The sequence below is a fragment of the Petaurus breviceps genome, unplaced genomic scaffold, assembly GCF_028583685.1.
Source record: "Petaurus breviceps papuanus isolate PSGF00001 unplaced genomic scaffold, PetGlider_PUasm1.0 567, whole genome shotgun sequence".
NCBI lineage: Eukaryota > Metazoa > Chordata > Mammalia > Diprotodontia > Petauridae > Petaurus > Petaurus breviceps.
The window spans coordinates 5,902,147-5,962,146 of NW_027186383.1; the positions used below are offsets into that span (position 1 = coordinate 5,902,147).

General features: G+C 39.1%; 2 protein-coding genes and 2 pseudogenes across 2 annotated transcripts; all 4 read left to right on the plus strand.

Moving 5' to 3' along the window:
- Positions 1 to 19,513: 19,513 nt before the first annotated feature.
- LOC138173182 (glyceraldehyde-3-phosphate dehydrogenase pseudogene) lies at positions 19,514 to 20,515 on the plus strand (annotated as a pseudogene).
- A 3,375-nt stretch (positions 20,516 to 23,890) lies between these two features.
- Positions 23,891 to 24,880, plus strand: LOC138173183 (taste receptor type 2 member 7-like). The gene has a single exon (XM_069103065.1). The coding sequence runs from the start codon at positions 23,891 to 23,893 to the stop codon at positions 24,878 to 24,880; it is 990 nt and encodes a 329-aa protein (XP_068959166.1).
- Positions 24,881 to 39,366: 14,486 nt separating this feature from the next.
- Positions 39,367 to 40,350, plus strand: LOC138173184 (taste receptor type 2 member 7-like). The gene has a single exon (XM_069103066.1). The coding sequence runs from the start codon at positions 39,367 to 39,369 to the stop codon at positions 40,348 to 40,350; it is 984 nt and encodes a 327-aa protein (XP_068959167.1).
- An 11,431-nt stretch (positions 40,351 to 51,781) lies between these two features.
- LOC138173185 (taste receptor type 2 member 7-like) lies at positions 51,782 to 52,749 on the plus strand (annotated as a pseudogene).
- The last annotated feature ends 7,251 nt before the right edge of the window (positions 52,750 to 60,000 follow it).

Sequence of the window (60,000 nt, forward strand, 5' to 3'; positions counted from 1 at the left end):
ATAGATAGATAGATAGATAGATAGATAGATAGATAGATAGATAGATATTCTTTACCAACATGGTAGATGTCACTGAGAAAATCTTGTTAGTGTTGATAGCTGATAAGTTCCTAATGGGCATCCTTGAGAGTGGCTTCTTGGTTGTCGTGAACTTTATTGACTGGGTGAAGCATAAGAAATTGTCAATAGGCATCTCCAGAAGCTTTCTATTGTGACTAACAACATGGATGATCTCTCAACATTTACTATTTTCACATGACTTAGAGACATAAAATGAACACAATTGATGTCTCCTGGATATTGGCCCACTTCTCAAATGTTTGGTTTGGTTTTTGTCTCAGCATCTTCTGCTTCCTCAAAATTGACAACTTCTCCCACTCCATCTTTCTCTGGCCAAAGTGGAGAATCAACAAGGTTGTCTTGATTTTGCAGTGGGGTCATTTATTCATCACCTTGCCTGCTTTATTTCTATTGCTGCAGAAATTTGATATGTTCCATAATAGTCAGATAATTATTGGAATCAAGGGAAATATATCTCAGGAAGCCTCAGGGATTAAAAGTCTATCATTTATCTTCCTGATTTCCTTTAACCTGGTGAGTCTTCTCCTCTTTACTCTATGTCTGGGTGATTCTGCCCTAAATAAAGATCAGTCCAGCTCAATGTCTTCACCTTCACTTTTGAAAATGATACTTTTTACTTTTGATTTCACCCAAACAAATACAATGCAACGGACCTACTAATTGAATAAATTCTTATTAGGTTAAAACAGAGTAAGGAAAGTTTTGGGAGTTTGGGGTCACATGAGCAATCAGATTAGTGGACTAGACATTTTTTCTGATCCTCATGACCTCCCCAAACTTTCCGAAACAAAAATTACTTATAAAAGATAAAGAAACTTTAGCAACCTCTGTGAACTAGACATCCAGAATCCAAAAGAATGTTAAATATATCAGAAGCCAAATTCCAGGCACTAATGCTCACTGACTCTTAGCTCACACAGGACCTCTACTCCATCTCCCGTGCCGCCTTCAGTAACGCTTTACTAGCACAAGGAATCAGAAGACACAATTTTAAATCCAAACCAGGCCTGCACTAGAATTCTCCTTCCCTGTTTCTACTGCCTTGGAGAATCCTGCTCCAGGCTACAGAAGTTTTCTTGGGCCTCAACAGTTAGACTGGGCATCGTCCTTCAAAAGCTAAAGTCTGCTCAGGCCTGAAACCCAGAAGCATTAAAGCTGAAAATCTCTCAACTGTCAATAACAGGGAAAACAGTCTGAACTGCTGGTCCCAGGTTAGAGAACTAAGGAATAGGGAGTGTGACAGGGCACTAAGACAGGACACTGTGCAGGTTAGGGTGTCTTACAGAACTCTACAAAGTCTGAGGGAAAGAGTGCAGCATCCAACTGGGACTAGTTTTGACCACTCAAAGGTCATTTGAGGCAGAGACCCAGGCTGAACCCAGTGTGGGAAGAGGCTGATATGCTTTGAGATTCAGCCCCCAAGGAAACAAGAAGAAGAGGGCAGAGATTCAGGAACTGAGTGATAAGGAAAATAAAAAGGTTAGGGAGAATGAAAGCACTTCAGGAAGAAGAAAATTCAAAGACCTTGAAAATAAACTGATAAATCAGCAGGAAAAATAGGAAGAGGAGGAAATATGGTTTCTAGCCCTAGTAAACAAGTATAAAATATGCAGAACATGAATATGAATAAGTACTGCAAAATAAAGCAAAATAATCTAATACTTGATGAGATAGAGAACTCAGTTATTCTTGAGAAGTTTAAAAGATAAATGAGAATTTTGAGAGCAGAATGTATATCTTATATGGCAGAAAATGATAAGAATAAAGAAAAACTTGAATCTGCAGTGGTAAGCATCCAAAGAAATAGAAGAGGGAAAAATAGATTGAGAATGCAAATACACAAGAGCAAAAGACAACTTAGAAAAAAAGAAGAAAAAAATCATTAAAATAAAATATGAATACTGAGCAAACAAAATTTATTGAAACAATCTAAGGATGTTAGGCCACACAAAAGCACCTGACAGAGCAAAAATCCTTAGCACAATAATGAGGGAATAATAGAAAAGAACTCCTCAGGACTTCAAAACAGAAAAAGGAATCGCAGTTGAAAGAATTCACAGTTTACCTTCAGAACAAATCCTAATCATGCAAACTCCAAAACACCTGGTGGTTAAATTTAACAATTCAATTCAGAAACAAGTTCTGTAGGCCATTAGCAGAAAGATCTTTAGAAATGAAGGAAAGGACATTCAAATAATGCAAAACTATTCTGCAGTAACTAGAAAAAGGAGGAGGGAATGGAATAATGTGTTCAGAAGGTTGGGGAGCTCAGGATGCAGCCCAGGCTTTATTTCCTGCAAATCTGACCTGAACTTAACAGGACAAATATGAATGTTCAATGACAAAGAAAAGGTTAAAAGATTTTTTGAAAGAAACTTAAAGAGGTTGTTTGCCTCTTGAATGCCCCAAACAACAGAAATCTAGCATGAATGGATAAATGCAGACAGCAACAGCAACTGAGTGACTATTGAGAGACCAATGAGAGATTTCTTTCTAAATGTTCATAAGTAGAGAAGAATGAAGGCAAAAATCTTATACAGGTAACAGTGAAGTGATGGGCAGGAGGTATTAAGGACACAACCTGGAGACATGCTGCCTACAGGTGAAGGCTTCTTTTGTGGGATTATATTACAGCATGAGAAAGTACACAAGGGGTGGGAGTAAGTGGATAGAATCACGTGCTGGATTCAAATGAAGGGCTAGCAATGAGGGAAAGGAGATCTGTGTTCTCAGAAAGAGAAAAGCCTACCAGGGAGTGGTGAAGAACAAGAGGAGGAAAAAGCCTGAAAATTGTGGAGGGGAATAGGCCTTACTTTGGGAGTGGGGGAAGTTCCACTGATGAATGATCCAATTGGTTAGTAAAGGGAGATGAGAAGCTTAAACTTGATGAGACTTGGGGGCATTTGAAATTTCTTTCTCCTGGGAAACTGGGACTGGAAGAGTCGGAGATGATGGAGACAGAGATTTCTAGGGAAATGTGGAAGAAAGGTCCAGAAGAGAGCCCATAGATCAGTGGTGGGCTGCATAACTAGGGATGTGGTGGGGGAAGGGTCCTACTATGGGGCAATATCCTCTTAGATACTTGTAATAATTGACATTGTTCTAGAAGTGAGGTACATGGGGAATCCCAATGAAGTAGTGGAAGAAAGCACCTGGAGGGGAGATCCTAGAATGCATACCTTGGAAGCTTTAATTGCATGAAGAATGCAGAGGAAAGAGAGAGATCAGATAAGTAAGGGAGTCATGAATCAGAGAAAGAAAGTGTATAGTAAACAGAAAGAGAAGATAGATAGTAAGGAGAGTGAAAGTAATCCTTTTTGGAAAGTGGCACAAGATAGGAAATTGAAAAACTAAGATACAATGCTAGCTGAAAAGGAGATCAGGAAAGGGAAAAATCCAATGAGAAGAAGTAATCAAGGGTGAGGAAAAGAGAGCCAGTGGGGACCAGGGTCACTTTTAAAAAAACATTAAAGTAGAAGATGGCAGAGTAGGTCAGAAAATTCTAAGCTCTCAAGATTTTCCTTCGGGAAAGAGTTAAAATAGCACCTTAGGGCAAACAAAGGGTGGGTGGAGATAAATAAGAACAGGGGCATCACCAGGGTCTTCTAGGGACAATTGGAGAAGATCTGAAGAAAAATCACAGGAAGAGTAAACACCTTCAGGCTAGGTTCCATTTTAACAGCAAACTCAAGTCTCTTAAACAAGTGGCAAACCCTGGGATTAGTTGGTTAGAGAGACTGCCTTGGCTCTAGTCACAGGAACTTTTATCCCCAGATAATGAGGGGAGTTGGGCATTTGAGCCTGGGAAGACTGAGGGAACTTCTGCTGACCAGGAACACCAGACCCAACTGTGCTGCTGAGTGTGGTGGGGGTAAGAAAGAGCCAGAAAACCACCAGTGAGTGGAGAAGCAGTGGAGCAGAAAAATCACTGGATGTGGGCTCTTACAGGAGGTTGGAAGATTGGCTTTGGTTTCAGGCTAGAGGGAAGAACTGAAGATCTGGGCCGAGAGACACCATGACCCAGGGCTAGAGGTGACTACAAATAATTAAGCGTTACCACAAAAAAAATTGCACAGGCAAAGGGGAAAGAATCCAACCATAGAAAACTATTATGGGAATAAAGAAAACCAGGGTTCATCTTCAGAGGAGGAAATTGAAGTAAAGAAACCCCCAAAGAGTAACATCAAATGGTCACCTGCCCAAAAAGAATCCATAGATCTTTTAAAAAGACTTTAAAAATCAAATGGCAGAGATGGAGGAAAAATTTAAAAAGAAAATAAGAATAATCCAAGAAAAACAAGAAGGGTATCAAAGGAAAGTCAACCAATTAGAAAAGGAGATTCAGAAGTATGGGTAAAACGGAAGCCAGATGATGTTCCAAAGGCTGCAGAGATTATAGCACATGGGAGGGATAACACTGTTACTATTGTTTATTCTGGAGAAGATGATTACAAAATTGTACCCTTAAATCATTTATTCTACTATGAGTGAGGCTACAATTGTCTGGTTATTGTCTCTTTGCTTCTTCTTGGCTTTTTGTCTGTTCACCTTGTTTGCTAGATCTGTTTCCACAGGCTTAATACGTTCCACCTGTAGATGCCTGATAGCTTAAGCTGGATGTCAGCCCCTGTCTGCAACTGTGATGTGTCACCCTTGGACCTGGCATCAAGCATATTAAGAACTGACCTTTCAAATGGGACCCCTTGGGACAGGGACAGCTCTACATCCAATTTCAGCAGCAAGTAGCCATGGAAGAAGAGACCTTTGTCCCTTTCCCCAAGATTTTGGGGCCCCATTTGTTCGGGGTGGGGGGAATGATGGGGAGCTTGTGCTCAAGCCCCACCCTAAAACACTGTTTTCTGTGTTTATTGTGTGTTATCCTTGTTATATTGTGAAATTCTGTTGACAACAGTTATTTCTAATGTATTTTTAATGAGTAAGGAACACGAAAGATCTTGTGGCCGAATGTAAGGGTTATGGGATTTAAAGATCTTCCATGCCCCATTGAACTTGATGACATAGCAGGAAGGGGTGGGGTAAGAGGAAATGGAAGCCAAGCTAGAGTTCCTGTGGTGACTGGCAGTGGTGGCGGCAGTAGTAGCGGTAGTGGCTGAGGTGGAGATGGAGGTGGAGGTGCGAACCCCTCTTTGAGCCTGCCAGAATTTCTGCTAAGGACTCCTTTGGAGGACTGCCAGGGGCCAGAGTTGCTAGGAGAACACTTCCTGGACACTGAGTAGTTGCTGTGAGTGGGAGAGGAGGACCTTTGCCTGAGGTAGCCTGTTCTGTTTTAAAAGCTTGAGAATGTGGGTGCTTTCTACTTTATCTACCTGTGCCAATTTCATAACTACTCTGATGGCTTTGACTTTCTGGTTTTGGGACTCAGTCATTTGCTATTTTAATAAATGTTCTAGCTTTATCCCCCATATAGAGAGCCTGGTATATATTGTGCTTAATAACCACATCAGCATATTTATAATTGCTGTAGGCATTGTGAATATTGCATTTCTGATTCTCTCTCTCTGTCATCCACCAACTTCTCTATGGCAACTACAGTCAGGGAGGGAGGGAGAGAGGGAGAAAAAGAGAAGAAGCTCCCTCTCTCCTATATACTATGCTTTGAATCTTTCCCTGAATGCTTGTCTTCCCAGGGTCCCCTGTGTGATTGCTTTCTGGTCTATATGCTTGACCCCCTTCAACCTGGCTACCTGGGAAGCCAGTGTTTCTGCTTGTTTCTCCTTCTTATCTGCCTTGTGCACCAAGTCCCCAGTTACTGTTGCCATGGCTTTCCATATGTCTCATTCTAACAGCAGCTCCTCCATTATTCTCAGCCTTTCCCTTTCCAGATCAAGGCACCTAGTGGTGGATTTCCTCAATGCTGTGAGAAAGGGCCATCGCACATAAGGCACTACCCTCTTCCCTTCTTTACCCAGCCTTAGGGATCAAAGTTCCCTGAGGAGTGTTTCTAGGTTTTTCAGCATTTTCAGGGTATCCCCATATTTACATGGAGGCTTACGTGTGTCTAGCACATAAGGCCCCATCACACTACATGGAGGTCATATGCCATCCAGGGATTACCCTCTGCCAAAGTCCAACTCCCTTGGCATTTCTTTGATATCCTGCTGACTAAACCAATTGTAGGGTCTAGAATTCCCCTGAAATGGGATATTCACAGTCCTCCCATCCCCTAACAGTGGAGCAAGTGTGATACCAAAGAAAGAGGCTGGAAGTACTATGCTGATTATATAAGTAATTTAATAATTATATGGGTTATTTACAAAAGGAGCAGTGTGGGGCAGTGGTTGGATGATTCAGTGGATCCCCTCTCCCGCAAAAAACAACATGATAATTATAGAAAGCAAAGTGAGAAGGAGCAGAACATTATTACATATGTCATTGCAGTTTTGCTAATGTTGTGGTTTACTGCTGAGTGCCAGGCTTGATTCCCAGAAACTGGGGCACTAAGGACAATGCTGTTGAATACATGTCCATACACACAGTTTTGGATACTGCCCACTTTGTCCTTATTTTGACTTTCGCCAATAGGGACCCTACAATCCCCATACACACCAAAATACTTTTAGCAGCACTTTTTGTGGTAACAAAAAATTGGAAACAAAGTAGATTCATATTAATTGGTGAATAGTTAAAGTGTGGAACATGAATGTAACTGCAAATTACTGTGCTATAAGAAGTAATGAATGTGATGGACACGGAAACAGAGGGCTTCATTGATCTGATAAAAATGAAATAAGTGCAGCCAACAGAACAATCTACGCAATGACTTTATTGCTTAGTTGTCTCCAAGTCATCATAGCGCCATGGACTTGTTCGTGAGGGGTTCTGGGCAAGAATACGGGAATAGTTTCCCATTTCTTCTCCAGTGGGTCCCTATTTTATAGATAAGGAACCTAGGAAATAGCAGTTAGGGGACTTGCCAGGGTCACCTAGAGGGTAAATTTCTGAGTCTAGATTTGAGCTCAGCTCTTCCTGACTTCAGGCCTGGTGCTTTATTCACAGTACCACCTAGCTGCCCCACACCATGACTACCACAAGGCAAATGGAAAGAACAACCACAAAATAATCAAGGGTGAATGCTGCAAAGTGTTAAAGTATAAGTATGGTGAAAGAAGAAGACACTTCCACCCACTCCTTTTCACAGGAGGAAAATCCATGGGTATGGCCTCTTGCCAGTAATTCCAGACAACGTATTTTATTGAGATTTTTTTTTTATTTTCCCCTTTTCTGCTTTCATCTTTTTCTTTAAAAAACATCCATTCTTATTTGGAATTGCTCTCTAGGAGGAGCAGGGAGATGAGTACTTAAGGAAATTTTTGTCATTAAAAAAGATAATGAAGTCTGGAACTTAAATGTCAACAAATTTAGTGCAAAAATTGAGAAAAGGAAAGAGATTGAGAAGGTGGAAAGAACAGAGAAAGGAAGAAAAGACAGAAAGAAGCAAGTAAGGAAGGAAAGAAATGAAAGAAGAAAAAATAAAGTAAGAAGGAAGGGAGAGAAGAAAGGAAGGAAGGAATGAAAGAACAGAGAGAAAGGTGGGAGGGAGGGAAAGAAAAAGGGAGAGACAGAGAGAGAGATAGAGAGAGAGAGAGAGACAGAGAGAGAGACACAGAGAGAGACACAGAGAGAGAGACAGAGAGATCATCTATAAATGGAAAAGGGACAGAAAAAAAATTAATTTCATCACAACTTCAAGAATTAGCAGAAGCAAAGGTCAATGAATTGAAAGACCATAAACCAAAACTCCATGAAGCATATAAAAGTGAATGAGTACCTTTTTGTTGGATGGAGTTGCAGTATGGATCCAAAGCTGGGGAGAGTGGTAGGGAATACAGAGTGGAAATTGTAATGCACCTCAAACAACTTCCTGTGGAAATAGTTAAGGAATTCTTATTTCTAAAATTTCTAAGTTTTTGGTGTAAGAGGGAAGTCTGTGGGAGAAATGAAAAGGTGGCAGAGAGGAAGGCTTTGAAGCCTCATCAAGGCATATGTTGGAGTCAGCTCTTACCAGCTTGTGAGAGCTAATTGTTAAATTTTCAATATGAAAATTGTAGAGATATGAGCAGCTAGTTCATTACCACATACTCAAAGAAGAAATTTACACTTTAGTAAACTGACAAACTTTACAAATCAGGGCTTAATTATTTTGTTTATTGTCTAGACTTAAAGTGATGGAGAGAGTGCTAATGCAAATTACATTTTAAAATGTGTTGTGTACATATATACATGTGTGCACTTGTGTCCTGGAAAGCTGATTGTTAAACATTTGCCAGAATATCCCTAAGGGTCCCATTGTAGGGCCATCATATGTAGGTCATTGTAGGTCTCGTTGCTGAAAAATGTACAACGAAGATCCCTTAAATGAAGAAAGATGAATGAATCTTTGATCAGAGATTGAAAACTCATGACAGGTTGAGTCTGGGATGAGGGGAGTCTGCACATTGTCAAGTCTTTGCTCTGAGAGAGTACGGTGCCTCCAAGAGCAGTATTCTATCTCAGGAAGAAAATCTGTAAGTTCCTGGAGGAAGGTGGAACCCAGAATGGTCATGGGAGAGGGGACATTGAGTCAGGGATGAAACAAAACTGCATTTAGAAGGGGAAATGACCAAGATATGGACAAAGGGAAAGCTTAGGCCACGTGACAAAGACATGGAAATTTTGCCCACACAACATTGCTTTTGTCCAAAATTGCTTCTCTCTTAAATGACTGTTTCTAAGAGTAAAGCAAAGGACAAAAAGGAAGGCTGGAGCAAAGTAGATAAAAACATGGAAAATTTGGTTATAGGACTGACAACAACAGCCTCAGACACTTGACAGTTTTAAGCAGATGAGGGACTTAAAAAGAATGAATAAAGTTATAGCCCCCAAATCAGTAAATTCAAACTAGATTGAAAGGGAAGGTGAATAAGGGAAAGAAGAAAGAAAAGAAATACTTCTAATAAAAAAGTACAGTAAAAGAAAACTGATAAAAACAAGCAGATGAAAAGGGAGGAATTTTTTTTTTAACTAAACACTTAACTGAGGAGCAAAAGAGAACAAAAGAGGGGAACAAATATATAACTAAATAAAAAGAAGAAATAAATTATTAATGTTAGTCACTCAAGAAACATTTATTAATTGACTACAATGCGCTAAGTACTATGCTAAGCCCTGGGCATATAAATACAAAAAAGAAAGACAGTTACTACTCTCAAGGACTGGTGGTGCAGTGGATAGAGTGCCAGATCTGAAATTAGGAAGTCTCATCTTCTTGAGTTCAAATCCAGCCTTAGACACTTGCTGGCTGTGTGATCCATGGCAAGTCATCTAATACTGTTTGCCTCTGCTTCCTCATCTGTAAAATGAGTTGGAGCAGGAAATGGCAAACCACTCCAGTGTCTCTGCCAAGAAAAACCCAAATGGGGTCACAAAGTTAGAAATGACTGAATAAAAACTATGTGTGTAAATAGATATAGATATAGACATAGACATGGACATAGACATAGGCACAGACATAGATATAGATATAGATACTGAAATGACTGTACCACAACAACTCTCAAGGAGCTTACAGTGTAATGGGGGAAGATGACCCGCAAAGGGGGGTTTGAGGAGAAGCTCATCTATCCACTTTCTAATCAGAAAAGAAGAGGATACTGATGAGTTCTGAGTTCCAAACCTGATTCAATCTTGCAGGATAATAATAATAGCTCTAAATAACATTTATATAGCACCTACTATTCATTAGGATCTGGGCTAAAAGCTTTACACTTATTATTTCATTTGATACTCACAGCAACCTTGGGAGTTAGGTGGTATTATTATCCCTACTTTTACAGATGAGGAAACTGAGGCAAACAGAGACTTGTCCAAGGACACACAGTTAGTAAATAAATTTTAAATTGGATCTTCCCGACTCCAGACTGTGAGTACGTATTAAAACTTTTGTTTCCACATAAATTATGTAGTATACTACTTATGAAGTCTAGGGATCCATACATACCAGAAAGTTTTTTTACTTGCAGCAAGTGCAGGAAAATAAATTGATTGTAGAAGAAAGCAGTGAGGGATGTTAATTAAACACTTTCACTCATCAGATTAATCAGTATACCTGAGAGAATTTCTCTGCTTATGGCTATCAAGGAAGAGACATTTAAACAGGAACGTTTTCAACATAGATTAGTACTAGATTATCTTCTAGCAGAAGAGGAAAATTGAGAGATATAGCAAAGAAATTTGTTTCCATAAGTTCAGAATAACACTCAGCAGAATGGGAGACATAATGAATGGGTTATGTCTCTTAGAGAAGATAATGGGCAAAGCAAGAATCCAACTGGTTTTATCTTGTTTTTAGGCTAGAAGTCAGCTAAGAGTAAAAGTTGTCTTGCTTGGAAATCTCATGCATAATAAACTTATGAATATTAACTTCTCTGCCTCTGGGAGGAGTAAAGATTCATTTTAATGGTTATACAATGCATGTAGTGGGAGGGAAAACATAGGAAGTGGAACTGTGTAGTAAACTTACTGGAAAGTTTTATACCCTGTATTGCCCAGGCAATGGGAGACAGGGGAAGGACTTTGAGGTAGGGTATAGGTTTTAAGGCTTACTTTTGTTTCTGCAGGGTCTATTTTATGAGATACTTGTCACTGTAGGAATGAACTTCTTTTATCGTCACCCCTCTGGAGCCTAAATGAGTCATTTCTCACAAGGCCCAGAAATGACAAGATTCCTAAGGATTAAGTACTTGTAATTCAGGTACAATATAAGAATTATGGAAAGAGTATACAAACAGTAGTTGGGAAGAGGGGACAAGAGGGAGTGTTAGTAGTCTCTAAGAATACATTTGCATGAAGTCCTTTAAAAAGAATTGCTCAAAGGTATGAAATGCTGACTCTTTCTCCTTTGAGTATGTGGTAATGAGCTAGCTGCTTATATCTCTACAATTCCATAGAACTTTATTGAACTGGAAAGTTCAGCCAGGGTTAGAAACTTTATGCCTATGTTTTATGAGATTTAAATGATCAAATATTTCAAGAGCCTCCAATCTAACCAACATAGAGACCAGAGTCTCACAAGTCAAGCCATTTGAACCAGGAGATGCAAATAGGGAACAGAGTATCTTTCCATAGTTTGCCTATTTTCCCTCAGACTAATTTGTATTCAGGAAGGCTAGCATTTAGTCACAATTTACAATGTGGAGAAGAAAGAAAATAATAAAATATGGAAATGAAACTTTAATTGCTTAATTACAGCTTATTCAGCATCAGTTTCTTCATGGTGACCCCTGTCATAGGAGATATGGAAGAAAAGGTGCTTAGGTGTCATAGTGGAAAGCATACTGGACTTTTAGTTAGAATGTCCCAAGTTCAAATCCATTTTTCCATCTCTCATTAGCTAATGTGACCTTACCTCCCTTAGCCCCAGTCCTCCCATCTAGAGAATGCTAACAGCATGTATTTCATAAGATTATGTGAAGATCAAATTAGATAAAATATGTAAGGTGCTTTACAAACTGTAAAATGCTACATGGATGTTAGATAATATCACTAGCCACAGCAATGAGGAAAGATAGAGGAGCAAGGAAGAAGAAATTATCTGTAGAGAGGTCACATAAAGCTGAGTGCCTGGCTCACAGTGGGAATTTAGCAAGCACTTGAAGGTCATTGAGGGAGTATCATTTGACCTACTCCTTGAATAGCTGGTGGAATTTTGACAGACAAAAAATGAAGCATCTAATCAATGCTGGTAGAACTGTGTGAGCAAAGACTCCTAGAAAGGACATCAAAGGATGCATTTATGGATCTGGGAGGAGCTCTGTTTGGTTCTAGTTCATGGGTGGGGAGAATGGTTATGTGGAGGAGCAGTAGAAGAAAAGAGCAGGAAAACAAAGTGGAAACCAGGATATGGAGAATCTTGAACATCCGATTCTAGGGTTCACATATCAATCTCTAGATAGTTAAGAGTCAGAGAAAACTTTTGACCCAAGTAGTGCCATAAAGGCTGTGAATGAGGAAGATGAGTTGAGAAACATGGTTGTGTTGTTGTTTTGGTGTTGTTATTCATCTTTCATTCTGGAAGAGGACCAATGACATCAGGAGGGGAATGTCTTGACTTGTAAGTGAATTGGATTTGAGTGAGGCAGAACTGCACAAAGGCAATAGCCTCACTCTCCTCCAGAGTCATCAAAATCCAATGGTAAGACATAAGTCAGGATTGCTGGTGATGGAAGGAAGGGAGAGTAGAGAGAAGGGAACCAACTGCAGAGGTATTTGTGATGCTAAAGATAAGAGAAATGTGAACTAGGATTATAGCAGTGGGAATGGAGAGGAGAGAGCAGGGAACTTGGAGAACAGCGTCCTTATGTTCTCTCTCTTTGACTTCCTTCTTATCCTTCTTTCTCTCCTTTCTCAGTGCCAACAGCCTAGTTCAGGTCTTTATCAACACCCTTTTAGGATGTGGTAATAGCTTACTAATTAGTCTCCCTGTTTCCAGTCTCTTTCCCTCTCCAATACTCTTTTAATTTATTTGCCAAGAATACATTTCTAAGATCTATTCTGGTCTAACCTGATCATGTCACACCTCTCAAACCTTTAGTGGCTCCCTGTTTCCATTTGCATGTGTTTGTACTTATGTGTATGATTACCATTTCTTAGCTTCAAAACTCTTGGTGGCTCCCTAATATCAGCAGAATACAATATCAAGTCCTTAGCTTAATATGTAAGAGATGCAACAACTTCTTTTGGGGGACTAACTTCAAATTGCTCCCTTTCACAGATTCTGTGGACCAGATGCTCAACTTCTAGTTGATTTCTGAGTCTAACAACCTATCTCTTGATTTCCACACTCCCTCCTGCATCCCTGGAATGAACTTCATCTTAATTTCTACCTCTCAGATTCCCAATTTACTTTAGAAATCATCTAAGGCACCACTTCTTTAAATCCTTCCCTGTCCCTACCCCCAAGCTGTTAATGCTATGACTAGTCTAAGAATTCCTTCAACACTTTGCTACTGAACTTGAATTACATAAAGCATAAAGCCCAGTTGAAAGGAATATTCTCAAGGCTGCTGACTGTGGTTTTCTCTTGGTCAGTGTCATGTAAAAATATGATAACCTTCCATAATTCTTAGTTTATCTCTCCCTCTGGCATCTACCCCAGCTGCTCACCAGCCATGACTCCAGATATCTTACTGCTCTGTGGCCCAAAGTCAAAACCATCTTTTCCTTTTCTGAGAAAGCTAACAAGAGGGGCGGCCAGGTAGCATAGTGAGTAAGAGCACTGGCCCCAGTGTTGGGATGACCTGGGCATCAAATCTGGGCTCAGATACTCAGCACCACACCCAGAAATAACTGGCCATGTAACCTTGAGCAAGTTACTTAACCCCGATTGCTTATAAAAAAAAAAGAAAAGAAAAAGCTAACAACTTTACACTTTATCTTTAGCTCAAAAGACTGTTTCCATGTTACAGGAAAAAAAATATTCAAACTTCTAATACCACTGAAAGTCAGTGATTTTCTCCTTTATTATATAGAGAAGTAGCATGAAATGAATGAAAGTAGTAGACCTGTGGCTTAAATATTCTCTTATTATTATACAGATATCTTTCTCTTATTGATTTTGCTTTTCCATATACCTGTAGTTTCATAAAGATCTTATTATTTAATTCTAAATATTGTGTTTTGGAAATATACCTTATATAATTTACCTCTTTAAATTGATATTAGACTTTTTTATTGTCTAGTATAACAAAAAAGTTCCTAGTTTAAAAAAATTATTTATTTTTAGTTTTCAACATTTATTTCCACAAGATTTGATTGACAAAATTTCTCCCTGTCTCTCCCCTACCTGCCACTCCAAGATAGTAAGCCTACTGAATACCTCTTCCCCCAGTCTGTTCTGTCTTACATCCTTCCCCTTCCAACTCTAACTTTCTGGGAGGGGAAGATAGATTTCTTTATTTTTCAATGTACTTTTTAAAAATTTAGTTATTTGTTTTCAGTTACAAAATTTCTCCCCATATCTCCTCTACCTTCCACCCCAAGATAGCAAGCCTATCTTGAATACCCCTTCCCCCAATCTGTTCTCTCTTATATCCTCCCCCATACTCCATAACTTTCTAGTATGGCAAGATGGATTTCTATACCCTAGAGCCTGTATACCATTTCCCAGTTGCATTCAAAAAAGCTTTTTTAAATATTTGTTTTTAAAACTTTGATTTCCAGATTCTTTCCCTTCTTCCCTCCTCACCCACCACCACTGGAAAGACAAGTCATTCAATATATTTATACATGTGTAGTTACACAAAACATTTCCATAGTAGTTATATTGTGACAGACTAACTCTATTTCCCTACATCCTCTCCTGCCCCCCACTTATTCTATTTTCTATTTAGAAACTGTCCATTTTCAGAAATGTTTGCTTATAAATACCTTCTCTCCCAATCTGCCCTCCCTTCTATCATTCCCCCCCCCCCTTATCCCCTTCCCCTCTACTTTCCTGTAGGGTTAGATACCCAATTGAGTGTGTATGTTATTCCCTCTTTAAGTCAAATTCAATGTGAGTAAGGTTGACCCTTTCCCTTTCTCCTTCCTGCACTTCCCCTCCACTGTAACAGTTTTCTCTTGCTTCTTTTGTATCAGTTAATTTACCCTATTCTATCTCTCTCTTTCTCCTCCCAATATATTCCTCTCTCACCTCTTAATATTAGTTTTTAGATATCATCCTTTCCTATTCGACTGATCTTGTGCCCTCTGTCTATGTATATATGTACACACATATACACACACTCATATTTATGCACACATACACCTTCCTATACATACATACATACACACACACACACACACACACACACACATATATATATATATATATTCCCTTCAACTCTCCTCATAGTGAAAAATTTTTCATGAGTTACAATGATCATTTTTCCATGTAGGAATGTTAATAGTTCAACTTTGATAAGTTCCTGATGATTTCTTTTTCCTGTTTCCCTTCTCATGCTTCTCTTGCTTTCTGTATTTGAAAGTCAAATTTCCTGTTCCACTCTCTTTTTTCATCAAGAATGCTTGAAAGTCCCTCATTTTATTTGAATATCCATATTTTCCCCTGAAACATGATACTCAGTTTTGCTGGGTAGGTGATTCTTGGTTTTAATCCTAGTTCCTTTGACCTCTGGAACATCATATTCCAAGCCCTTTTATCCCTTAATGTAGAAGCTGCTAGGTCTTGTGTTATCCTGATTGTGCTTCCAAAATGCTCAAATTGTTTCTTCCTGACTGCTTGAAATATTTTCTCATTGACCTGGAATTCTGAAACTTGGTTATGGTATTCCTAGGAATTTTCTTTTTGGCATCTTTTCAAGATGCAATCAGTGAATTCTTTTCATTTCTATTTTGTCCTCTGGTTCTACAATATCAGGGCAATTTTCCTTGAGAATTTCTTGAAGGATGATGTCTAGGTTCTTTTTGTATCATGGCTTTCAGGTAGTCTAATAATTTTAAAATTATCTCTCCTGGATCTATTTTGCAGATCCAGGGTTTTTTCAGTAAGATATTTCACATTGCCTTCTATTCTTTCTTTTCTTTGGGTCTGTTTTATATTATCTTGATTTCTCATAAAGTCATTAGCTTTCATTTGCTCCAACCTAATTTTGAAGGAATTATTTTCTTCAGTGAGTTTTTGAAATTCCTTTTCCATCTGGTCAATTTGACTTTTTAAGGTATTTTTCTCCTCATTGGATATTTGGGTCTCTTTTGTCATTTTTAGTTAGTCTATTTTTTAAGTATTTATTTTCTTCAGTATTTTTGGGTCTCCTTTAGCAGGCTGTTGACTTGCTTTTCGTGATTTTCTTGCACCATTCTCATTTCTCCTCCCAATTTTTTCTTCCACTTCTCTTATTTGATTTTCAAAATCCTTCTTGAGTTCCTCCATGGCCTGCAACCAATTTATTTTTTCTTGGAAGCTTTTGAAGCAGGAGTTTTGACTTTGTTGTCTTCTTCTGGTTCCATGTTTTGATCCTCTTTGTCCCCCCAAAAAGAGTCTATGGTCTTATTTTTCTTGCTCTGTTTTCTCATCTTGCCAGCCAATTACTTGACTTTTGAGTTCTTTGCCACAGTAGAACTCTGCTTAAAGATTGGAGAGAGCTGTGTCCCAAATTTCCAGGATTTTCACAGCTGTTGTCAGAGCTATGAGGAAGGTGCCCTCTCTACAACCACCACAAGCTCTGGCATGCTAGCATTCCTCACTCCAGTACCACCACCAAAGACTTTGACCCAGATTCAAGCAGGTCAAAGCAAGAGCAATTACCCCCTCAATGGTCACTTGGTCTCCTTACAATCTGCAGGTGAGGAGCTCCAGAGGCAGCCGCACAGCAGCAGCTGCAGCCAACATGCTACCACTACCTCTGCCGCCCCATGGGCAGGGGCTGGACCACACTTTTCTCTCACTCAGTCACATCAGAGTTCCCTATTGACCTTTTAATTTATCTTTGGAGATTATGGGTTGTGAAGTCTGAAAATCACCACATCTGCTCGTCATTCACTCTCTTGATGTCTTCTCTGGTCAGTCTGGGTCACGGGTCTCAGCTGGTGTGGCTCACACGGGACCATGCTCAGCTCCCAGCCCTGTACCATAGACACTTCCTTTTGGGCTGCCAGGCTGCCATCAGGGCGAGATTTTTTTCCTCTCTTTCCCTTTGTGGGTTCTGTAGCTCTAAAATTTGTTTAAAAGTAACATATTGGTTAGGTTTCATCCTTGGTGTGTTCTATATTTTTTTCTTTTACAGGAGAATTCAGACCATTTACATTTATTATAATGGGCAATATATTTATCTTTTAGTATTTTCTTCTTATTATTAATATTACCCAGGTGGAGTGAACTCTAATTTAGCATTCTATATCTCAAAGTGACTCATTTCTACTGCTGAGAGGAAAGAAAGAGTGATTTACTATTGCCTTGCAACCTGTCAGACAAGGAAAGACTCTGGTGTATAAACACAGCAACATATGTCACTATCATTGATGAGAAGGAAAGGGAAGGACCTATCCCACCACACTTGCAAGGGGATGGAGACATCAAGTGAATTCTTCAGGCTGGGGCAAAGTCCAAGGTATGGTTCTGCTTAGAAGGTAATAATTTCTCTTCATTGTAGTTCTTCACATTGAGACTGAATGAATTAACACCTGTTAGGAATGTGGAAGCTAGTATTATTTTTCAAGTAAGAGCTAACCTAGAAGTCACTAAAATGCATTTAAATTGTGAAAGGCTATGATTACATGCAATTCTTTGATTTACTCTTTTTAGGTACTATATTATTATTAATAGTTTAGATAAGATGATTATATCTGTCATTTACACAGAAATTTAAGCTTTTCAAGGAACTTTACATTCACTGTCTTGTTTAAGCCTCACAACAACCCTGATTGATAGATAATACAGTTATTATTGGACCCATTTTATAGATTTGGAAATAGTCCAGAGATTTTAAGTGGCTGACCCATGGTCACGCAGTGGACAAATATGGGAGGAGGCAGAATTTAAAATCAATTCCTCCTAACTTCAGTTACAAATACCAAAAACTGAACACTTGAAAATGGGTTCAACAGGGAGATTCACCTTTCATCCTAGCTACCTAGTCTAAGCTACTAGGCAGAAGTGGTCAGGAATCAGCTTGTAAAAACTTTGGAGAGAAAATTCTTACTCTTTTTATGTGAGCATTTCTACCTCAGAAATCTACAAATGCACATATTAGGGAAGGATTTTTGTTTTGTTTTGTTGATTGTCTAGACAAGAAAGTGATGAAGAAAATATGCATAAGACAGATTCAATTTCCAAGGAGGTGATGAGCATCTCCCACCACCCACCCCCAGATCTACTTCTTGAAAATTTCTTAGAATGTTGGGCTTGGAGTTAATCTCCCAGGTACATTTGGAGTCAATAGAAATGAGCTCAAATTTCATCTCGACTCTAGCTATATGACCAGAGACCAGTGATTCTTTTTTTTACCTCTTTAAGACTCAATGTCTTCATATATAAAATGGAGATAATCATATCCCCTCTCTTACAGAGTTGGTGTAAGCCTCAAATGAGAAAATGTTTGCGAAGCTCTTTCCAAACCTTCAGCAATTATTATCATTATCTCCTCAGGGTTTTTTTCAATGGCATTCAAATAAAAGTGATATTGCACCTATGATCCTGCTACTCTCTTGTCTTGAATATTCTATGAAGAGTTGCAAATGTGAATTAAATGACTGCTACTGTAATTGAGTAAAAATGTGGTGATATCAGCTCATGGTCTGGAGGCTCATTACAAACCTCTTTAAGATGGATCCAATAGGAGAAAGTTTGATGTAGATGACATGGACTGCATCTTCTCCCCTCCCCCATTTTGTATTCTTCCACTCAATTTTTATATTTTATAAGGTTTTTCATTTAATATACTCTGGTGATTATGAGTATTTTGAATGGTGATATATATATTTTTTAAAAATGGTCCCTAGGGGTAGCTAGGTGGTACAGTGAATAGAGCTCTGGTCCTGGAGTTAGGAGGACCTGAGTTCAAATCCAGCCTCAGACACCTAACCCTTACTAGCGGTGTGACCTTGGGCAAGTCACTTAACCCCAATTGTCCTGCCTTCCCTCCTCCAAAAGGTAAAAAAAAATATATAGTTCCTAAATTATTATAAGTTGATTTAAAATGAAAGTTGGCAGATCAACCACTTTCCTCAAATAATTTTAACCATCCAACTTCACCACCAAAAGTATTATGCACCAGATGTAGAGCACTTACAGATACATCCACAGAAGTCAGAATCCTTGAGAAAGTAAAGCTTCTACAAATTAGTACTGAAGGGATGTCTTAATTCGAGTTCTCCATGAGGACTTTTTACCTACCAGGCTCCAGGCATCAGTAGCAGGAGAGCAATCAAACTCAAACCTAATACTTGGGAAGCCTTAAATCCCATGATGGACACAGAGAGGATAAAGAAGGAATAAATTAATGTATAGCCCTCAAGTTTGAAAATAAATTTAAAATACTGTAAGGGAAGTAAGGGAGAAGAAAGAAAAACTTCTTGTAAAAAAAGATGCAGAAAATTAAAATGAGTAACAACTAGCAGATGACTGAGAGAAAGGAAAGAAAGATTTCATATTACTGAATTAGCTACAGGATAAAGAGGACAAGAAAGTCTGAAAATATAACTAAATTAAGGGAAAAACAATTAATGATTTAATTACAATTCAAAAACTAGGGAAAGGACACGAAAATGCAATGGGGAAGGGAAAATAAACCAATGAAAATAAATAAGCATCAGAATAATTTAAGGGAAATTAATCTCAGGAATGAAATACTAAATAAAGAAAAGATGTCTTGGCTTTCAGCTGTCCTCCCAAGCTCAGTGCCAGGTTATACTGCTTAAGTCTCATCCCTGAAACAAGATGGTGAAGGTCGGAATCAACGGGTCTGGCCATATTGGGCACCTGGTGACCAGGGCTGCATTCACCTTAGGTGGAGTAAACATTATGGCCATCAATGACCCCTTCATTGACCTCAACTACATGGTTTATATGTTTCAGTATGATTCCACTCACGGCAAATTCAAGGGCATTGTCAAGGCTGAGGATGGGAAGCTGGTGATCAATGCAAAAACCATTACCATCTTCCAGGAACAGGATCCCACCAATATTAAATGGGGAGATGCTGGAGCCGAGTATGTTGTAGAGTCCACTGGAGTCTTTACCACCATGGAAAAGGCTGGGGCTAACTTAAAGTATAGAGCCAAGAGGCTCATCATCTCTGCCCCTTCTGCTGATGCCCCAGTGTTCGCGATGGGAGTGAACCGTGAGAAATATGATAATTCCCTTAAGATTGTCAGTAATGCTTCCTGCACTACCAACTGCTTGGCCCCCTTGGCCAAGGTCATTCATGACAATTTTGGTATTATGGAAGGACTCATGACTACAATCCATGCCATTACTGCTACCCAGAAGACAGTATATGGCCCCTCTGGTAAGCTGTGCCGTGATGGGCATGGTGCTACCCAAAACATCATCCCTGCTTCCACTGGTGCTGTTAAGGCTGTAGGCAAGGTCATACCTCAGCTGAATGGGAAGCTCACAGGCATGGCCTTCTGTGTTCCTACTCCCAATGTATCTGTTGTGGATCTGACCTGCCGCCTGGAGAAACCTGCCAAATATGATGATATCAAGAAAGTGGTGAAGCAAGCATCAGAGGGACCCTTGAAGGGCATCTTGGGCTACACAGAGGACCAGGTCATATCCTGTGACTTTAACAGCAACACTCACTCTTCTACCATTGATGCCGGCGCTGGTATTGCCCTCCATGACCATTCTGTCAAGCTCATTTCCTGGTGTGACAATGAGTATGGTTATAGCAACTGTGTAGTAGACCTCATGGTCTGCATGGCCTCCAAGGGGTAAAGTGGGAAGCCGTGGATCTTCATCCCAGCCCAAAAGAGGAGATCCAGCACTGGGGAGCCCACATTCCTAACCTGTGTTCCTATACTAGGGATGCCATGTCCCATTCACATCCTTGTTCCAAAGCACCCCTGTAGTAGGGGGAAGAAGCCTAGAGTCCTGGATTGTGTACCATCAATAAAGTCACCATATTCAGTGCAAAAAAGATGTCTTTTCAAAATAAATACTAAAGGAACAAACTGAAAGTCAATATTTGAGACTTTAAATAATGATGTAAGAAACATTAACACAAAATGAGAGAGAATTGCACAATGGATAAGAAAAAAGACCCCCAAATCAATTGTTTACAAGAAACTATCTGAAAAAATTGAAGATACACAAAAAGAAAAGGAGAAGCATATTTTTCATTAATGTATTCATTTCTTTATTTCCCTGAGGTTAAATCCCCTTTTTGTTGTAAATTGGAATTTTGCCCTTGGATGACTAGCTCTTATGCCTCCCCGCTTTATTTTACTATTATTTCTAATTTATATTAAGTGCATTTAAGTACATAAATATAAAGATTCTAAAACTCATTTCTCTTTTATATTAATCTAACTAAAATTATTATTTGATGGTTTCTATCTCAATAATAAGATATTACATATTTTCTTTTTAAAATGCAAAATTATGAAATCTTAGTCAAGGAACTAAAAAGCTTAGGGGCACAAGTAACTTTTAAATCAACTTTGCTGATAGAAGACAAAGAATTTGGTGGTGGTGATTATCTTCCTTCTCAAAGATACCCCAAATGATATCAATATGTTGGGGTCAATGTGTAGTGTGTCAAAGTATGGATGAATTTGAGTTCACAAGGGTCTACCACAGGTTAGGCAAATAGTCCACATGAGTTCAAATTCCACACTAACTGTATGACATAGACCAGTGACTTGTTACCTTTTTGAGACTCAATGTCCTTATTTATAAGATGGAGATAATCATCACATGGTTGGTATGAGCCTCAAATGAGAAAATATTTGCAAAGTTTTTTTCTAAACTTCAACAGTCATTATCATTATGTTGTCATATACCTTCTCAATGCCCGTGGCTGTGGCTGATCAGGCCAGTATGAGCTTGAAATTCTCCATCACAGATTGGGCACAAACAGTCTTAGTGAACATTTGGGATGGATTCTCTAACTTTGTGCATCTCATTTCTTTTGAGCTGTTTCAATTCAGCTTTGCTACTAGAGCACAGCACCCTCTCTGATGTGGGCATGCCATGCTGAGCAGTTCTGTGTCAGCATCTCCCATGTAACAAAATCAATTACAAAGTTCTTAAAGGAGGCCTTCAGTGTCCTTGTATCATATCTTCTGACCACCATGTGAGCACTTGCCCTGTGTTAGCTTTCCACAAAAACAGTCTTTTTGGCAAGTGTATGTTTGGCTTTCAAACAACTTAGCCAGCCCATAGGAGTCTGAATTCCTGGCAGTTTAGTTCAAGTAAGGACCTCAGAATCTGCCACCTTCTCCTGATCTTCAGAATCTTTCTAAGACAATTCAGATGGAAGCGATTGAGTTTCCTGGCCTGGCGCTGGTAGACTGCCCAGGTGTCACAGGCATATGACACTGAGGTCAGCATAACGGCTCTGCAGACGTTCAGTTTGGTAGTGAGTCCAATACCTATTCTCTCACACAGTTTCCTTTGGAACCTCCCAAACACTGAGCTACTTCTCTTAATGCTTGCATCAACCTCATCGTCTATATATATATATATGTATATATATCCTTGGAAAGTATACTACCAAGGCAAGTGAACTTACCCACAACATTGAAAATCTCTTCATTTGTTGTGACTTATAGTTCCATATATGGATAGTGTGAGGTTGGCAGGTGGAGAATCTCTGTTCTTCTGGTGTTAATTGTCCAGGGCTGGTACTCTACTCACTGCACCACTTAGCCGCCCTATTGAGGTCCTTTCTTGAACTCAACATCCCACCATTGAAATCCAACTCTCGGTTTAGAAAGTGAAAAGTTGATTAAGGGAATAGTGCTTAATATTATATTTATAATAAATCAGTTGGTTTTTAAGTAGGTTATTACTTCTACTAGTTGCCTGTCTCTTAGCATATACAGGGGGCAAATCCTAGCTCACACTCTTGATTCTGTGTTGCCTGGACATATCATGTCACCTCCCTAAACCTGTTTCTTTATCAGTAAAGAGAAGAAAAATGTAGCCTTTAAATTCACACCTCCCAAGGTTATTACCAAAAAAAGTATTTTGGAAAACAAGACACTAGATAAATGTGAATTATCATCTTTTCTCTACAAACTTATTGTGCACAGAGCTCAACCATGAGACAGTGGTAAGCTACATCTAAGGCTATGTCTTTTTTTTTTTTAAGCAATCGGGGTTAAGTAACTTGCTCAAGGTTACACGGCAAGTTATTTCTGGGTGTGGTGCTAAGTATTTGTGCCCAGATTTGATCCCCAGGTCATCCCACACTGGAGCCGATGCTCTTACTCGCTGAGCCACCTGGCTGCCCCTAAGCAATTGGGGTTAAGTAACTTGCTCAAGGTTACATGGCCAGGTATTTCTGGGTGGGTGCTAAGTGTCGGAGACTGGATTTGATCCCGGGTCTTCCCAACACTGGAGCCAGTGCTCTTACTCGATGTGCTACCTGGCCCCCCAAGGCTATGTCTTTATAGTAGAATTCACATGGTATAATAATTTGTCTCATTTATCATGAAAACTGAAAGAAAGGCATTTCTTTTGAGTATGAATTACTCATATTAGTGACTCATTAAACTGCAATTCACTTATAATTTTCAAACCTGAAGGTGACTTAACAGAAATGCCATGCATGACTTCGATTTTATAAACAATTGTTGATAACATCAATGTTCAGTATGGTGGGAAATGATGAAGATTAAGCATAATATCACTGTTTGAGGCTTTGTTATATCCTCCATGTTGTAAGTCATCGGAGATGCTCATCATACACAACTCACGTGTTTGTATACAAAGTAGACTTAGACACAAAGAGGAAAATATTGAAAGATGACCTCTCCCCATTTGCATCTTAACATAGGATGCTAATCCTTTCCAGGATCACCTCTCAAGAGGAAATAGAAATGCCAGAGGGAGAAAGTGTCTGTGATGCGCAGCTGCAGCTGAGCTGTTGGGAAGCACAGATGATATATTAATGAACAGAGGACTACACATTTTCTTGCCTGTGATAGAAACCTTATTGAAGATGGAGAAGAAAATTACTGCATCACTAAATATCAGAAGCAATAAGGTTCCATACTGATTTTACCTCCAAATTAATCCCAAATTAGCAGTATCAAAAGTATTCTAAATATTGTGGACTTCCTAAGTGATCTCCTTTCTGCTGACATGCGGAGTAGTGCGGAGAAATTCTTTATATATTTGGCAACTGGGGAATGCCTATTGGGCATTCTGGTAAATGGATTCATAGTTCTGGTGAATTTCATTGAATGGATTAAGAGCAAGAGACTATCAACAAGTGATGTCATCCTGGTCAGCTTAGCCATCTCCAGAATTGGACTGCTGTGTACATCAGTCTGGGATAGCTATTTAATGGTAACCTCTGTTGATGTGCCCACTCAAATAAGAATAACAGACATCCTCTCAGGAGTAACCCACAGTTCAAATGTTTGGTTTGCCACTATCCTCAGCATCTTCTACTTCCTGAAGATAGCCAACTTCTCTAACCCCTTCTTCCTCTGGATGAAATGGAGAATTAACAGGGTGGTCTCCATGCTTCTTATGGTGCCTATTATTACCTATTTATCCATAAGTTGTGCAGTGATGTGGAGAATGAATTATCACTATGGTAGCCTCTTTAGTAGAGGAAAGGAGAGAAATGTGTCCCAGGAGATCCAAATGAGTAAAAATATGCTCCTCATGATCCAGGTTTGCGGTGGCCTTGTGAATCTTATTCCTTTTACTCTGTCTACAATCTCTTTCTCCCTACTCATCCTCTCCCTGTGGAGACATACCCAACGGATGCAAGTCAATGCTACAGGTTCCAGAGACCCAAGCACAGAAAGCCATGTTCGAGCCATGAAAGCTGTGTCTTCCTTCCTCGTTCTCTGTTTATTGTACTTTATGGCCATCTCTGTTAATTTGTGGAGCATATCAGAGGAAAATAGCAAGTTCTTTTACATATTGAGCACACCAATCATGTTGCTATATCCCTTTGGTCACTCAGTGACCCTGATTCTGTGGAACAGCAAGCTGAGAAAGGCTGCCCTGAGGGTGTCAATGCTGATAAGGTGTGGCCAAAGAAGAAGTCATCTACAAGCTGTTTGGGTATCTCTAAGGATCATCTGGAATTTTCTAAAGGGAAAGAAGACAGCATAGAGTCCCAAAAGAACTTTACCAAGCTCTTTCATTTATAGTTGCAAGACCAGTGAACTCTAATTCAAAACATCTACTTGGACTCAGGAAGACTTTGGTGGAATCAATACCCAACTCTTGTCACTTACTGCCTGTGTGGCCACAGACAGTTCCCTTAAGCTCTGGGACCCTTAGAATCCTCATCTGAGGAATAGTCTCAATTATATGATGATGGTGATGGTGATGGTGGTGGTGTTGATAATGATGATGATGATGAATCCAGACTAAACCTCAGACATCAGTTCTACCTTTAAATTGAACTTGGGCCTGAGCTGCTGATGGGTGAAAGCACGAGCATCACAATGAGTTCCAATCAGGTCCAGCACATCCAGCCCAGCACAGTCATCATCATGACGTGTTTCTATATATTTGTTCCCCTCTCCCTCCCCCTTACCCTATCTCTACCTCCAGTTGGGCAAAAGAGGTCTCATCAACATTAGCATTCTAGCATTCCTGGCAAGGACATATCAAACAATAAACATCTGATGCCAGTCACCACCTCTGAACCTTCCTTGAGAAACTTACTTCCTTGATGGCATTCCCTATATGTACTCGCTCCCCTATGATAATGTAAGCTCCTTGGGGATAAGGAATCACTTGATTTTATGTTTATATATCTGAGCCTTCACAGAGTCTCTGACACATATTATTTTTTTTCCTTTTTAAATGAAATTTTATTTTATTTTAAGATCAAGACTGTCTCTCTTCCACCTCACCATATCCCTCTCAATTAAGAAAAGAAGAAAAACAAAATTCCTATAAGAAACATGTAAAATTAAGCAAAATAAATTCCTGCATTAGCCAGGTACCAAAAATATGTCTAATTCTTTATCCTGAACCCTTCTCCTCTTTATCAGATTGTGGGCAGCATATTCATTGAGTCCTCTAGAATTGTGATTGGTCATTGTGTTGCTCAGACTTTCTAAATCTTTTGAAGTTGTTTATCCTTATAGTATTGCTATCATTAAATAATGATCTTAAAAATGCTTTTGTGTTCTTTCTTTAATTTGTTCATGCATGAAAGACAACTGTGAAGTTGATGCTGCTCAAAATTTCTCCCTTCCCTGAAAAGAAGTTCATATTCCAGTGGCATCATACATAGTGAATGCCCAATCCCTCCTGTTCATCACAAGAGTTTGGGTTCTGGAACATGGCCCAGGATCTTCTCTCCCAGACCATGTGAAGGCATGTCTACTGTCTACATATGCCTCTCCTGTAAGTCACCATCAGCTGCACCTTAGGTGGGGGTAAGGTGGGTAGTTTCTTCCTCACATTCTTGCTACACTCTGGAGAAAAGACATGAGGCAGAGGAAGTTCTAAAAAAAAGAGAGAGGGTGAAAATGGATGATGATGGGTTCTCAAAGCTCACTTTCATATACTGTGGAAGCCACACTGGTAAGTGCTCCCTAATGGGAATCTGACCCCTGGTGTGTCAGCCTATTTTCTCAAATTCCCTGGCTGTGGACAGTAAGGCACCAGACATCATGCACACATTTCATGGGGGAAGGATGCCTCAGATGGCTCCAAAGGCCCCAACGATGCAGCCTTTGCCAGTTGTTTGGAGCACTCATCAGACTGGTCAGAGGCTCCCAGGTGTCAGGGATTTTTCACTTCTTCAGGGAGTGCAGTTGGCATCCAAGTTAAAATTCCTGTTCTACTTGTGGCTTCCACTATTTAGAAGGAAGATGTTTTTCCCATTGTTCTATATTTTTAGGCATCAGGGAGGAAAGAAAGTGGAAGAAAAAGGCTAAGAGAGAGTAAGAGATCATCTGGATGTCATGAGCTAAGCAGAGTTTTTAAAAAGTGAGGCAACACATGGGGCAGCTAGGTGGCACAGTGAATAGAACACTGGCCCTGGAGTCAGGAGGACCTGAGTTCAAATCCGGCCTCAGATACTTAACACAAAACTAGCCATGTGACCTTGGGCAAGTCACTTAACCCCAATTTCCCCTCCAGAAAGCAAAACAAAACAAAACAAAAAGTGAGGCAACACTATCTCTTGAGGAATTCCCTCTTGCTCTTCCAGTGTTGGAGACAACAGCATGCATTTGACCTTGACCTGAGAGACTTGGTAGCATTCACACTAGGACTCTCACTGTGCTCAAATGTCTCTAGAATTCTGACAGGAGATTCCAGAGAGGGCCATTGAAATTCAGGGCTCAGAAACTCAAACAATGTGGTCATTCTAACCCCAGGAAGGTGGAGGTCAATTAAAAAACCCAGAAGGCAAACAGGGTATCAGAGAATAATCAGTTAAAGACAAAAGGAAAGGGGAGGCTAGGTAGCATAACACCGCTGAAGTCAGGAGGAACTGAGTTCAAATCCAGCCTTAGCTGCTTAACACAAAAACTAGCTGTGTGACCTTGGGCATGTCACTGAGCTCCAATTGTTCTACCTTCTCCCCACCCCCCTCCAAAAAAAGCACAAAAAGGAAGAAAAGAGGAAAAAGATAGAAAGATGAAAGAAATGAAGATGAAGAGTGCATGGTACAGCAGATAGAACATGGGCCTGGAGGGGGAAGATCTGATGTCAAATCTGCTCTTAGATACTTACTAGTTGTATTACCCTGGGCAAGTCACCAAGCCCTGCTGACCTCAATTTCCTTAACTGTAAAATGAGCTGGAGAAGGAAATGAAAAAAAATTGTGGTGCCTTTGCCAAGAAAACCCTACATGGGATCAGAAAGAGTCAGACACGACTGAAAGGACTCATCAACAACAACTGGGATACAAATCACAGGCTTGAGAAAGACACAACAGAGTCATGGTGGAGAAACTTCAATTACCCACCACTTCCTGGAGTTCTCCTTCTGCTCCTTTCAGACAGAGGAACCAAGAAAGTGGCAGTCTCTTCTGCATCTAATTTTCACTATTGGAAAGGAATTGGCTTCCATGGAAGAAATGGTAGGAACCTTGTGGAGAAGTGACCCCTCCCTCCTAGAATTTGTAATGAAGCAGAATATGGAATTTGGATAGGCACCGAGGATTTTTGTAGGGCCGATTTCAAAGACTACAGAGGAAAGAAAGAATGGTTCATGGAGGGGGGAGGGCAGGGCAATTGGGGTTAAGTGACTTGCCCAAGATCACATGGCTATTAAGCGTTAAGTGTCTTAGGCCAGATTTGAACTCAGGTCCTCCTGACTTCAGGACTGGTACTCTACTCAATGTGCCACCTAGGAGCCCTATAACTTATTCTTGAAAAAAAGGCCTTTTCAATTCAATTATAGTGGCCTCCTGGCTTTTCCATGAACAAGACCTCCCATCTTTCACCTCTGGGTATTTTCTCTGGCTGTCCCCCATGCCTGGAACAATCTTCCTCCTTCACTCTGACTACTCACCTCCCTTGTTTTCCTTGATGCCACCTTTTAAAATACCACCTTCTACAGGAAGCTTTCCCAACCTTTCTAAATTCTACTGCCTTCCCTCTTTTAATAATTTTCTATTCATCCTATATAGATTAATTTCATCTGGTTCTTTTTATATTGTCTCCCCCATTAGATTTAAAGCTACTTGAAGGCAGGGGCTATTTTTTGCCATTCCCAGTGCTTAGCACAGTCCCTGGTATTTAATAAGCTTTTAATAAGTGTTTATTTATTAAAATTTTAAAAAGAAATTCCAGCATATGGAAGCAAATCCAGATAGCAGAGACAATAAGAATAGGACACAGTCCTATAAAAAAAATGTGGGGAATACTGAAGCCCAGAATAAGCAGTGGAGAGTTAAGTACAATAAGAGATTTGCTTGTGTTTGTAAGCTACATTAGGAGAAAAGGGAGCATTGGGGCAGCTAGGTAGCGCAGTGAGTAAGAGTGCTGGCCAGGAGTTGAGAGGACCTGGGATTGGTTCCGGCCTCAGATACTTAACATCCACACACAAAAAAAATACTGGCCGGTAACCTTGAGTAAGTTACTTAAGCCCAATTGCTTAAAAAAAAAGAAGAAAAGGGAGGATCAAAGAAGCCATCAAACCTTTGCTTAGAGCTGAGGTGAATGTCAAGGATAATTAACAGAGAAAAGACAAATCTGCTCAGTCATGGAGGTAGGATGCAAAAAAGCCAATATTGGATTAATATTGGGGAAAGGGCTCTAACAATGAGCGTGGGGCTACTTGGAGAGGAGGTGGGTGCTGGCTTCTTGTCTGTCTCTGAATGGATAATGGATAGATGTCCTAACTGTCATGTAGATTGAACTGGGGTTCTTTTGTGGATATGGGTAAATGAAAAGGTTGTTGAGGTCCCTTCAAACTATGAAATTCTGTGGTTCTTTGGTGGAGTGGGAGTTAATCTGGCCAAGGAATGCTTTCCTTTGTGCAATTTACTAACATCCCCAAATTCCAGGTTCTCTAATCAAACAAGGGCAGATCCTAGAGGCTTGCAACTCAAGGTATTTGTGTCAGAAGATGAAAATTATTGATAGATTATCTTTGCCTGATTTGTCTGTTCTTGCTCAGACTGATTTGTAATACTGCAACACAGATTCTAGACACAACGCAGGATATGAAAGGGAAAAAATGAAATATGGAAATGTAACTGTAATTCCTTTATTGCTAGCAGTAGCATTTTCATCAGGATAGATCCTCACACAAGGGAGAGGAATAATGACGGGAGAGCACAGAAAGAGAAACTCCATCCTCCAAGCAAGGGTCAATTAAACATAAGTGCTTGCTTCATAGTGAACAATCAACAAATATTTGAATAAAGATGACAAAAAAAGGGAAATCACAAATGTTGCAATTGTTCAATCATTTCAAATTTTTCATGACCTCATTTTGGGTGTTCTTAGTACAGAATGGTTTGTTATTTCCTTCTCCAACTTATTTTAAAGATAAGGGAACTGAAGCAAACTAGGTGAAGTGACTTGCCCAGGGTCACACAGCTAGTAAGTGTCTGAGGCCACATTTGAACTTGTGAAGATGAGTCTTCCTGACTCCAGGTCCTGTATTCTATACATTGTACCATCTAGCTGCTCAAAAGTTTCAGTAGTTGTGGGGAAATAGGTACATTAACACATCATCAATAGAAATTAGTCCAGCCATTCTGGGAAGACTTTTATGAATTGATGGAGAATGAAGTGAACAGAGCAAGGAGAAAAGTTTGAAAAATAGTAACAAATTACAGGTAAAACCAAATGATGGCTTTAAAACTCCAGTGAAGACAATACTCATTCAGAAATCCTGAGGAACAAAGATGAAACAAACTACTCACCTCCTGCTAAAGAGATGATGAATTTCAAATGGATGCATTTTTGGACATGGTAAAGGAAGAATTTGTTTAGCTGGACAATGGATAATTATTGCACAGGTTTTACTTTTATTGTTCAATGGAGTCAGTGAACAGGAGGGACAAAAATTATTGTAAAAACAATTTATTTGTAATGACCAAATATTTTGTTGTAATTTGGACAATGGTATTTTGCAGGGTCTTGAATGATAGCTCAGATTTTGACAGATGGAAATAAATAGAAGAGTAGGTAAGGGGAACCTTGTTAACAAAGATCAGAGGTAGGGAATTGGAAGATTTATTTGAGGAGTGCAGAATAAATTCTTGTATGTAGGGTAGAGTTTGTGTTGGGGAGTGGATGAAGGTAAGAGGAAGGCTGAAAAGAGGAAGGAGGAACTCAGGAAACATGGAATATTGAATGATAGGAAAAAGGGTTTGAACTTTAAAGTGTAGGTTGGAAGAATAAGGAGTAGCTAGGTGGCACAATGAATAGAGCACTAGGGCTTGGAGTCAGGAAAATGTGAATTAAAAACTGGGGATAAGGAAGATAACAATTTGGGTGAAGTGGGAAGAGAATACACCGAAAGGGGAGAGATCAATTAAAAAGGCAATATAATGCTAAAGGTGAGTGATAAGCAAGATGACTTGATCTAGGAGTGTAGCATGGAAAAAGAAACATTGAGAGAGATGGAGAGAAACTAGGATAAACAGTTCTACCAGAACTTTCCTTATAATTTTCTTCTTTCCATTCTCACTACCAAAAACCAATCTCTTTTTAACTCTAGCGCCTTTCTCCCATCGATTACATTCTGTGGATCCTACATAATATCTCCCATTTATTTGATTCATACCTGAAAATATTCTACATAAAATCTCTTCCATTTGAGTTTATAAAAGGTTTCCCTATGGCTTTGTACTTCTTGAATTTTTTGTGAATCTTCCACAAGGACTTGGAAAGAATGTGTATTCCATATGCCTTCAATTCAGTTCTCTCTCTCTCTCTCTCTCTCTCTCTCTCTCTCTCTCTCTCTCTCTTTCTCTCTCTCTCTTTCTTTCTCTCTGTCTCTCTCTCTGTATATATATATATATATATATATATATATACATATATATTACAACTTGTTAAATGAGCAGTTCAGTTATGGTTGCTTTATTATTAATATTCTATTTGACTTGTCTTTCTGATAATGAAGTATTGATGTCACCTGCTATTATAGCTTTGTCATCAATGTCAAATGTTTTATAATTAGTAAAGGTAAGCATATTTTAGTCTTCACGACAGTGTTATGATAATCACAATACACATATTATCTGAATTTATCATTTTATGATTTCTATTAGATTTTTTTTCAAAATCATGTGCTTTTTTTCTTGGTATCATGGCATCACAGGATTAGGAAGTATTGAGGAAGAAATTCAATACTGTAGAGGCATAAGGAGAATTTTTCATCCCTGTTGTTGATAAAAGCTCAGGTTTTTCAAACTGAGATACACACTTGGGAAATGAATATCTGGTTCAAAAGATAGTTTGAGGGATGTTTCATAATATGTTTCTAATAAATCACCTACATCCATTATTATTTTAATTAGCCACCTACCACTGTTTGAAGGGAAGGGAATGAGTATTTCTTAAACACCTACTATATACCAGATTTGGTTCTAAGTGCTTAAGAGATAATATCTCATTTGATCTGTTGTCATTATGCTCTTAGTCAGAAAAGTGCTGACTTTGATTCATGACTCTGACACTTGTTGACTCTGGTCCTGTATAAGTACCTTGCTACATTGAGCCTCAGATTCGTTATCTGTAAAATGTGACCAAAAGTACTCATACTCTGCAGCCCCAAGGAATGTAATGGCAAAAGTGATTTCTAGAAGCTAAGAAATTATATAACTGTGAATCTTTGTTGTCTTGCCTTGATTAGTTTCTAGTATGTAGAGCTCAGAAACAAGAAAGTATGTGATGAATAATTGCTGCCTGAATGATTTCTTAACTATAGGACAGTCTTTTTTGTAGTTCATTTGGTACAGAAACTTTGTTGATGAGCTGTGTGGGGTGTATGTGAAAAAAAGCTTCTTTTGAACATGAAGTAACAAACAAGATTATCTTCTGATTCTATCACAACTCGCTGATAATATTCCCATGTAAAAGTGACTTTCTAGAAAGACACAGACCATGACTGTTTTATAGACAATTCACTTGGGAGACAAAATCAATTATGGTGGGAAGATGATGATGTGGATATTGGAGGTGAGGGTCAATTTCCCCAGTTAGGTAAACAATAGAATTTTCTTGCAAATTAGTCTAAACAGAATCTGGACAGAAGACCCTTCACTGACAGCATGATGCCATCTCTTACTTAAAGCTTAGAATATAATCTCTACTGTGCACAAGAACATGGAACTGAAGAAAAAAATTACATTGCTCATATTCTGGACAATATCAGAGGTTGAGGAGAAAAAAGTGCCAGTCCTGAAAGGAGGGTATAATTCACAAGCTTTTGTTCAATTTAATTTCAAGAACAAAGTGATAAATAGCAAAATTTCTACCTGAAGTAAGCAGGTGTCAGGGCAGAAGGGATCACTTGGGTTGTAGGTTAGGAGAAAGGAAACACAACTCTGATATATTTCACGGATTCTACTGGCTATCATTTCTACTATTGAGGGGAAAGAAAAAGTGAGTTACTGTTGCTTTTACCCATAATCAAGGAAGGAAAGATTCTGGTGTGTAAGCACAGTGATAGAAGGCACCATTTTTGATGAGATAGAAAGGGAAGGACCTAACCCATACCACTCCTTAGGGGGTGGAAATGTCTACACCCTCTGAATCCTTCACTCTGGGGCAAAGTCCTAGGTATAGTTCTTATCAGAAAGTAATGGTTTCTCTTCATTGTAGTTCCTCACATTGAGATTGAATGGGTGTACACCTACCTGTTAGGGATGTGGAAGCTAGAATTATTTCTCAAGTAAAAGCTAAACTAGAAGTCACTAAAATACCTTTAAAATCTGAGAGGATATGACGTCTTACAATTCTTTGAATTCTTGTTTTTACATATTTTGTTAGTATTAATAATATGGGTGAGATGATGATATGTGTCATTTACATAGAAATTTAAGCTTTTCCATGAATTCTACATTTATTGTCTCATTTAAACCTCATGACAACCCTGAGAGACATAAGATACAACAGCTATTATTGTATCCATTCTTTAGATCTGGAAAAAGGACAAAAATTTTAAGTGGTTGCCCCATGTTATGCAGTGGCCAAATATGGGAGGAGACAGAATTTTTTGTTTTGTTTTTTGGAAGACAGTTGGGGTTAAGTGACTTGTTCAAGGTCACGTGGCTAGTTTTTGCGTTAAGCATCTGGGGCCAGATCTGAACCCAGGTCCTCCTGACTCCAGGGTCAGTGCTCTATTCACTGCATCACCTAGCTGCCCCCATTTTTTTGTGCTTTTGGGAGGGCAATTGGGGTTAAGTGACTTGCCCAAGGTCACACGGCTAGTTTTTGCGTTAAGTGTATTAGTCTGGATTTGAATTCAGGTTCTCCTGTCTCCAGGGCCAGTGCTCTATTCACTGCACCACCTAGCCACCCAGGAGACAGAATTTTAAATGACGTCCTCCTAACTGCAGTTCCAAAAATGAAAAACTTTACCATATGTGAGTACCTGAAAATGTTCAATAGGGAGGTTTACTTTTCACACTAGCTACCTAGGCTCAATTATTATTTTTTTTAAAGCAATCAAGGTTAAGTAACTTGCTCAAGGTTACACAGCCAGTTATTTCTGGGTGTGGTGCTGAGTATCTGAGCCCAGATTTGATCCAGGTCATCCCGACACTGGAGCTGGTGCTCTTACTTGCTGAGCCACCTGGCCACCCCTAAGGCTCAATTATTAAGCATAGTGATCAGAAGTCAGTTTGCAAGCACTTTGGACAGAAAATTGTTACACTTTCTGAGCATTTCTACCTTAGAAATCTGCATATGCACCTACTGAGGAATAATTTTGTTTTGTTCATAGATTGTCTAGATAAAAAATGATGCAGAAAATATTCATAAGGCAGATTTAACTTGGAAGGGGGTGATGAGCATCTCCCACTATCCATCCACAGAACCACTTCTTGCAAATTCTCCAATATGTTGCTCCCAGATGGATTTGGAGTCAATAGAAACTTGAGGTTGAAATTCATCTTGAGTCTAGCTGTATGGACAGAGGCCAGGGCCTTTTTACTTCTTTGACACTCCGTGTCTTCATGTAGAAAATGGAGATAATCATCGCCCCATCTCTCACAGGATTGGTGTGTCTCAAATGAGAAAATATATGCACAACTCTTTCTAAGCCTTCAACAATGATTAGCATCGTCTTCTCGTGTTTGTTTATTTTATTTTTTTTACAATTTTGTCCAAAGAGAAGTGATTCTGGCCCCATGATTCTGCTGTTGTTCATATGTCCTAAATGTTCTATGAAGTTTTGCAGAGGTGAATAAAAGACTAAAAGACTGCTTTTGTAACTGAGTAAAAGGATTGTAATACAGATCATCTTTTGGAAGCTCATTCCAAACCTCTTTAAGACAGATCCAGTAGTAGACAGGTTGGTGTGCATAACAGGGACTGCATCTCTCCCTCAGGATCTGGAGTTCTTTCACTCAATTGTTATATCTTTTAATGTTTTTCATTTTATGTAGTCTGGTGATTATAAGCATTTTGAATGGTAGTATCTACTTTTAAAATAGGTCCCGATTTTTAAAAATTTATTTAAACTGAAAGTTGGCAGATCAATTACTTTCCTCAAATAATTTCAACCATCCAATCTCACCACCAAAAGAATTATGTACCAGATGTAGAGTACTTACAGATACATCTACAGAAGTCAGAATCTTTGAGGAAGTAAAGCTTCTATAAATTAATACTGACTGAGATGCATAATTAGAGCTTTCCATAAGGGTATATTACCTACTAGGCTCCAGGTATCAGCAGCAGGAGTGCAATAAAACTCAAACCTAACACTTGAGAAGCCTTAAATCCCGTGAAGGACACAGAGAGAATAAGGAAGAAATAAATCAAGGTATAGCCCTCAAGTTTAAAAATAAATTTGAAAAATACTGGAAGGGAAATAAGAGAGAAGAAAGAAAAACTTCTAAGAAAACAAAATGCAGAAAATTCAAATCAATAAGCACTAGAAGATGAATAAGAGGCAGGAAAGGAAGATTTCATATTACTCCATTAGCTGAGGACTAGAGAAGAGAAGAGAGTCTGTAAAACATAGCCAAATTGAGGGGAAAACAAGTAATGATTTATTTAAAATCCAAGAACCAGGGAAAGGGCATATCAAAGGAATGAGGAAGGGAATATAAACCAATAGAAAGAAATTAGCATCAAAATAATTTAATGGAAACTAGTCTCAAAATTAAGAACTGACTTTAAAAAGATGTCTTTTTAAAATAAATACTAAAGTAACAAATATAAAGCCAATACTCAGGACTCCAATGTAATACTACCACAAAATGAAAGAGAATTGCACAATGGATAAGAAAATAAGATGCCAAATCTGTTGTTTATAGGAAGCTATCTAAAAAGTGAGACATATAGAAAGAAAAAAAAGATGTTTTTCTTCTTTAATGTATTTTTCCTGTCTCTCCTTGAGGTTTAATCCCTTTTTTATAATAAAGTGGAATTTTGCTCTTAAATGACAAGCTTTTAGTCCCTCCTCCCTTCTCTTTCGCTATTATTTCTAATTTAACTATAGTTAAGTAAATAAACATGAACATTCTAAAACTCTTTTCTCTTTTGTATTAATCTAGCTAAAATTATTATTTGGTCATTTCTATTGAATTAATGAATATTATATATATATATCTTTTTACTATGTAGAATTATGAAATTGTGTTCTAGGAACTAAAAAGCTGAGGGGGGAAGTGATTTTTTTCTTCAGTGTTGCTGACAGAAAGTAAAGAATTTGGTGGTGGTGGTGGTATCTTGCTTCTCAAAGAAGACCATAATGCCCACTCTGTTGAGGTCAATGTGCCGTGCATCCAGCTGTGGCAGAATTCGAGCTCAGAAGGCTCTGCCACAGCTTGGGCATAAATAGTTCACAGGAACATTTTCAATGGAGATATCTCTTAATTTGTACATCTCCCATTCTTTTAAAGTTCTGCAGTTGTGTTTTGCTCATAGAATACAGCACCTTCTTTGATGCAGGCCCTCCTTGCTGGATGGTCCAGTGCCAGTGTCTCCCACTTCTTCCAATTGATTCCAAAGTTCTTCAGAAAGACCTTGAGAGTGTCCTTGTAATTCTTCTTCTGCCTTTTGTATGATCACTTGCCTAGTGTGGATTCCCCATGAAATAACCTTTAGGAAAACACATGTTTGGCATGTGAACAATAAATTCAGTTATTTGGAGCAATGTTCTCTGCAATAGAGTTGCAATGCTTGGCTTATGTTTGTCCTTCATTTTCAAAGAAGACCATGGCATCAGGGAAATGATGGCATGGCTTGCAATTGACTTTGATTTGAATGAGGGAGGGCCATGCAAGGTCACAAATCTCACTTTCTCCTCCAGAGCTACCTGGATCCAGTGACCAGATATTTATCAGTATGAATGGAGAAGGCCCAGAATGCAATGGGAGACTCTTTTCGGCTAAGGCATTTTCATGTACTCATTTAGAGTGAGGTAATGCCCATTTAGTGAATAGACATCTTCAAGAAGTGAGTCAAGGGATGGTCCCTTTACTTAGAAAAAAAAGAAGACCCTGAGTGTTGATTTTGTAGTGCCAAGGGGATATTCACAGTGCCCACAGCAGCTATGAATAGGCAGGCATAATTCTGAATCAAAATATATGACACACTCTCCACATGGAAGATAAATCCAAAACATTTGTTCAAACACCAGAAAGCCAAATCCATCGTAGTAACAAATAAATCTATACAGAGCAACAATGCAGAGGATACTACCAATCCCAGGCCTTCACTATGCTAGGGCCTTCCCACAAATGCATGCTCACAGCTCACTGCCTGCTTCCTCTCTCTCTCTCTCTCTCTCTCTCTCTCTCTCTCTGCTCTAACTACTCTGAGCAACTTCCTCTGGACTCTCTTTCATCCTTCCTGCTCCACTCATTCAAGAAGCCTCTCCCACTTCTGTTTTCATGTGACTCAAACTCATGAGACTTTGGCTTCCATGTGACTTAATCAGGTCACATCGGTCTACTAATGGATGGGCAAGATCTTCCCATTTATATCACCACTACAGATGTTCCCAGGAGAAACAGTTACCATTGACATTCACTCTAATCCAGGAGGGCCAAAAATACAGTTCAGCTTAAGAAAGGATGTCATTGTCTAGGACCTTATCTCGCCAGGTAATCTTCAGAATCTTCCTAAGAGAATTTAAATGGAAGTGTTTCAGTTTCCAAGCATGGCACTGGTAGACTGTCCAGGTTTCACAGCATACAACCATGAGGTCTGTACAATGGCTCTGTGTACCTTCAGTTGGTTAGACAATCTATCACCTCTCCTTTCTCACACTTTCCTTTGGAGTCTCCCAAACACCTAGCTAGTTCTGGCAATGCATGCATCAACCTCATCATCTATGTGTAGATCCAAGGAAAACATACTGCCAAGGTAAATTAATTTATTCACAACATCCAAAGTCTCCCCATTCACTCTGACAGTTCCACATACAGATGCTGTAATGTTGGCTGGTGGGGAACCACGGTTTTCTTGCTTTTAATTGTCAGGGAAAATTTACCACTAATGTCGAAAAAATCAATCCATACTCTTACATTTCAGCATCAGAGACTACATTGAGTGCACTTTTTTTTTCAAACAGAAATTTAACCACCAATTCTCTCTCCGCTTCAGTCTTGGCTTGTAGCCTTTTCAAATTAAATAATTTACCTTCAGAGCAGTAGCTGACCTTGATGCCATTTCTATCCTTGTTGAAGGTGTCTGACAACATCACTGCAAACATCATGCTAAGAAGTTTCGGAGCAAACACATAGCCATTGTGTTGACCTCATTGTTGTATGCCTGTGAGACTTGGACCATTTACCAGTGCCTTGCCAGAAAATTGAACCATTTCCTTTTAAATTGTCTTAGGAGGATTCTGAAAAATCACCTGGTAAGACAAAGTATGGGACAATGAGGTCCTTTCTTGAGCCGAACTGGCAAGCATTTAAACCCATCTATGTGTTTAAGAAGTGAAAAGGTGATTAAGGGAAGGGTACCTAATATGTTTACAATAAATCACTTAGTTTTTAAAAAGGTAATTTCTTCTACTACATGGCTATTCATCCCCATACACCTGGATCAAAATCCTAGTTATGACTTGATTCTGTCATATTTGCACCTCTCTAAAACTATCCCATCATCCTTAAAGAGGAAAATATAGTCATTGAATTTATATCAACAAGGGTTAGAAAACCTAAGACCCTAAATACATGGAAATCATTATAACTTTTTCTCTATTTGTTCACTTTATGCAAAATTCACCAGAAAGGTGGTGGTTAACAAATAATTGCTCTTTCCTACCAGATACTAGGGTTATCTAGTTGTAGTAGAATTAGCACAGGAGACTGCTTTGAGTTACCATGACATGAAAACTGAAAAGTATTTCTTTGGAGAGTGAGCTATATAGATTAGTGGCCCATTATATTGCAATTCAGATATAATTTTCAAACCTCAAAGTGACTTACCAGGAATATCATGCATGATTTGATTTTATAAATAATTGTTGATAATATTCAAAATGGTGCAAAATGGTGGAGGGAAAGCATAACCTCTACATTTCAGGTTTTCTTACCTTCCCCATGGTATGTCATTGAGTGAGGTTCATTATACACAGCTCACATGTTTGGATGCAAAATAGGCTTAGACACAAAGAGGAAAATGTTGAAAGATGACCTCTCCCTATTTGCATCTTGACATAGGATCCTAATCCACCCCATAATCACCTCTCAAGAGGAAATAGAAATACCACTGAGAGAGAGGGTCTTGGCTGGCTGGGCAGATTTAACTGAGCTGTTAAGAAGGCACAGAGGATATCTTATTGAAGATAGTCTAAAGGAGGACTAGACAGAAACCTTATTAAAAACAGCAAAGAAAATTACTGCTTCACTGAGTATGAGAAGGACATATCATTCTATAGTCATCTTGCCTGGAAATTAATCCAGCAGCAGTAGCAGCAAAAGTATTATAAATATTGTTGACTTCCTAAGTTGACATAAGTTCCCTTCTGTTGACATGCTAAGTAGTGGGGAGAAATTCTTTCTGGTTCTGGCAACTGGTATATTTCTATTGGGCATTCTAGTAAATGGATTCATAGTTCTGGTGAATTGCATTGACTGGGTCAAGAGGAAGAAACTGCCACCAAGTGATCATATCCTGATCAGCTTGGCCATGTCCAGAATTGGACTGTTATGCACATTAGTATGGAATAGCTATGTAATTGTTACTTCCATTGATGTAACCCTCCAAGTAAGAATACTTGATATCATCTTGATACTGACTCACAATTCAAATGTTTGGTTTTCCACTACCCTCAGCATCTTCTATTTCCTGAAGATCACCAACTTCTCTAACCCCCTTTTCCTCTGGATGAAATGGAGAATTGACAGGATGATCTTCATGCTTCTTTGGGGGCCCTTGATTATTTCTTTTTCAGCTGGCTTTCCAATTCTGGAAAAAAGGCATTATTACACTGGCAGCTACTTTAGTAGAGTAAAGGATAGAAATGTTTCTCAGGAAGCCCAAGTGAATCAAAGCTTGTACATCCTGTTTCAGGTTTTCTTTGGCCTTATGAGTTTTATTCCTTTTACTCTGTCTACAATCTCCTTCTCCCTACTCATTTTCTCCCTGTGGAGGCACACCCGACAGATGCAACTCAATGCCATGGGTTCCAGAGACCCAAGCACAGAAGCCCATGTTCAAGCCATGAAGGCTGTGTCTTCCTTCCTCATCCTCTTTTCATTGTACTACATGTGTTTCTATGTTAACTTCTTGGCAGAGGATGACAATATACTGGCTTCCATGTTGAGTACATTAATCATGCTGCTCTATCCCTTTGGCCACTCAGTGATCCTGGTTCTGTGGAACAGCAAACTGAGAAAGGCTGCACTGAGGGTGTCAGTGCTGATAAGGTGCTGCCCAAGGGGAAGTCACCTACAAGCACTTTGGGTACCTCTGGGGATCATCTGGCATTTTCTAGGGGGAAAGAAGTCAGCATAGAGTCTCTAAAGGACTTTACCAAGATTTTTCATTCTTCGCAGTAGCAAGACAAGCGAACTGTGATTCAAAGCAGAGACTTGGAGTCAGACAGATTGTAATGTAACACTCAACTCTGTCACTTACTGCCTGTGTGACCACGGACAGCTTTCTTAAGTTCTGTGATCCTTTGAATCCTCATCTGAAGAATAGTGACACCATGCTGATGCTGATGCTGATCATGATGGTGAATCCAATCTAAACTTCAAACATTGAGTTCCAACTTGAACCAGAGCTTAGATTGCTGGGCTGCTGATTAGTGAGGGAATGACCATCAAGGCAAGCTCAAATCAGGTCCAGCACATCCAGGCCTGGTCTCCCGTCATCATGACATACTTCTATGTATGTTTCCCCTTTACTCTCCCTCTGCAACTAGTTGGGAAAAAGAGATGTAAATAAAATTAGTGCTCTAGCATTCCTGGAAAGGATATATCAATCAATTACACTATGCCGGTAGCCAGCCCTCTAGCTTCCTTGACAAAAATACCCTTCCCTGATTGTACTCCCCTACATGTATTCTCTCCCCCATTATAATGCAAGTTCTTTAAGGGTAAGGGCTCTCTTAATTTTAATGTTTCTATATCTGACGCTTTCTGGAGTTGCTGACACATATCACTCTTTCCATTTATAAATGAAATTTTTATTTTATTTTCACATTTATATTGCATGCCTTCCTCTTCACCATACACTCCAATTAAGAAAACAAGAAAAGCCAAACTCCTATTACGAACATATATAGTTAAGCAAAATTAATTTCTGAATTAGCCAGGTTAAAACTAAGCATGTCTAATTCTTTACCCTGAGTCCTTGAACTCTTCATCAGATGGTGGGCAGCATATTCATTGAATCCTCAGGAATTAGACTTGGTCATTGTGTTGCTCAGAGTTTCTAAGTCTTTCAGAGTTGTTTGTCTTTATAATATTTCTATCATTAAAAATGATCTGTATAAATGCTTTTCCATTAATTTCTTCATTCATTATTATGTCCAAGGTAATTTTGAAGTTGATTCTACTTAGGAAGTCGCCCTTCCCTAGAAAGAAGGTTGAGTTCCAGTGGCATTATACATAGTGAATTCCAAACCCCTCCTGCCCATCAGAAGAGATTGGGTTCTGGGACATGGCCTGGGAATTTCTCTCCCAGACCGTGTGAAAACAAGTGTAGTTTTAACATGTGCTTCTGCTGTAAGTCACCATCTACTGCCCCTTCTCTGGAGGGAAGGTTGGTGCCTTCTTCCCCACTTCCATGCTACAATCTGGGAAAAAGGAGTCAGGGGAAGCTCCAAAGAAGAACAAAAAAGGCAAACAAAGAAGAACAAAGAGGGCAAAAAGGGATGGTTAGTTCTCAAAGCTCACTTTCATACAATATGGAAGCAGTAATAGTAATATTCCCAAATGGGAGCCTAACCCTTTGAGTCTCAGTTTATCATCTCCAGCTCCCTGGGTGTGGTCAGCAAGGCATCAGTGGCCATATACACATTTTGTGGGGGGAGGTGCCTCAGATGGCTCCAAAGGCCCCAACTATGCAACTTCATCCAGTTCATTGTAGTGCTCAACAACCTGGTCAGAGACTGCTGTATATCAAGCCTTTTTCAACTCTTCAGTGAGTGCACTTGGCGTACAATTATTATTACTTTTTCTACTTGTAGCTTCCACTATCTAGAAGGGAAATATATTTTTTCCACTGCACATCTATGTATTTTGTTACCATGGAAGAAAGAAGGTGGAAGGAAAGGGCTAAGAGATGATAAAAGGTCACCAGATGTCATTGACAGGGTTTTTTTAAAGGGAGATAACTCTTTTTCTTGAGGAATTCTCTCTTCCTCTTCCAACATACACATGATCTTGACCAGAAGGACATGGTAGAACTCTCACCAGGACACTCACAGTTCTCAAATGTCCCTAGAGTTCTACCTTGAGATTCCATAAGGGGTCATGAAAGTCCTGTGCTCAGAGACTAAAAAACCATGGTGATCCTAACCCTGGAAGTTGAAAGCCAATTCAGAAACCCAGTAGGCTTAGAGAAATAAGAGAACAATCAGTGAAAGGTGAGAGGGAAAGGATAGAGCAATGAAATAGATGAAGAAATAGAGCACGGACCCAGAGTCAGGAAGACCTGAGATCTATTCTGGTCTTAGATATTTATTAGCGGTATGACCCTGAGCAAGCAACTTAGCTCTGTTTGTTTCAGTTTCCTTATCTGTAAAATGAACTGGAAAAGTGAATGAAAAAAATATTCTGGTGCCTTTGCTACGAAAACCCTAAATGGGATCAGAAAGAGTCACAAAGCAGTTCAAAGGACTGAAGAACGACAAGAACAATTGGGATCCAAATCCCAAGTTTGGGAGGGGCACAACACAGTAACGATGGAGAAGCTTCAATTACCAAGTGTTGCCTTGAACTCCTCCTCTGCTAACTCCATCCTTTAAAAGACAGAGGAAGCAATGAAGCCACATGCTATTCTGGATCAAATTCTCACTAACAGAGAGGAATTGATTGGAATCTGTGGAATTAAAGATGTGTGGGGTAGTGGTCCCTCCATCATAGAATTTATCATGGAGAAGAAAAACAAATCTGGGCATATAATGAAAGGCATCCTAGATCTATGGAGGGAAGATGTGAAAGACTTCAGAGGAAAAAAAAGATAGGTTTCATGGACCAAAACACATCAAGAGAAGTTAGCCCAGGAGGGATGGGGGATGCTCAAGAATGGAATTGTGAAGAAACAATTGGAAATAGTTTCAGGAAGGGAAAAAAGATTGGTTTTCTTTGAAAAGGATGATGTGGATGCATGGAGGAGTCCCTTTTTTTAAAGTTCTCTCATAACCCAGCCCCCTCCTACCTTTCCAGGCTTACAACTTATTCTTCCAAAAGGTATTTTCCAAACCCAGTAACTATATGAACTAAATTACAAAACACTTTTCACTCAAATAAAGTCAGATCTAAATAATTGGAAAAAATATCAGTTGCTCGTGGTTAGACTGAGCTAATGTAATAAAAATGACAATTTTACCTAAAGGAGTTTACCTATTGTGCCATACCAATCAAACTACCCAAAATATTTTATAGACCTAGAACAAAAGGTAACAAAATTCATCTGGAAGAACAAGAGGTGCAGAATATCAAGGGAATTAATGAAAAGAAATGCTAAGGAAGGTGGTCTAGCCATAGTAGATCTTAAATTGTATTATAAAGCAGCAATTATCAAAACTACTTGGTAGTGGCTGAGAAATGGAAGATTGGATCAGTGGAATAGGCTAAGTATGCAAGACACAGGAATCAATGACTCTAGTAATCTACTGCTTGATAAACCCAAAGACTCCAGCTTCTACAATAAGAGCTCACTATTTGACAAATCTATTGGGAAAACTGGAAAATAATGTGACAGAAAGTAGGCATGGACCAATATCTTACACCGTTTCGCAAAATAAAGTCAAAATAGGTGTACAATTTAGATAAAAAGGCTGATACTATGAGCAAACCGGGAGAGCAAAGAATATTTTACCTCTCAGATTTATGGAGAAGGGAAGAATCTATGACCAACAAGATACAGAGAACATTAGGAAATGCAAAATGGATAATTTTGGTTACATTAAATTGAAAGGAAAGTTTTTATACAAACAAAGCAAATGTAATGAAGATTAGGAGGGATGCAGAAAATTGGGAAAGAATTTTTACAACCAGCATCTCTGAGAAACACCTCATTTCTAAAACATACAGAGAACTAAGTCAAATTAATAAGAATACAAGTCATTCCCCAATTGATAAATGGTCAAAAAATATGAACAGGTAGTTGTCAGAGGAAGAAACTAAAGATATCTATAAGCATATGAAAAATGCTCTAAATCCACTATTGATCAAAGAAATGCAAATCAAAACAACTCTGAGGTACCCACCTCATCAGTCAGATTGGCTAACATGATAAAGGAGGAATATGATAAATGCTGGAGAGGATGTGGAAAAATTGGAACACTAATTCATTCTTGGTGGAGTCGTGAACTGATCCAACCATTCTGGAGAACAATTTAGAACTACACCCAAAGGGCTACTAAAATGTCTATAACAGCAATACTGCTTCCAGGGCTGTATCCCAAAGAGATCATACAAGTGGGAAAAGGGCCCATATGTACAAGAAATATTCCTAGTAGCTATTTTTGTGGTGGCAAAGAATTGGAAATCAAAGGGATGTCCTTTAATTGGGGAATGGCTAAACAAGTTGTGGTATATGAATGTAACAGAATACTATTGTGCTATAAGAAATGAGGAGCAGACGGACTTCATAATGACCTAGAAAGACATATATAAACTGGTGCTAAATGAGGGGAGAAGAACCAGGAGAATATTGTAAATAGTTACAGATACTTCATATCTGTGATGACTGACTTTGATAGACTGGGCTTATCTCAGCAATGCAAGGTCTTATAGACCACTCCAAAGACTCATGATGTACAGAGATGTCCACATCCAGAGAAAGAATAGCAGAGTCTGGATGCAGATGGAAGCAGACTACTTGCTCTCTCTCTCTCTTTTGTGTTTTCTTTCATTCCTTCTTTCTCTTTGTTTACCCCATTGGTTATAATCCTTCTTTACCAACTTGACTAATGTGAACGAATATGTAGAGCCAATATTGGATTGCATGCCACCATCAGATGAAGGGGAAAGGGGAGGGCAGGACTGGGAACGCAAAAATTTGTGGAACTGATTGTTTTAAATTAATAGTAAATATATTTTGGGAAAAAAGGCCTTGTCAGTCAATGACACTGGCCTCCTGGCTTTTCCATGAAAAAGACCTTCCATCTCTCACCTCCGGCCATTTTCTCTAACTATCCCACATGGCTGGAAGTCTCTCCCTCCTCTACTCTGACTATTCCCCTCCTTTGATTTGTTTGATCCCACCTTCTGCAGGAAGTCTTCCTAAATATATATTTTTTAATTCCAGTACCTTCCCTCTCTTAATAATTTTCTATTTTTCCCATATAAAGCTTACTTTGTATATAGGTATTTGTATATTGTCTCCCCAATTAGATTGTAAGCTACTTGAGGACTGGAACTATTTTTTGTCATCCCCAGTGCTTAGCACAGTCACTTGTATCTAATAGGTGTTTATAAATGTTTATTTACTAATTAAAAATTTTAAAAAGGAATATGAAGTATATAGAAGCAAGTCCAGATATCAGAGACAATAAGAATATGACACAATCCTATAAAAAATGTGGATTTACTGAAGCTCAGAACAAGCAGGCTGGTGAGGGAAGTTAAGTACAACTAAAGATTTCTTTGTTTCTGAAAACTATGTTAGTAGAAAAAGAAAGATTAAAGAAGGCATCAGACATTTGCTAGAGTTGGGGGTGAATGTCAAGGATAACCACAATGGAGAAAAGGCAACGCTGCTCAGAGTCATTTGGGGAGGGTGCAAAAGAGGGAATATTGAACTAATATTGGGGAGGGAGCTAAAACCATGAGAGTGGGGCTGCTTGGCTATCTCTGAATAGATACTGGATAGACAACCTAGCTATCAGGGAGCTTCAAGTGGGATTCTTTTGGGGATGTGGGATAAATGAAAAAGGCTGTTGAGGTATCTTCTAACTATGAAATTTTGTGATTCTCTGAACCTGTAGGAAATTAATCTTGCCTAGAAATGCTTTCCTTTGTGGGATTCACTAACATCCTAAAGTTCCAGGTTCACCAGTCAAACAAGTGTAGATACTGAAAGTTCCCAACTCAGAAGATTCAAAGCAGTGATAGATTATCTTTCCTTAGTTTGCCTGTTCTCTCTCAGACTAATTTGTATTCCTGCAATAGTTTCTAGCCACAACCTAGCCACAACACAGGGTGTGAAGGGAATGAAAAAAATGAAATATGGAAATTAAGCATTAATTCTTTCATTGCCAGAAGCAGCATCTTGAACATCATGGATCCTCATAACAGAGAGGTAGAGGAATAGTGATGGGACAGCACAGAAAGAGGAATCCCATCCTCCAAAGAGGGGTCAGATATAAGAGTGCCTGCTTCATACCAGACAGTCAACAAAAATTTGAATAAAGTAGACAAAGAAAAAACAAAATCACAAGTGTTGCAATTGTTGTCCAGTCATTTCATCGTCTTCAGAATCCAGTTTGGGGTTTTCTTAGCACAGAGAGGTTTGCCATTTCCTTCTGCAGCTCATTTTAAAGATGAGGGAACTAAGGCAAACAAGGTGGAATGACTTTCCCCGGGTCACACAGCTACTAAGTTCCTGAGGCCAGATTTGAACTCATGAAGATAAGTCTTCCTAACTCCAAGTCTTATATTCTATACATTGTTCTCTATTGAAGTCCGAAAGTTGCAGCTATTGTGGGAAAAGAGGTACATTAAAGCATCTTTGATAGGAATTAGTCCATCCATTGTGGAAAGCAATGTGCATGTATGACCAAAAAGTTGCTAAACCATGCATACCTTTTTTGCCAGTCATATAATTAGTAGGTCTATGTTCCAAAGAAATTGAAGAATGTAAAAAACAGAAGAGTCTGTGCCTGTGGGTCTCTGTGAGTGTATTCATATACACATTATATACATATATGTATGTGTGTTTGTATATACACATTACACATGTGTATTCATGTATGCATGTTGTATGTGTTCAAATATACCTATTATATGTGTGTGTTCATGTATACAAATTATAGGTGTGTTTAGGACACCTATTTTACATACTAGAAAAGAACTTAAAGCTAAGGGGATGCCTACATGATGGGAGATGGCTGAATAAAATATGGCATATGAATGCAATTGATATTGTTATACCATAAGAAATTATGAAAATGACATTTTCAAACTTAGAAAGATGCAAGAATTGATGGAGAATGAAGTGAACAAAACCAGAGGAGGAGTTAAAAAATAACCACAAAATTACAAACAAAAGAAATAAGGGCTTCATTTTTAATACTTAAGCTTTTATTTACCTTATTTCATCACTAAGGAAACAATTGGAGAATACCTTTTGCTGAGGTTATCTCAGTAATTTCTACTCTTAATCATCTTCAACTATTTTAACTAACAAAGGCCCAGATTTTTGAGGAAAATCATAGCGTTATTGTACAGAGGTGGTTCAATTAGATTATTCATTTGATTCATTTCTCCATTTCAGTCTATAGACCCCATTAAACACTGAGCTCATACATGCAATGGATTTAGTGGCTGAGTACAATCCTTGCTTTTGGTTCTAGATTTTCACACTTCCCTGTGTTAGTGGAGGATACAGTCATCCTTCTGGTCAAGGGAAAAAAACCTCCATGACATCCTCACCTCCTCCCTCTCACTCACCCAACATAGTTAATGATAATTGCTTACCAAAACTTGCCATTTCTACCTCTATACTATCTCCAATGGGTCAACTCTCCACTCACACAGTCATCAGCTAATGGACCCTCATTATGTCTTGCCTGGAATTCTCTAATGGTCTCTTATTTGTACTCTTTCCTCCCATTCAAAATGAAGGCTTTAGAACTCCAGTGGAGGCAATGATCAACCACTAGTCCCAATGACTGAAGATGAAACAAACTATTTGCCTTTTGTTACAGAGCTGATGGGCTTCAAATGCATGCACGTTTGGACGTTGTCAAGGCAAGAATTTGTTGTGCTGGAAGATGGATACTTAATACAGAGGTTTTACTGTTGTTATTCAATGGAGGCAGTAAACAACTGGAGATAAAAATGATTGTAAGAAATAATTTACTTTTAAAAATCCAATACTTTGGTGTAAATAAGGCCAGGGCATTTTGTAGGGGCCTCGAATAAAGGGTCCGATTTTGACAGATGGAAATAAAGGGAAGAGTAGACAAGTCAGGGGATCCTTGTGGACAAAGACTGAGAAGGGCGGGTTTATTTGGGGAGTGAAGAATGTATTCTTTTATGTAGTATAGAGTCTGTGTTGGGGAGTAGAGAAAGTAAGAGGAAGGGTGAAAAGAGGAAGGCTGATCACAGGAAACAGAAAATGTTGAATGCTAGGGTGAAGGGTTTGACTTTAATGTTTAGGCTGAGAGGAGTTAGGAGCAGTTAAGATGGCACAGTGGCTAGAGCACCAGGCCTTGAATTCAGGAAGACCTGAGTTCAAATTTGGCCTCAGACACTGACTAGATGGGTGACCCTGGGCAAATCACTTCACCCTGTTTCCTGTACTTTCCTCATTTGTCAAATGAGCTGGAGAAGGAAAGGGCAAACTCCACTAAAATACCTGTCTTTATATAGATCTTTAAGATTTTCAAAGAACTTGGCGTTCATTATCTCATTTAAGTCTGACCACAAGCCTGAGAGATAGTTATCATACCTATTATTATACTGATTTGATAGCTTTGGGAGAAGTGCAAATATTTTAAGTGGATGGCCCATGGTCACACAGTGGCCAAGTACAGAAGGAGGCAGAATTCAAGTTCAAATCCTGAGTATCTGAAAAATATGTTTAACTGGGAGGTTTACTTTTCACACTATATACTCGGGCTAAATTTATAGGCAGAAGTCATCAGGAGTCAACTTGAATGCACTTTGGAGAGAAAATCATTACATTTTCCATGTGAGCATTTCTATCTCAGAAATCTGCAAATTCAAGTACCATAGAAATAGTTTTGTTTTGATTTGTTAATTTTCTAGGCAAAGTGATGGAGAAAATATTAATAAGGCAGATTCAACTTGCAAGGGAGCCATGAACATCTTCCACCATCCACACCTACACTCGCCTCTTGAAAATTTCTAAGCATGCCAATAGAAATATGGGTTTGAACTTTATCTTGACTGTAGCTATATGACCACAGGCCAGGGACTTTTCACCACTTTGAGACTCAATGTCATTATATATATAATGGAGATAATCATAAACCCTGTCTCACAAGGTTGGTATGAGCCTCAAATGAGAAAAAAATTGCAAAGTTCTTTCTAAACCTTCACCAATTATTATTCTTATCTTCTCATGGCTTTTCTATGGTGTTCAAAGATAAGTGATCCTGGAATAATGATCCTGCTTTGATTCTCTTGTCCTAAGTGTTCTATAAAGTTTTGCAGAGATGGGTAACATGAAAGTTATTGTAATTGAGTAATAGGATGGGAATACCAGCCTGCCTTCTGGAGTCACTACAAACCTCTTTAAGAAAGAGCCAATAGAAAACAGTTTGATGCAGATGATATGGACCACATGCCTCCCCCTCCCCCCTTTCAGTTTTTCCATTAATATTTTATGTTTTATGAAGTTTTTTGTTGATTGTATTTCAAATGGTGGGATCTATTTTCAAAAGAGTTCCTGAACTTTTATGAATTGATTTAAGCAGAAAGTTGGTAGACAAAACACTTTTTTCAAGTAATATCCATCCTCCAATTCCATTACCAGAAGTCATGCTTCAGTTGTAGAATGCTTACAGATACTCTACAGAAATGACGATCCTCCAGAATAAAAATCTTCTATAAATTAATACTAAGAAATACCTTAGAGTTCTCCATCAGGGCCTGTTACCTACCAGCCTCCACATATCATCAAACTCACACTGAATACTTGAGAAGCCTTAAATCCTGTGAAGGACACACAGAGAGAAAAACAGAAGGAATAAATTAAGTTATAGCCTTCAAGTTAGGAAACAAAACTCAAAATAGACTGGTAAACAATTGGAAGTTCTGTTTTTTCATTTAGCAGCTTCTTAACTGCCCCATCACTTTCATCAACACAATTTTGATATTTGCAAGTGTTCTGACCCGGATGAACAAATGTAGTCTCGTAAGCATATCTTTGGCATTTTCTAGAGCAAAAGAAGTCAGATTGGAGTCCTTGAAGAATATTTGCAAGTTCTTTCACTTTGTGTAGTAGCAAGACCAATTGATTATGATTCTAAACATCTAGACTTTGGTACAATACCCAGCTCTATCACTTACTACCTGTGTGACCACAGGCAGCTCCCTTAAGCTCTAGGAACCTTAGAATCCTTATGTGAAGAATAGTGATGCTATGTCGATGCTGATGATGACAAAGACGCTGATGATTTTATAGTAGCAGTAGAAATGATAATAATAATAAGAAGAATATCATAAATCCAGTCTAAACAGCAGACATTGTGTTCCAGCTCAAAATCAAACCTTGGGCCCAGGGCTGCTGATGGGCATCACAACCAGCTCAAATCAGGTGCCGGACACCGAGGTCAGCCCAGTCCAGCCCTCTTTATGAGGTACATCTTTATGTATTCCTTTCTCCCCTTGACCTTCTCTCTTCCTTTGCTTGGGAACAGTGATCTAATCAACATTACCACTCTAGCATTCCTGGACAGGATGTGCCAGTCAATTACCCATGATGCCAGGTGCCATCCCTGTAACTTCCTTGACCAAAACACACTTCCCTGGAGGCCCTCATCTACACGTACTCTAGGTGGTTAATATTACATACATACATCAGCATACACCTGTGCCTAAATCCTACTTCACACTCTTGATTCTGTGAGGCCTGCTCATGTCCTCTCACTTTGCTAAACCCATTCTTTTATCTGTAAAGAGAGGGGAAAAATAGCACTTGAATTCATATCTCTAAAAGTTGCTGCAAAGGATGTATTTTGGAAAATTTAAAACAACAGATATTGTGAATTGTTGCCATCTTTTCTCTATAATATTCTTGTACAGAGAACACAACAAAAAGATGGTGGTTGACAAATAGTTCCTGCTTTCCTGTCTGATTTGAAGGCTATGTCTTCATAGTAGAATTAGCGTGGTATATTACTTTTTCTCAGTTAGCATGAAAACTAAAAGTTATTTCTTTTGGGCATGAAATACCCAGATTAGTGACCAATTAAATTGCAATTCATTCAGAATTTTCAAACCTAAAAGTGACTTACCAGAAATAGCCAACATGAGTTTTTGATTTTATAAACAATTGGTGATAACATCCATATTCAGTATAGTGGGAAATGATGCAGATGAAGAAATATCTCTACATTCAATGCTTTCGTACATTCCCCATTGTACACATCATGGGGTGAGCTTCAGCATACACATCTCACATAATTTGTTTGGTAACAAAAATAAGCTAAGTCACAAAGAAGAAAATATTGAAAAATGACCTCTCCCTATTTGAATCTTAACATAGGATTCTAATCCTTTTCATGATCCCTCTCATGAGGAAATAGAAATGCCACACAGGGAATGTGTCTTGGCAGAGAAGATTTAACTGAGCTGTTGGGAAGGTACAGAGGATATGTCAGTGAATATATTCCAGCATAAGACTAGACATTTTCTAGTCTGAGACAGACACCTTATTAAGGACAGAGAAGAAAAAATATTGCATCACCACGTATGAGAAGGACATCCTTCTGTACTGATTTTACCTGGAAATTAAATCAAGAGGAGTAGCAGCAAAAGTAATATAAATATTGGGAACTGCCTAAGTGATCTCCTTCATGCTGACATACACGCTAAGTAGTGGGGAGAAAACCTTTCTGGCTCCAGCAAGCACTAAATTCATATTGGGTATTTTGGTTAATGGGTTGATATTTCTGGTGAATTGCATTGACTGCATCAAGAGGAAAAATCTGCCATCAAGTGATCTCATTCTGGTCAGCTTGGATATCTCCAGAACTGGAGTGTTGTATACATTAATTTGGAATAGCTATTTTATTGTAGTCTCTATTGGTGCAACCACCCAAGTAAAAATAACTTAGATCTTCTTTATACTGACACACTATTCAAATATTTGGTTTACCACTATCCTCAGGATCTTCTGCTTCCTGAAGAAAAATAACTTCTCTAATCCCCTTTTCCTCTGGATGAAATGGAGAATTGACAGGATGGTCTTCAGGTTTCTTATGGTGCCCTTAATTATCTATTTGTCCATAGGTTTTGTAATGATGGAGAGAATGCATTATTCTCTGGAAGCCTCTTTAGGGGAAGAAAGGAAAGAAATGTGTCCCAGGAGGTGCAAGTGAGTAAATATATGTTTGTCATGTCCCAGGCTCTCATTGCCCTTCTGAGTCTTATTCCTTTTACTCTGTCTACAATCTCCTTCTCTCTATTCATTCTCTCCCTGTGGAGGCACACCCAACAGATGCAACTCAATGCCCCAGGTTCCAGACCCAAACACAGAAGCCCATGTCCCAGCCATGAAGGCTTTGTCTTCCTTCTTCATTCTCATTTTAGTGTACTATATGGGTTACTTTGTGAACTACTGGAGGCACTCAGAGAGAATTAGTAAGTTGGCTTCCACATTGAGTATGTTAATCATCCCTTTGGCCACTCAGTGATCCTGATTCTGTGGAACAGCAAGCTCAGAAAGGTTGCCCAGAGGGTGTCATGGCTGACAAGGTGCTTCCAGAGAGGAAGTCACCTACCAGCCCTTTCTGTAACTTTACGATTATCTGGAATTTTCTAGGGGGAAAAATCACGTTTCAGTCCTTAAAAAACTTTACCAAGCTCATTCATTCTTTGTAGTAGCAAGATCAATGAACTCTGATTCAAAACATATACTTGGAGTCAGGAAGAATTCGTCACGATACACAACTTTGTCATTTACTATCATACTTGTGATACCACAGGCAGCTCCATTAGGCTCTGTAAACCTTAGAAGCTTCATCTGAAGAATAGTGACAAGAATATGATGTTGATATTGGTGATGATGATGATGATGATGATTATGCTAAATCCAGTCTAAAACTCAGACACTAGTTCCCACTCTAACTCAACCTTTGGGTCCTGGGTTGCTGAAGGGTGAAGGAATGAGCATCACCTCTGGCTCACAGGTCAAGCATGCCCAGCCCAGCCCAGGCATCATCATGACATACTTCTAATTGTCTTTTCCTCTTCCCCTGGCCCTCTCTCTGCCTCTAGTTGGAGAAGAGCAATCTCATCAGCATTACTGCTCTAACATTCCTGGAAAGACATATCATACAATTAGTCTATGATGCCAGTCGCCATGTCTGTAGCTTCCTTCACAAAATCACATTCCTTGGTGGTTCTCCCCTATATGTATTTTCCTCCCACCATGATAATGTAAGCTCTGTTAGGGTAAGGACTCTCTTGATTTTGTTGTTTGTGAATCTGACACTTCCTAGAGTTTCTGACACATATTACTCTTTCCATTTTAAAATGAAGGTTGATTTAATTTTTAAATCTACATTAAAGAATTGGCTTTGATTAATAATTCTGACACTTGTTTCTGGCTCTGTATAAGTACCTTCCTAATTTAAATGTCAGATGCCTCATCTGTAAAATGGGGCCAAAAGTACTCATACTCTACATCTCACAAGGATGTTATGATGAAAGTCATTTCTAGAAGTTAAGGAATGATATAAATGCAAATTATTGTATCTTGCCTTGATTAGTTTCTGGTACATAGAGCTTGGAAACAAGAAAGTATATGATGAATGGTTGCTGCCTGAATGATTCACGGAATATAGAACTATCGTTTTTGTAGTTCATTCAGTATAGAAACTTTGTTCATGATTTATTAGGGGTGGAAAAAATACTTCTTTGGAACATAAGCTAACAAGATTATCTGCTGAATCTATCACAAGTCACTGTTAATATTCCCATCTAAAAGTGACTTGCTAGAAAGACACAGACTGAGTATGTTTTATTGACAATTGGCTTGGGAGGCAAAATCAGTTATGGTGGGATGATAATGACATGGATATTTGGGGTGAATGTCTATTTCTCCAGTTTGGGGAACAATAGAGTTTTATTGCAAATGAGTCTAAGGACCACTTTGACAGAGAACCGCCCATTGACAGCATGACACCACCTCCTATTGAAGACCTAGAGTAGAATGTCTCCTGTGTACAAGAACATGGAACTGAGGGAAAAAATTCCATACTCACACTCTGGACAACATGAAAACATGAGGATAGAAACGTTCCAGTCTCCAAAGCAGGATATAACTCACAAGTTGTTTTTTTTTTCAATTTAATTTCAAGAACAAAGCTATAAATAGCACAATTTCTGCCTGAGGTAAGTAGGTGTCAGGACAAAAGGGACCACTTGGGTCGTAGATTAGGAGAAAGGAAACACAATCCTGATATATTTCAAGGTTTCTACCAGCCTATCATTTCTACTCACGAGGGGAAAGAGAGTGAGTTGCTACTGCTTTTACCACTAATCAGAGAAGGAAAGAGTCTGGTGGGTGACCACAGTGACAAATGCCACCATTGTAGATGAGATAGACAGGAAGGGACCTACACCAACCCACTTCCCAGGGGTGTAGACATCAGCACCCTCTGAATTCTTCACTCTGGGGCAAAGTCCTAGGTATGGTTCTGCTCAGAAGGTAATGGATTCTCTTCATTGCAGCCCTTCACCCTGAGACTGAATGAATGTACACCTGGTCGGGATGTGGAAGCTAGAATTATTTTCCAAGTCAGAGCTAAACTAGAAGTCACTAAAATGACTTTAAAAATCTGAGATGCTATGATTTCATGTAATTCATTGAATTATCGGTTTTAGATATTTTATTATTATTAATAGTATAGATAAGAGAATCACATCTTCCATTTACTTAGAAATTAATGATTTTCAAGGAACTTTACATTCATTAGCTCATTTAACCTTCACAACAACCCTGAGAGATAGACATTAGAGCTCTTGTTGTATCCATTTTATAGATTTGAGAATAGCCCAAACATTTTAAGTGACTGGCCCATGGTCACAGAGTGGCCAAATATGGGAAGAGGCAGAATTTTGAATCAAGTCCTCCTAAGTCCAATTCCAAACGTTAAAAACTTTAGTGTATGTGAGCCCTGGAAAATGCTCAACAGGGAGGCTTACTTTTCACACTCTGTACCTAGGCACAACTACTAGGTAAAACAGTCAGGAGTCAGCTTGTAAGCACTTTGGAGAGAAAATTCTTAATTTTTCCATGTGAGCATTTCTACCTCAGAAATCTTCAAACACACATATTAGGGAATGACTTTTGTTTTGTTTTGTTGATTGTCTACACAACAAAGTGACAGAGAAAATATTCCTAAAACAGATTCAACTTTCAAGGGGACCATGAGCATCATTCCTAGATCCTCTTCTTGCAAATTTTCCGTCATATTTCTCCCAGCTGGATTTGGAGTCGATAGGAACTTGGGTTTGAATTTCATCTTGACACTGAATGTATGACCATAGTATTTTTTATTCCCTTTGAAATTCTATATCATCATATATAAAATGGAGAAAAGCATAACCTCTCTATCACAGTGCTGGTATGAGTCTCAAATGAGAAAATATATGCAATATTCTTTTTAAACCTTCAGCAATTATTATTCTTATCTTGTCATGTTTTTTTTTTTCTATGATGTTCAGAGAGAAGTGATCCTGGACCAATAATCTCATTGTTACTCTCTTGTCCCTAATGTTCTATGAAGTTTTCCAAAGGCGGATAAAATAATGGCTTTTCTAATTGGGTAAAAGTATGGTGATATCAAGCTCATCTTCTGTAGGGCTCATTAAGAACATTTTTTAGGCTATCTCACTTCCAGGAGCCAAGATGGTGGAGTAAGACATAAGTCACTCTCACTCTAGTTTATTGACCTCTACAACCCCAGAAAATATCTCCCCAGCAGAATCCCTGGAATAGCTCAGTCAGCAGAAAGACAGGGTAAAGCTGTCTTTAAGCCTGGAAACTTTAACACGAAAGGACCCTCTTGATCTGGTGGAAGGGGAGCAGAATAGGAAGTGTCCTAGCAAGCTACCAGCAAGACCTCTCCTAGAAAACCACTGGGAGATCCTGGAACCCAGGGAGACGGAGCAGGCAAGCATAAACACCAGGACAAAGCCCCACCCCTGTGTGCCTTGCCACAAGAAGGAGAACTGGGAGTCTCCAGCAACCAGATCTTCCTATACATCAACACTATTCAAGGAAGCACAACTCTAGGCAGTCAAGTATCCTCCAGTAACCAAACCTCCTGGTGTTTCAGGGCAGCCCAGGTGAGTAGGCACTCTCCAGGGGCCAGACCTCCACTCCCATCACAAGAACTTCAACATTGCTGATACCAGCTAAGCAACAGTTAGGATGTAAGACCCCTAAGACCACCAGGTGTCAGGCCCTGAGGCCCTAGTCAACAAAATCAGATGCCAGATGCTTGGACCCTAGCACAAGAAACCTGGGTCAGTAACCCCTGTGCTCCAGCAGGAGAACTCAATGTTATAAGCCAAGAAGAGAAACAAATAGATAGTCCAATACTCAAGACTTTAAACACGACCAAAAAATGAAAGAGAATTTGTGCAATGGATAAGAAAATAGAACACCAAAATCAGTTTTTCACAAGGAAAAATTCTGAAAAGTTAAAGGAATACAAATTGAAGATGAGAAGGTATTTTTTATCTTCAATGTATTCAATCCTATATTTCCCTGAAGTTTCATGCACTCTTGACTGTAAATAGGAATTTTGCCCTTAGCATGACTAGTTCTAATTCACCCACCCCTTATGTTTGCTATTATTTCTAATTTATATGCTTTTAGGTAAATAAACATAAATATTCTAAAACTACTTTCTTTTGTATTAATCTAGCTAAAACTCTAATTTGATCATTTCTATTATAGTAAAAAAAACATTATATGCTTTCTTTCTTTTTAAAGTAAAAAATTATGAAATCTCAGTCAAGCAATTAAAAATCTTAGGTGCACAAGTGTTTTGTTTTGTTTCAGCAGTGCTGCTGAGAGAAGGCAAGGAACTTAGTAGTGGTGGCAATCTTCATTCTCAAAGAGAACTAAAATTATTTCACTTTGTTGGGGTCAATGTGTAGGTGTGTCCAACTGTGGCTGCATCTGAACTCAGTAGGTTCTACAGCAAATTGGGCCTAAATATTTCACATGGACATTTGGAATGGAGATGTCTCTATGTGTGTGCAACTTTTGAGGTACTGCAATTGTGCTTTGCTCAGAGAGCACAGTGCCTTCTTGGATGCAGGCACAACTATGCTGGATAGTCCTGTGCCAGTGTCTCCCATGTCTCCCAATTGACTCCAGAGTTCTTCAGAGAGACGTTGAGGTATCGTTGTGATGCTTCTTCTGAACTTTGTATGGTCCTTTGCCTTCCATGAATTCCCCATGAAATAATCTTTTAAGCAAACTTATGTTTGGCATTTGAACAACATTACCAGCCCATTGGAGTTGAGCTCTCTCAGTAGAGTTCAAAAGTCAAGGCAGTTCATCTCAAGAAAGATCTCATTCTCTGGCTAGTTATTTTGCCAGGTGATCTTCAGAATCTTCCCCAGACAATTCAAAAGGAAGTGTTTCAATTTTATGGCAAGACTCTGGTTACTGCCCAGGTTTCACAGGTATACAAACCATGAGGTCAGCACAATGGCTTTGTCCACCTTCACTTGGGTAGCCAATCTATTACCTCTTCTTTCTCACAGTTCTTTCTTGAGCCTTCCAAACACTGATCTAGTTCTGCCAATGCGAGCATCAATCTCGTCATCTATGTGTAGATCCTTGGAAAGTATACTGCCAAGGTAAGTGAGCTTATCCACAACACTCCGGCTTTCCATTTGCTGTAAGGGATGGTTGCACATATGAATGGTGTGGTGCTGGCTGGTGGGGAAATTCTGTTTTCTTGGTGTTAATAGTCAGGGGAAAACTGGCACAAATGTCAGAGAATCGATCTATACTCTATTGCATTTCAACCTCAGAGGATGCATTGAATGCACAATTTTCTGCACAGAAAGTCACTCACCAATTCTCTCTCCACTTTAGTCTTGATTTGTAGCCATTTCAAGTTAAATAATTTAGCATCCGTGCATTAGCAGGCTTTAATACCATTTCCATCCTTTTTGAAGGTGTCAGACAACATCAATGAAAACATTATCCTAAAAAGCTTGGGAGCAGGCATGAAGGCATTGTATTGATCTGATTGTTTTGTGTCTGCGAATTTTGGACACTTTACCAATGTCATGACAGAAAATTGAACTGTTTCCATTTAATTTGTCTGGGATGATTTTGAAAATTACTTGGAAAGATAAGATGTGGGAGAATGAGGTCCTTTCTTGAGCTGTATTGTCAAGAATTCAAATTCAACTGTGGGTTTAAGAAGTGAAAATTTGATTAAGAGAATGGTGTCTAATATTAAATTTATAATAAATCATCTGGTTTTTAGACAGGTGATTGCTTCTACTGGTTGACTGTCTATCAGTATACACCTGGGTCAAAATCTTATGTCAGGCTCTTGATTCTGCAATGCTTTGACATGTCATGTCATCTCCCCTTGCTAAACACATTCTTTTTCCTGCAAGAAGACAGGGAAATGAGGGTGAAGCCAAGATAGCTGAGTAGAAGCACAACCTTCCCGCAGCTCTGGCTTCCACCCTCCCCAATCCATGTAAAAAGGGGACTCTAAACAAACTTTGGAGCTGCAGAACCCACAAAATGACAAAGAGAAGCTAACCTCCCACTGAGGGCAGCCTGGCAGGCCAGCAGGAATCCAGTGTAGCGCTCTGGGAGCCGAGCCCAGCCCCATGCTGAGGCTTTAGCCCCAGGGCAAGCCTGACCAGCAGCCAGCCAGAGGGACTCCAGATCAGCAGCAGCTGTGGCTGTTTCCAGATTTATCAACACATAGACACAAAGGACAAAGTGAGAGGTCAATACAGTCTGGACTTTGGGACCAGTAAGTGGGAGTGCGTGGCTTATACCCGAAGGGTGAAAAGCTGCTGAGAGGCTGGCATGGCAGCTTCAGCTCTTGGCCTGCAGAATGTAAGGGGACCAAGCACCAGTCTGAGGGGTAATCGCTCTTGCTTTAACCTGTTTGGATCTGGATTGCAGTCTAGGGTGGAGGTTCTGGGGTGTGTATCCAGCTTGCCAAAGCGTGTGGAGACTTCAGAGAGGGCACCCATCTAATACCTCCCGCAGCTGAGAAAACATTTGGGACGAAAGCTCCCCTGTCTGGTGGCAGAGTCCTACTGTGGCAAAAAGCCCATAAGTCAAGTAATTGAGTGGTAAAATGAGCAGGCAAAGGAAACAAAGCAAACAGAAAGTTCCAACAATACACTCCTATTTTGGGGACAAAAAGGAGCAAAGCATGGAACAGGAGGAAAGCAGTGAAGTAAGAACTCCTGCACCAAAGGCTTCAAAGGAAAACATAAGCTGGTTACAGGCCATAGACAACCTTAAGAAGCAGATAAGAGAAATGGGAGGAAAAATTGGGAAGAGAAATGAGAACAATGCAAGAAAATTATGAAATGAGAGTCAACAGCCTGACTGAGGAAAATAATACCTTAAAAAACAGACTGACTCAAATGGTAAAGGAGGCCCAAAAAGGCAATGAGGAGAAGAATGCCTTAAAAAGCCAAATTTGCCAGATGGAAAAAGAATCTCAAAAACTCAATAAGGAGAATCATTGCTTCAGAATTAGATTGGAGCAAATGGAAGCTAATGACTTGATGAGAAATCAAGATGCTGTTAAACAGATCCAAACAAATGAAAGAATAGAAGGCAATGTGAAATATCTCATGGGAAAAACCACTGACCTGGAAAATAGATCCAGGAGAGAGAATTTAAAAATTATTGGACTGCCTGAAAGCCATGACCAAAGTAAGAACCTAGAAAACATCCTCCAGGAAGTTCTCAAAGAAAACTGCCCTGATGTTTTAGTACCAGAGGGCAAAATAGAGGTTGAAAGAATCCACCGATCACCTCCTGAAAAAGATC

Excerpts from the sequence above, each read along its gene's own strand:
- LOC138173183 (XM_069103065.1), top strand. The coding sequence starts at position 23,891 with ATGCGGAGTAGTGCGGAGAAATTCTTTATATATTTGGCAACTGGGGAA.
- LOC138173184 (XM_069103066.1), top strand. The coding sequence starts at position 39,367 with ATGCTAAGTAGTGGGGAGAAATTCTTTCTGGTTCTGGCAACTGGTATA.